The sequence below is a fragment of the Myiozetetes cayanensis genome, unplaced genomic scaffold (genome assembly GCF_022539395.1).
Source record: "Myiozetetes cayanensis isolate MyiCay16 unplaced genomic scaffold, myiCay2020 scf13, whole genome shotgun sequence".
NCBI lineage: Eukaryota > Metazoa > Chordata > Aves > Passeriformes > Tyrannidae > Myiozetetes > Myiozetetes cayanensis.
The window spans coordinates 7,322,283-7,392,757 of record NW_026086937.1 but is presented as its reverse complement, the minus strand read 5'-3'; the positions used below and the strand labels follow the sequence as shown (position 1 = coordinate 7,392,757).

The 70,475-nt window shown below is 46.4% G+C and overlaps 3 protein-coding genes across 3 annotated transcripts; 2 read left to right on the top strand and 1 right to left on the bottom strand.

Annotated features, from left to right (window-relative positions):
• The first annotated feature begins 29,713 nt into the window (after window positions 1–29,713).
• On the top strand, window positions 29,714–32,618 carry OTOS (otospiralin). The gene is made up of 3 exons (XM_050308396.1): window positions 29,714–29,798; window positions 30,146–30,172; window positions 32,239–32,618. The coding sequence occupies exons 1-3, from the start codon at window positions 29,747–29,749 to the stop codon at window positions 32,421–32,423; spliced, it is 264 nt and encodes an 87-aa protein (XP_050164353.1). The 5' UTR covers window positions 29,714–29,746; the 3' UTR covers window positions 32,424–32,618.
• Window positions 32,619–33,396: 778 nt separating this feature from the next.
• On the top strand, window positions 33,397–35,969 carry COPS9 (COP9 signalosome subunit 9). Its single transcript, XM_050308497.1, has 3 exons — window positions 33,397–33,520; window positions 33,592–33,664; window positions 35,611–35,969. Exons 1-3 carry the CDS (start codon window positions 33,458–33,460, stop codon window positions 35,646–35,648), a joined length of 174 nt encoding a protein of 57 aa, XP_050164454.1. The 5' UTR covers window positions 33,397–33,457; the 3' UTR covers window positions 35,649–35,969.
• Window positions 35,970–42,229: 6,260 nt separating this feature from the next.
• On the bottom strand, window positions 42,230–48,314 carry ADIPOQ (adiponectin, C1Q and collagen domain containing). The gene is made up of 3 exons (XM_050308141.1): window positions 48,157–48,314; window positions 44,446–44,690; window positions 42,230–44,011 (listed from the first exon to the last, which is right to left on the bottom strand). Exons 2-3 carry the CDS (start codon window positions 44,654–44,656, stop codon window positions 43,485–43,487), a joined length of 738 nt encoding a protein of 245 aa, XP_050164098.1. The 5' UTR covers window positions 44,657–44,690; window positions 48,157–48,314; the 3' UTR covers window positions 42,230–43,484.
• Window positions 48,315–70,475: the final 22,161 nt, after the last annotated feature.

Genomic DNA, 70,475 nt, shown 5'->3' with positions numbered 1-70,475 from the left:
TTAGGAGGGGACACTGAACTCTTGGGGGCTTGTGCTGGCTTAGCACCTGTGGACCCTTCCAGCCACAAAACTTCATGGGTGGCCAAGGTAGCCTTGATGGCCACAGCAGCTTCCCTTGTGCACTTCATGAAAGACACGATCAGCAGGTCTGACAACACCCCTACTTCCACTGAAAATCCAGGATTTCCAAGAGGAGCCTCAGACAATGGGTGCCTGTGCAGAGCCTCAGCTGGGAAAAACCTTTGAACCAACTGCAAAGGAAGCCCCTTCCAGCCTTTTCACCCTGGAAAAAGGAACCAGGGGGATAAGGGTTCCTCAGTTCTTCTCTCATTGCCCAGATTTCACAGCTGGGGAGAACCCAAGATAACTTTCACAGAAGAAGATAACATCTCCCAAGGCTGAGGTTTGGTCAGGTCTGGGCACACAACACTCAGTTTTGGAGGTCAGACCAAATGGAGGTCTGAAAGACTTTCAAATGTGCCAAACTGACATAAAAATCTAGTTGGTGGCAGTAAAAGATGCAGAACTGAGTCTAGATTACAAAACAAAGTCACAAAGCTTTCAGTGGTTCAGATGCAGCTCATACTGTGCAGAACTATTACAAAAACACTGCTCCAAAAGCACTTCCCAACATCTGCACTTTTTAAAGTCACAATTAAGGGCTGCTGAATGTTCTGTTCCTGCTGTTTTTCCTAAAAATCATGTCTTGGCAGAAAAAACAATGTTACATCTTTTCTGCTGCAATGTCCTTCCTATGCCAGCTACAATGCCAAGCATTATTTATAGTCACATAAAGCCAGAATGAGCTTATACAAGACTGCCTTAGTAAACCCAAATTAAATTGCAAACAGATCCACTTCTTTGTGTAGCAAATTTGTTATCACAAATCCAGGATCTAGAGAAGTGAAAGCCTCTGTAACAGAAAAGCCCATCAGTTGAGTCCTGTTTTCCTCACTCAGGTAGAATCATATAATCATGTAGGTTGGAGAAGACCTTTAAGGTCATCAAGTCCAAGTGTTAACCCAGTACTACCAATCCTAAACCACGGACGAAACCCTGTTCCCTAAGCACCACATCTACATGTCTTTTAAATACTTCCAGAGATGGTGATTCCTGCAAGAAGTTGGAGTCTCCCTTGCCCTCAGCAGGACGGGATGAGGCAGAAGAGCTGGGCTGGCAGCACCCCTGCCCCTCTGCCCAGTACCTCCCTTGCAGGTGCGAGGCACTGCAAAGCCACGCAGGAACCATCAGGTCTGTTCTCTTATCATAATTTTGCATTCCAGCCTTTCACAAAATTAACCCTGACCTACACCACTGTAGCCTGGTTTACAGTCAGACAATTGTTTCAAGGTAACACAGCAGCAGTTTGGAGAACTTGGAGAAGAAAGCAAACTGGAAACACAGCCCTGAGGGATGGTGCCATTGAGCACTGGAGAGCAGGTGATGTGACTCACCCCAGGACTGTGCATTACAGGATGCTGATTATGGCTCAAGAACAGCAGGGAGATACAGGTATGGAAAGAGTGGGGAGTATCTGAAAGTGGGGGACACACCATGAGAATGAGACCTGCATTAGACCGTGACATAAAATTTCAAAGGGACCAGGTGAAAACACTGAAAATAATGGGCATCTTGCAATGAAAGCATTGTCAGCTCTGGTGTTATTTCTTTGCAAAACTAGGAGCTTTTCCCTGTAACAATCAAGAGGAGGGTGTGTGCACACATATGTAGACACCAGGTATTTCTTAAAGCCTATTTTCAACATACTTTTAAAATTATTAAAAAAAAAAAAATCAAGGGGGAAATTTCATCTTGCAACCATCTTCTTTCAAGCATGCTGTAGGGTTTTCAAACCCCAAGCCACAGTGACTATTTAAGGGAAGACACAATGAAAACACTTCCTTCCCCTGGAGCTGTTGCTAGAGATGCAGTCCTCAACTGACAGTCCTTTCTTCCCCGAGGAGGAACCCAGTGCTAGGTACTGTACACTAGACATGCCTGTGACCCCATTTTCTCAACTCAGCCCATCCCTTCCTCAGAACATTCCTACAAAATCCGTAATTGGTACACAGGCCCAGTGCTCAGCCACAAAACACCCATAAACCCTCTTCTAATCAGCAGAGCTGAACAGCACAGCCCATGATGGCATATCCCACACTCCACAGCTTTTTTCACACATCCGACCACAACACACCACACAAAAGATGTTTCCAGCAAACTTTTTTGTACGAGTCTGGGCTTACATCAGGTTCTTAAATTAGTGCAGTGTAGGTTACTGCCCTATAATGCCAAAATGTCATGGTATTTGCAAAGAGGAGAAAACTATTTACGCTAAGATTTTTTTCAGAAGCACTGAAGTCCCCATCAAAGAGTGCTCAAAATCCTTCTGGAAATTGCTTCTTCACTCTATTTTAATCTCCCTATAGAAATAACTCATTTAACTGGGGCAGAGATGCTGAACAAGCAATGAAAAGGTCAATCCTAGCAACGAGAGCTATTTCAGTCTGAGGTATTATACCACACCTATCTACATTAACAACACTTTAGCAAGGTTGCAAAGCCAGGTGTCCAATGGTTCAGAGATCCACTGAGCTTTTGTCTTGCTTCCTGAAAAGCCTGTATGATGATATAGTCTAATTACATGATAACATCTTACTTTTCCCCAGCAGTTCCCCGTCTCATTCAAGACACAGAATAAAGGACAATATTACATTTCATCTGCTGTGACCTGTACTTACCCTGTGTTCCTCTTTACTGCACACTGCTCAAAGCATGCACTCAAGAAAAATATTTCTTTACAGTCTCTTCCAGTGCTCAGCTCTTGCATCTAAGCACTTCAAACAAATTATTTTCACAATAAAACAGGGATATGAGGTGCTTTTACTTTGTGTATAGCAAACAGACTCTGCACCTGAGATAATGCACTCCAGAGCACCTCAGGCAGATAACACCAGCTGTCAAAGCTCTTGACCTGATATTTGGTTCTTGACATAGAACAAGACACAGTCAAAACTGGCTTAAGATGATGTTTAGAACTCTGTGAACTGACTGGAAGATAATGGATATACAAATATCCAAGTCAGGAGACTCTTCACTCCTAGTTTTCTTTTCCCATCTCTTCATTTAGCTTTTATCCTTTCTGCAGGACAGCCACACTCCTCCTCTAGAGCTCCTGGATGTCACATGGCCACCAGAAAAGGATGTGGAAAAACACATTTCTGGGGTAATGGCTATGTACCCTTGGAACTAAAGCGAGGCATTGCCAGGGTGAGCTGGGAGGCAGCTCCCAAAGCAAATCAAGTCTGTCTGCAAGGCTGGAGAGCACGTAAAGACCTCTCACTTGGTCAGGTTTGGATGGCTCTTCCCCACAGGAGCAGAGGCCACCCCATTAAACCAAAACATCCTGTATTGGAAAGTGTAGTCTACAGCTCAGTAGCCTTATACCTTTATAAAGAAAAGTTAATAAAACAAACAGTACCTGTATAAATACATGTGCCACTCTTGCTGAAGCTTCCCAGAAACATCCAGCTTGATGCAGATATGCAAACTGCCAAGTTTTAGTCCATGGTACTCACGTTCTGATGACGTTTAGAAGGGCCACCAGACCACTTTCCCTGAAGGTCCAGGGATTAGCTCAGTGGGTTAGAGCGTGGTGCTAATGCCACCAAGGATGTGGGTTTGATCCCTACATGGGCCATTCACTGCAGAGTTGCACTCAGTGATCCTTGTGGGTCTCTTTCAACTCAGAATATTGTTTTTCCAGCTCCATTAAACCCCTGCAGTATGAACAAGTGGAAGCAGCAGTTCCCAGGCAGGCCCACTGCTGGCTGACAGGGCACCCCAGGGCCGCAGGCTGTCACCTGGGGGCTGTTGGGCTCTCTGCACACCCCCTGTTCCAGCTGCCATGGAAACAAAGGTGATGTCAGCACCAAGATGGAAGCAGGGTTGAAAGGGTGAACTCAACAACTGCACACGGACTGGGAGCAACTGAAGTCAAGAACACCAATATCTCAGCTTGCATTTGTCTACTGCACATCTAAAACTGCACTTGCAAACTTCTACGTTTGAACCTGGCACTTTTGATGTTCCCAACACCCCTTTAGTATCCTGGGCTGAAGTATGGACATTGCCATTCCATAACAAGAGGCACAAAAGTGACAAACACACAGGAGCACCTCCCTTCCCACAGGCACATCAGTCAGCAGAGCAAGCTCTGCAGCTTTTCCCAGGAACTAAAAGCAGCAACATTGGAGCAAAAGTATTGAGTGTCAGTGGTGATGATGAGAAAGTTTTGTCAGGAAAGAACAGATACCATCTGACACATGGAACAGCAGCAGTAATTTGGAAATTAGAGACCCAGGCATATGCTTTCTAAAATTATCCGTGAAACTAAAACCAAGGGCAACATACTTAAAATGCTCTTACCCCAAGGCTGCAGACAGCCTGCATGCACACTGCAGGACTGCTGTCTGAGCTGGACTGGCCAAGCAGCCTCCCCTGTGCTGGGCCTGGAATCTGCCTTTGGATGAGCACAGACTCCAGCATTAGCCTGTCCATCCCCACCTCGGATGCCGATGTCTCCAGCACCACGTGTTGCTGTAACACTACAAGACACTCAGACATACCTTGGGTAGTTCTTGTTTTGTGCCAGATTGGTCAAAATATTCCACATTTATTTTAGTGCTGCCTAATTGACTTTCCTCCCTCCAGGACAGCACTGAGCACAGCCAGAACATTTATTTGTTTGATGTGATTTTCAACTAACTGCAGAAAAAAGTGGCTTCCCAGTCAGTCTCTCAAGGACAAAAGTGAGAGTGCAGACAATATTTGTCTGAAAATAGCCCCAGTTGCCACTCATGACCCTGCCCTCAGACAGCTATTCCTGGGTGGTGGCTGCCCAATAACTCACCCTGCACTAACAGAGGGGGAAGAGCCCTCCTGGCACTCAGCAGCACTGGGTCAGTGACAATCACATACAGACAAGGCAAAACATGGGCACTGGTTAACCAGGACAGTGCTCAAGGATGTTCATTTAACTCAGCCACAGCTTCCCCAGGGGAGCTTGCAACAAAAATGAAGTGCCCGAGTACCCGTGAAGCACCATGAGATACATCAACCACCAGCTCTGCAAGGTTCTCTTTTTACCAGCCAATCCTCACCTTCTCCTCACTCTATCAAAACATCCAGTTTCAATCTCCTGGTGTCAAAACAAGAGATTTTGACACCAAACAGTGCAGCAGAAGTGCTTTACTTTACACCACTTGCACTCCAGGGATACAACCCTTGGAAATCAGTGACCCTAGTTCTTCCCAGGGCTGTTGCTGTTCTGGGGAGCATGGGAGCAGTGCCACAGTACATGAGACAAGGTCAACACAGTCTTTGCTGCACATGAAAGAGGCAAACTGAGAGGAAGCCCATAGTGAGAATGCAGGCCTAGGAACAGCCCTGCTGTGGACAGCCACAAGCAGGAGTCACTTCTTGTGCCTCTCAATGACACACTGTCGTGATTCAACACATGCCATCCCACCTGCACAAGTGCATAAACAGGGAAGATGGACTCAGCAGTATTGGAAGTACCCAAATGTTTGGGAAAGGACTTGGATGGCAAAGGGAACGACTTAATGGGGCGTGTCACATAAAAAGTGAGAATAGAAACAGTGACAGCGGAGGAAAAAAAAGATGAATAGGGGCATTAAGGTGGCATCATTAGCCTAGCAGAGGGAACAGCAAATAAGCAACCAGGCTGGGAGAAAACATGTGGGATTTACATAGGCAGCTGGATCATCAGACAACATATGGCCATATTAACAATGAAGCTCTCATGAAGTCATTGAAGAATGAATTCTGCCACAAAGCCTGAAAGCACAAAGTTTACTTAAAAGGATAGACAAACCCCAGTGAGTTACGCATGTTCTTCAAAAACTAACATGCAGAAGGCACAACATCATTTCATGCTAAACCTGCAGTCAGCTGCACTTGGACTAGACCCTCAACCTTGGCAGTTCAACGGTGCTATTTTGATCTGGTACCCATGAGCACAAACACCACATTTTCCCCTCTGTGCTCAGGCTGTTAACCTACAAGAACCTGCCGTGCTCTCTACTGACAATGTCATGGTTTGCTGGTGTGAGAAGGTTAAGGAGTGGGATAATGAACTCATTCTCAACCTGTACCCTCTAAACCAGCAATAGAACTGGGTACGTGAGGTGAGCTCAGACAATCTGGACACACAGACAGGGAGGGCACTCCTTCTCTCCAGAGGGAGAACTGGCAATCCTGCAGTATCACTCTGAACTTTGTATAAGGTAATCACTTCAAATATTTCAGGTCAAAACCCACCCAAAAGAAAGGAAAAAAACTTGCTCTGCACAGCAGACCCAGCTAAAGCTGTGCACCAGTCCTTCAGCAGCACGTGGGCTGGGCAGCAAAATCTACCTCACACTTATGAGTGGGGCTGCTTGTTTTAGGACATCTGCCTCAGTGAGACACTGAATAAGGGCATCACTCCTTCCCAGCAGCATGCCCTGTTGTCATCCTTACCAGTACTGGGTGGGGCCCTTGCCTGACATCTGCACTAAGGAAAACAGACAGGTCAATGCTTCTGAATTTTGGCACCCTGAGCAGGGAGTGCCAAGCCCTTGCTGAGCACAGGCAGCATGCCCTTGCAGTCTCATATCCATCAACATTATTATCCAGTAAATGCCACAGTTCTCCCCTCACTACTGGTTTTACACTGCAGTCAAGGCCCCCAGAGCCAGCAGTCCCACACATTTGCATCTCCTGCAGTGCTTCAGCCCTGCTAGCATTGAAGACTGAGGCCAGAGTCAGGATTAGCATTTGATGCCTTTAGGATCTTGTGGCTAATAAAGACCAGGAAAATGGTATGAAAGAAACCAGGAGCTGTTTCAGAAAATTGAGACAGGTGACAGGGAACAAAAATCCTTCTCAAACTCTCCAGAAAAAAACTGAGGTTTGGGTTTGACAAGATGATCTCAGGTCTCATAGAGGCAAAAGATCAGGCACAATACAAAAGAAAACATGTAAATATTCATGCCTGGCTTTATGCCTCTTTAAAAATTCAATCCAGCTTCAGTCCTAATTTTCTTATCATTGCTGTCACCATGTATCAACAATGTGCTATTGATGTATATGCCCAGTGTAAAGATTAATTGGAGAACCACAACTCAGGAGGGGCAATTTAATTCCATCCTGCAGGTGCTCTGCAGTATTTCATGCAATTTGTGGTCAGGACAATTTTATTAGTTCCATGCAAGAAGACTCACGCCAAGTGCTGTTGCTCAGCCTTGGGTAGCAGAAGCTGCTCCACAAATTCCAGGTCAAAAGAAGAGGCTGGGGAGGGGACAAGACAGGGAATCTGGTAGGGGGTACCTGTTAGTTTAAGGACAGAAAACAGAGAGAGATCAAATATATCAGGATGAAAGGCAAGTGCACAGACCTTTATTTCAGACTGAGAGGGACTCTCACAGCAAGGGTTGGGGCAATGATGCCATTGCTTTTGGCTCCAAAGACTGGAAAGTCAGAGATTGTGCGGTGGAATTTCCTTTCAGTTGCCTCAATGTTTTCAAGAATAAGAACTAAGCCTGATATTTACTCCTGGTTTTGGGAACAATTATCCAACAGCATGAAACTCCTTCACCTAATTTGGACAAAAGCAAAGCAAAGACTATCAGATTAATCCTGCTGGTACAAAAACCATTACAAAAATGCATTAACAGATGTTGTGCCACTACTTCAGGGAGACAAAAATATGACAAAAGATAGTATTACTGAGGACAGGAGAATGAAGCTCTGCAGCCACTCTGCTCAGTCCAGATTCAGGTGCTGGGAGAAATGAGAAACTACATATTTTAAAATAGAAAAACATGTCCAAAAAGAAATTCTGGCAGTTGACAATCAGCTTTACAGTTAGAAAGCTCTGAATAAGAGGGTCTACAGAAATACATTTTTACATATTTTTTGCATCAGCTCTTAAAGTCAGATCTCAGTCCTGCAGCTGACTCTGAGCTCTGCTCATGGTGCAGGAACTCTTAGAGGTCTCGCCAAGACTGCCTTTTCTGTAATTTAATATAAACGCCAATTTCAGTGTGCAAATTATCTGTGAGGCCAGCTCTTAGAAAAGCTGGCTATCCTCAACTCCCAGGAAAGTCAAGGAGAGTCAAAGAATCCATAAAGGCACAGGATAAGAGTAAATTAGAAAATGGATGATTACCATGTTATAAAATCCTGATACATTCAGTTAGTTAATGCTTCTGAAGAATACAAGGGTAGGCAATAATAGGAGCTAGCAGTTCATTCCAAAGAATTAGAGGAAACTAGAGGCAGTAAAATTCTGCATTTCAGCCTAAATATTGTTAATGTGTTTCTAAATAGGTGGGGGGAAAAGTCAGCTGTAAGTATTCTCTACACAGAATAATTAAGCCTCCACTCTGACATGTCTCTGTAGGCATTTATTTCCTATTAACAGAGGATCAAAATTACAGTTTAATTATCCATAGAGTTCTAAAGGCATACTCTATTTTATTCAAAAAGTCATTGACTGGATTGCAGGAAGACTCCACCAAGCTCCCTTATACCTTTAATAAGGCAAAGCAAGAGACAAAGAGCAGCCCCAGGACAGAGGAGGAAAAGGAAGGCAGCAGAGCACTGCAGTGGCAGTGCACACCCTGCTCCTGGCAGGGATCTTCCCAGCCCAGACTCTGCAGGGATATAGCCAGGGTCACCTTTATCCATCCTCTGGGGATTCCTCCACTTCCTCAGGTGCTGGTTCTAAGCACGGGTGAAGGTTCACATGCACATCACCACACTCATTCACCAGCCTGGATTTCCACAGGGCATTATGGGACACAGCTCCCCTCGACAGCCAAAGCTCTTCTCATTTCTTTACATGCCTTTCAAAGTCTCAGACTTCTATCATCCCTTCATATACAAATACTGATTCCCAAAACCCACATAAATAAGATTCTCCAAGCTTCAGGTGTTGTAACATAATGCATAAGCACAAGCACTTTCTGGACACAGAGTCCCTCTCCACAAACAGCTGTTGCAGCAGGGAAGCTCATCCCTTACCTGTGCAGGTACCCAGGACCGGTGGCTCCTCTGCAGTGACAGAGCAGGACACCGAGCACAGTCACTGATGTCTGGTGCCCTCTCCTGGCACCAACAGCCACACGACCCGATAAATCCTGGCTAGATCCTGACAGTCGGGATATTTCAGTGTATTTTCAGGACTGTGTGGCAGCCAGTTAAACCATACATTAGGAAATATGATTTTCTATCAGATGAGAATAAGGTATGGACAGAAAAACTATTTTTCCTCTTTTCTTGGTATAGATTTCCTTAAATTAACATTTTTTAGGAAATAAAAGCTTCCTGCTTTCCAGAGGAACAAATAGTTTAATTTTAGTTACAAGCTTTCTCGTCTCATTAAAAGCAAACTGAAATAGTCTTGTGAAACACTTCTGATTAGAAACGAGCCTTTCAATTACTCTAGAACTTCTCCTCAACCAACAAGTAATGCAACTAAGGCCCCCAACACATAGAAGATTTTCTCTGAAGTTACCTTAAAAAACTGCTGGATAATTTATCCCAATTAAATCTTAAAACACAGAAAATGTACATGTTACCATAGACATTCTCTGCTTGGAAGCCTGTATAGAAGATTAATACATAGAACATTGCAGCTTCGCTGTATATTTGTGCATGAGCACTTGATCAATATCCTGCAAAATCCTAGCCAAGCAGACACAGGAACAGCTCACAGATACATGGTATTAGTGTTTACATCTAGTGCATTACCTCCTGCCTATAAAGAGAAGTCAATTTAACACACATACATATATATATCTTTATTTTTTAAACTAGCAGAATTTTAGAATTGACCTACTCACCAGTCCCTTCAGTATTTATTGTATAGACATTAATTACACATTAGCTCCCTAGCTGAATATTTTCTAGCTTTTGTTCAGAACTAACACAAGCAGTCATAGGCAAAACTTCACTGCAAGTCAAAACTTTAAGAGAGTTCTCACATAGCTTTTGAAAAGAGGACTATTAAGCTGGATCCTTAGTACAAAATTTTCTTCAAATGTTTCATGAATAAAAGGTTGTAAGGATAAACACAGTGATTTCAAAGTTAGCAAGCAACCCATAGTTAACTGACTGACCTTGCTGAGTTGAGGCACTGACAATAATGTAACAATAACAGCCACCTAGACCACTTCAACCCGTTACAGAGCGACCTGAAAGCTGCAAAGCAAGTTCTGATAGAGAAGTTCTTGTTCCACACCTGAATCAGCTACCAGACATCACATTTATATAAAAATCCTCTAATGCATGCTTTATGCCCAGTATTTACCTGCACCTCCTCCTCCAAAGCTCTGTCTGAGCACACAGGACACAGGCCAGGATCCTCCATGGCCAGAGCTGCTGCTGCTTTTCCTCAGGCTGAACTGTGACTCCAGGTATCACCATCATCTCCAGGGACTCAGCCTGGGATCCCTCCAGGCAAGTGCTGTGCAAACAGAAGACGGTGAACATGGGAGCTTAAAACATTGCACCCACCTCACCCAATTGCTTTAGTAGCATTTCTCTTTCCAAATCCACCTTCTTCTCAGCCCCAGACATGACAATTTGGGCCCCCAGGACTACATTGCCCTGCCAGGATGCTTCAGGGAAAATACCTCTGTGCTCCTAAAGAATCAGCCAGAGACAAGAAAAGGACTGATGCTACAGGGAACAGTACACAGGACAAGCTTTCTGGGAGTTCTCCATTTCTAACCTGTTTTATAATCCAGGCTCAGTCCTTTGTGTTTGGTGCATTAACTAGTCCCTTTATCAGGTCATTGTTTCACTTCCTAAGACCAATGCACTTGTGCTGGTTTCAGCTGGGATAGAGTTAATTTTCTTCCCAGTGGCTGGTATGGGGCTATATTTTGGATCTGTGCTGAACACAGGGTTGATAATATAGAGATGTGGTTGTTGCTGAGCAGGTCTTAACAGAACTTTTACCAGTTCTTCCAGCTAAACAGACTGGAACAAAACAGGGGCAAACACAGCCAGTCCCCAGCCCTTGTTCCCCCAGTCACACTCTCCACTTGTGCACCTTTCCTTTGGCCAGAACAGCTGGCTTTCCTCATGTCCCCCAGTTTCCCTGAGAAATGCCAGTTTGAGGGATACACTTGGCTACAAAGCAGCAGCATGGCAGGACTCCTCATTGCACACAGCTGAGCTACCCTGGGGTGTGGGAGAACAGAGGCTTCGATTCCCTGCTTGGCCTGCAGATCCCCAGGCAGAGATATAAAATAGAGAGTTTAAAAAAAATCTTCTAAATCTCATCCCTCTAGGTCAGAATATGCATAACAACAACAAAAAACTGAGAAAGCCTCGGTGCATTCAAATACAGAGTTCTGCCTGGGAAGCTTTCTCCAAGCCTGAAGCTCTCCCTCCCCTCAGCACACTAGACCACTCACTGAGGGAACTTCAGGAAAAGACACAAGTCAGAAATTAAGCCACACCTTGTGATGAAAGGGCAAACAGAACATCCTTGCTGAGGGATGGCAAGTGCAGCCACCACCAGCCCCACAGCACACAGAGTGGCTGTGCTGTGGCACTCTCTGGCAGAGGGGCTGCCATCTCAGAGACCCCAGCAGAGGAGGCTTATTACTCAGAGACCACCCACCTGGATGAGCACAGCAGGACATACTTATTAAAGAATATCTATTAAACATGGGGGAAGCTGCAGAGGCCACAACTTGATGAAGGGTTAAAATATTGGAATGAGAATCCCTGCCAAAGTCTAGGAACACAAAGTGCCAGACCTCCCATGTTTTTATTGCAGGCTTCTGCAATAAGAGTCACTCAATTAGTTACTACAAAAAAATATTTGTCTGTACACTTAGGTCCCTCAGCTTAACAACTGCTACAGGAGCCCTTTCACACCCTAGAAATGAAGCCAGGCAGGAATGCAAGTAGGTGGTACATGAGGTTTGTATTAACACTCATATATCTAAACAAAAAGGTGTCAAGCATTGAAAGTCATCAACTGCAAAAATTCTCACAAGTACAATTTAATTGTAAACACATCCCTTGTCTTTCATTAGAGATGCTTAAAGCAACAGTGCATTTCCACAGACCCAGCTGTAGTCGTTTAGAGAGAACACAGAGTTGATGACCTCACAAAGACCGACTCTGACTGTTCACAGGGTGCTGCCAACAGCTACACAGATGCCTGACTTCACAGTCCAGTGTCCATTGGACCAACAGGACTCAGTTCTGCAAGGAACATTAAACATGCATGTACTTTCTACCCTTAGACCTACCTGAAATCATTTCAGCACACAGTTCACAACAAACATAATCTCTTCACAAAAGCATTCTTGTCTCCAAAAAGATCTAGGGCCTAGTTAAAGTTTCTGTACTCTCATCTTGCCTTCTTCATCCACAAGTTTTCCCTTATACTTCTGTTTTGCCCCTCGTTGAAGGCAAACGACCTTAAAAAAACTACTTTGTCAATCTCATAGAAGAAATAAATTCACAATCACATGCAATAACTCTCTTGCAAAGCAGAGGCAGAAGTTACCACAAATAGAGCAATATTCATTTAACAAACAAACAAAAAAAACAAAAAAAAAGAAGAAAGCTCTGAAACTCTCAGAAACATTCTTTCCTTAAACCACTCCCAAATAACAAATAAATCTCTCCTTTCCTTCTGCTCATTCTACTGAAACCAGAATGTGGAAGATACCTCTCTGTATCCCAGATACCTAAGGATCAAAGCCCTAAGACAGGAAGAGTTAAAGCTTCTGGCCCTTCAGGGATCAAAAGCTTTCTCTTTCAGGATCCTCCCCCTCAGCACTCACACAGCACAGCAGAAACTCCAGAAGCAGAGACAGAGCCTTTTGTCCTACCCTTGCTTTTAAGGGCGTGTGTTCCCAGCAGCCCTGGGAAGGCCATCAGAGTTAGTGAGAAACACCTGAGGCAGCTGCACCTGAAGTAACACCTGCCCCTTAGCCAGGCTCTCAGCGAGGCCTTAGGAAAGGAAAAACAAAGATATGAACTGTCCCAAAACCAGGACCAGGGAGGGGGGTTCACTTGGGCAGCTTAGTGTGATCCAGGGCCTGACAGCCACTGCCCCACATGCCTCCGTTCTCAGCCCAGTGGGGGGGAAGGAGGCAAGATGAGATCACCAAAATAAGCTCAGAGTTGTCAGTTGTGCCCTGCTGTGGAGGAGGGAGGGGGTGTCAGTGGCACCCTGTGAGCAGTGGGGCTGGACAGACCCCCACAGCTCACACACTCTGTGCTTCCCACTCTCTCCGAGGGTGCCCAACCGTGCGTCCTGCTGGACTCACCTCCAGTGCCAGAGGCTGGAGGGATGTGCCACAGGGTTTGCTCTGCTCAGGGTAGGAAAGGGCTGCCCTCAGGACTTCTTCAGCCCCAGTCAGGGTGATCTGGGGGACCAGGGAGCAGGAGGTTTCCCAGAGAGCAGTTCTGGGGCTGCTCTCATTGCAGAGGGCTATTTATTTTCATGCTCACCATCTCATGGTTTCCCATCCCCCTTGCCCTTTAGTCTGAGCCACAATTATCTGTGCCCTATTCTGACAGTGCAGCTTGTGAAATCCATGACTGAGATATTTCTGGGTCAGCCAAATTCAAATTCTTGTACACCAGCTTTATTCTGTGTGGATTTGTGATACCAGTTGATTGTGATTAACACAGCAGAGGACAGAAATGCTGAGCCACTTCCTTGCAGAAACATGTATTCCCGAGATACCTGTACAGAAAAATGTGTCACTCTGAGATTATGCAAAATTAACAGGTTTCAGACAATCTGTTTGGCATCTTGATATTCTTGCTGCGTCAGTGGAGCCAAAATCATAGATTAATTCTTTAACTGCATTTATCCATCCTCTGAATTTGATTAGGGAGGATTGTTACAACCAAGGCCTGGACCCTGTTGTGTCAGTTAGAGCCAGAAAGACTTTAAGGCACGGCTCCTGCTTCAAAGGCTATTTGCCCTCCATACCAACCAGCAGAGCACTTATTATCCCCATCTCCCTGACAGGGAACTGGGTCACAGCCAGCCTTTTGCCTGAAAGTGGAAGGGGAAAATATTTCACCACCAGCTTGAGTTTAATAATGACAGCAAATGTTGGGCGTGGTGAGCCCAGTGAGGAAGTTCTGGACACCCACCACATTCTGGAAAGGTGGGTGAACGGAAAGGCAAGGCTGTGACCCTTTAAAAAGTGTCCTCAGAGCAGAGGGTACGTGGCAGCCACAGGGATATGAACATCTCTGCAACAAGACAAGGTTAAATCTTGCAGAAGGTGGAAATGCTCCCTCCTGGGGCTGGCAGCTGCAGGCAGGGGTTCACAAGGGGCTTTGCCGTTCATAACTTGTCTTTGCCATCATCAAAGCAGCAAGTTTAATGCCATCTGTCCCCATGTTTGCCTCCCTGAAGCAGAATGGAAACTCCAAGCGTCTTCTATGGCACGCTGCTGCATCCCTACCTTTGCCACAACGTTCTGCTTTGGAAAAGGGGCATTTTCTGAGGCTCTGGGCAAAAGCTGGTTGCCTGACATGCATTTAGGAGAAAGGGTATGAAAGAAGCATGCATCTGGTGAATGTAATTGTTCTCCAGTCTCATTCCCGCTGATCTAAAGCAGTGTGGATTTGCACTGAGAACAATGAAGCAACGCTAGCGTGGAGCCAGGGTGTATGAGGGGAAACTCAAGCTTCGTGCCTCCGGCTTGTATTTCAAACACGTTGCCTACATGGATTGCTGGGTATGACATAATTAAGATAACACATCATATAGTGCTGGAGCAACATGAAACAGCTCTTGCCCTACCTGACCTTTCCTGAGCTGTTGGACGCTCATTCATACCCAAAGCACATCCAGGGGGGAACAACAAAGGTATGTGCATGGCTGTTCTCCCGTCTGGGCTCAATTTATCCCTGAATATTGTCATCTACAAAATATTCCTGAGCAGGGGAACAGCTTGGGTGATAGACCATACCTGCCCACTTTCTCAGTGTGGTTTGATAGTTACAGGCTCTGGGCACAGCTGTTCAGCATTATGGTGCTGTAGAGCTCCCACTTCTCTCCCCGGCTCATCCCATGTGAGTGCCGTAGATCTGGAAGCTGGAGAGCACTATAGCTATATATTTACATGCTAGCTGTCTTCCTCAATGAACAGCCTTCAGCCATCTGGAGGAGTCTCTAAATTACTTCTCTGTATCACAGCAAAATCCACAGCAGATCAGAAGAAATGACCAGAAGTGCGTCTCCCCAAATGGCCTCAATTCTTCAAAGACTTAATAATTGTGAATATTTCTACTGAATTAATTTTTATGTGATTAAAAATCTTATTTTCTTTCTTTCCTTCTTTCTTTCATTTCTTTCCTCCTTTCTCAAGAATTAGATCATACCTGATACGAAATGCTTTCCTACAGATAAGACCTTCAAGTGTCCCACACAGGTCAGGCACAACTAGGACTGTCAGTGGAAATCAAGGAAATGCAGCACATTTTGGCAACTTTCAAAATGTGTCTCAAGATCGAGATCTCTGACTGTGGCACACGTTACTTGCTGTGATGACAGACCACACTAAAAAAAGTGCCTTTCTTAAGAAGAGAGACACACAGAGCATGTCCCTGCTACATCCCAGTCAAGTGTCCTTTCCAGGAGGGTCCTTACCACATGGACACATGATCCAAACTGGGTGAGGTCTAGGGCAAATGGCCAGCTGCTGATGAAATGTATAACTTTCTGTTGCTCTCAATGTTTTTTGTTTAAGCAGAACCAAAGCTGTGAAAGATTTGATTTGTACTCAAGGATGTATATTTTTTTTGCACACCAAAGCAGTTGAATAAGAACACGAAGCATAAAGATATAAAGAAAAAGAAGCAGAATGAAACAGTTTAAGTGAAACCAGGGAAATCAGTAAAAGTTTTGCATAAATACACTGAGAAGAATAAGCCCCATCCTAGGTCCAGGGAGATGACTAAAGATAGAAATGCCTATCCTATATTTTAATATTACAGTTATTACTATTTAAATCAAAGCAGCATTTTGGTCTACACTTTCCCGTGGTTATAGAGGTGCTTTTTTATCCCAAACTGTGCATTGGAGAAGAGGCTTGTCTCTCCTACTCAGTAACAGGAAAATGATGTATATTAAAAAAATACTTCTGAAGCCAAGTTGTCAAGGTTTCAAATTTCTCACTATGTAACCAAGTCTCACAAGATACCAGATCTTGGAAATAAGGGTCAGACACTTGGAGGTTTTCCCACCCTCACTATTTACATTCACAAATGCTTTGCAGCGTAAGATTCTGAGAAGTGGTCAGAACGATTTTCCCATGTTTGTTTATCCAGGGTGACACTGTGGCCAGCTAGCTCATGAAAAAATAATGAGGCTGTTTCAGTGTAACACACAAGGAACTGTACTTTTCATAGAGTTCCAAGTCAGATGGGGCCATCTGTCATTTTTGCAGCTGAACTGAATCAAGTTGCTGAAACCTTCAACCTGTATTACCTTTCCCTCGCTGAATCGCATTATGGAGATAATTTAAATTTACTTCAGCAAACAACCGTGGCACTGGTGGTACTTCTGTTGATAAAAGTGTACATTGGAGCCTTGGCCAGGTTGCACACATACAGAATTAAGCACTGGACCCATACAGCAGATGAAATCCTGGCCTTGGCAAAATTCATGGCCCATCTTTCGGCTGCAGTATGATCAGGTTTTCTGTCTGTCCTTTCAGGGAATGAGACAGGAGGGAGTAATAAAAATAAGAAGGTGCTGAGTCCTGAGTCCACAGTCCCCGAATGTAACTGGTTACACGTTGGCAGCAAACTTCAGACTACTTTACAGAACCACCTGTTTGGCATCAAAGATTACCTTTTTTTCCTGCAGATTTTGTGCAGAGTTAAGGTCTGAAAAGGAGTTTCTATGAGAACAGCAGAGCAATATGTTGAACCTTGAGAATCAATCATATAAACTATTTCTGAAAGCACTCTGCCCATCACCAATTTCACCCACATATGTGATGACAACATTCTTATTTTTGGTCTATAGCCAGCACCCATGAAATCACAGGCCTTAGAAAATGCCCTGTGATTTACATCACTGATGCAGACAGAGAGCTGTGAATGTTCTCTGCCCTGCACATGTGCATTACTCAGGTGGCACAGCAAAAGGGCTGTGTAATTCCTCAAGGGAATGAAGAGTGCAGGGATGACAGCACAGACCAGGGCCTCTGCCCTGCACCCCTTCTTTGCCTTAAGGTCCTGCTTCTATTCAGAACTTCCAGCATGCAACTCTTCAGGATGAAAAGCTACAGCTCCTAAAGTTGCCCAGAAGCTCTGACTGTTCCCCTCTGGCTTTGGCACTAGACACACATTCAGACTGGTTTTCCCACATTTCCCAAATGGGGTCCCATCAGCACTGGGAGAACACAAGCCACCACTGGGGTGTTTAGTCTTCTTCAATGGTTGAACCAGATAATGAAAGGCATATGCATTCCTGTTGGGAAAGTTTTCCCAGCCTTCCCTAACTGATGTCAGCATCGGAACAGCACTTTTTGCTGCTATGGCTCAGCAGCATTTATGGTAGGTTTCTTTTTTAACTGTGCTTTCTTTTTTTTTCCTTATTTCCTGCTCTTAAAATCTTGTCCAGTAAATTCCTTGTTTGGGTTTTATGGGCTTTTTGATCATATTTCTTAGAAGATAATTCTTTCGGGATGTCACAAGCGCCGAGGAGCTCGAAAGAATTACCATTGTTGACAAGATGTTTGGCCATGGACAAGTGTTACTCATTAAGGATAGGTTCTGTTTTCTCCTTATAAAAACAAACTTCCTGCACACTCCAGTTACAAGGAAATGGCCTTATTTTTATAAGGATGCATTTATGTTTGAAGCCAGCAAGGGGCTTAATCCTTCTCTGGTCTTTTATCACGTTCATGGTTGCTTTCCCTTGCCCTTGCAGAACTTTAGAGAAGATCCTCTCTGTACACCATCAACCCTTGACCCTAAAGCAACATGAAAATACCTTAAAAACAATCTTATGTAGTTGCTTCAGGTTGGCACAGAATGTTGAGTCTACCATCCTACATCAGAGTGAGGACTAGAGTCATCCCACCCATCCTGGGTTCCTGCTGGCTCTGTCCTTGCCTTGCATTATTAATAATAATTCCTGGCTCTCCTGCTGTGCTCATCATGTTGCAGCACATGCACTGATGCAGACTGAATGCCAGGAGCAACAGCATGAACTGCCTGTGGTTACCCAGGAAAGCTGTCATAGAGCTCGAAATAGAGCCTGGCTCTCCTGGGGCTCATTTGAATTTTGTGTTTTCCTTCTTAGTGCCATCTTTACCAGCCTTCCTAGCTGGAGCCTGGCACAGCTGACTGCAAAGGGCTGGCATGCAGGAGGAATCCAGCTGAAGTGAATGGAGATGTTGGAAGGCTTAAAACAAATCATCCAAACAAGTTACCTGATGTCACCAGGGTGAGGACAGTGGAGATCCAAAGTTCTGGCCTAAATCCTGGCAGAAGCCATGATTCATTAAAGCATGTCCTAAACTAAAACATTCAGCTGTCCCATCCCTGGGCAGTCAGGCATGTGAATGTGTTCAGCTTACCTGCTTTGCAGGGTTATCAGAAATAGTTGTTGCCTGCCCCGTTACCCAGAGCTAAGTACTCCCCACCTTTTCTGCCTGGTTTTTGACCACTGTGGTCCCGTTTCCAGAAGAAATGAGGAATTTTGGCCACACTGCAGTGGGAAAAATCTGAGTCCCCACTGTGGTAGTTGCATGGTGTCCCAACTCTGTGCCCATCTCAGCCCCGTGTCTGTGAGCCTGGGCGTTTCCCCCTTGCTGCCACCAGCCTTAGGCACTCGTGTGCTCTCAGAAGGGCCTCACCTGCTCTCTATTCTTCCTCTCCATAAATCATCTTCTAAGTTCCTTGTGATATAAACACAGGGCCTGAAAAAGATGGTAAGTTGACAAAATCTTAGCTTACTTTTACAGCTTCAGCACAGATAAGAATGGTCAAGGGTTTTACATTAAATCTGCTTTATTTCCATTGTAATACCTCCATTATTTCTTTTTAATCTTTCACTAAGAATGAAGAGAAGAAGGCTAGGAACGGGAAGGACGGTGAACACATCTAAATAATTTCTACTTTAAAGCTTTAAACAAGGCTTTTCTTTTATTTAAAGCCTACATCCATGCATTCGCCTTGCCTTTAGCAAATTAAAAAAAAAAATTCCAATAGCACACTTTCCACAGAATGGTGGAGGCAGCCCCTTGGAGGCTGAGCCCTTTATATCTCCAGAACATCTTGCTGCCTTCAGAAAAAAGGCAGAGCTGTATCAAAGAGGCCAATGTTTACGTATGGAGATGTATGTAAACGTTAAAAGGTAACCCCACGAGCCCCTGTAGGTTTGGTGTACCCACGCTTGCCTTTTCTCTTTTAATAAGCAATATTTAAAACATTAGCTGCCTCAGAGTTGATACAAAAATAACAGCTGTGCCTCTTCCAGATGGAAAGAAAAAAAAACATGCAAACAAGCTCACACACACACACACAGAGTGAAAAATGCTTAATGTTGAAGGATTTACAGTCTGCATGGCTGGGTCCTCCTGTTTCACGCAGATGAAAACAGGCATCAGCGTGATGACAAAAGCAGTAAGAAGCACATGAGAACAAGAAAAAGGGTGAGAGGTGGGCCTGAGTCAAAGCAAAGTCAAAAAGCACTGACACGAGGGTGGGCTCACGTGTATGAGCTGATGGCAAAGGGACAGCAGTGGGAGTGGTTTGTGGAGCAGCTTTGGCGGTTCTGACTGAGCGGAGGGCTGGGGAAGGAGGTGTGCGTGGTTCGGATAGTTAATCATGTCTGAAGTGTTCTGGAGAGTTCAGGAGTGGATTACGTGTGTCAGGCTCTGGCTCCCCTGGCAGTTTGAGAGGGATTAGGAATTGTGCTGGCTCAGGCAGTGAGAAGGTGATGAGACATCTTATCTCCCATACGTGTGTTTTTGATAATGAGGGGAGGAAGGAAATGAAAGATCTTTGCCCCTGGGGTAAGCAAAAGGAAGGCTTAGCAGTGAGCAGGGACATTTCATACAAAGGGTGAAGGGTATTCCCACAGTTTGTTCAGTGGGAGTCAGAAACTAATGTAGCAGGTTGGTTATGCTGAAAAAGATAAGTTTGTGCGTTAGGGTAACCTTTGCAATGCCTGCTGGTGGACAGCCTTGCCCCAAGCTGGAAGTGGTGAAAGGAGCAGAGACACTGGCAGGGATGTAGAAACACCGGGAAGCACACAGTTTACAGAGGAGCCCAGGCCTCAGGCTGGAAATGGGGAAACAAACTCAACAGATACATCACTTGACAGGTGGCCCCATTTATTAAGAGGTAGAGTGAGAAATGGGTTCCCCTGTCCCTTCATTGTTTTGCCCTGAAGACCCTCTTTCTTCTGGATCTTGGGCATGGCCAGCCTGCAAAACCAGTGATCAGCACTTGTTAGCAGTCTGCATTTTGGGGTGCTGCTGAGGGGAGCACAGGAGTGTCAGTGCATGCCCCAGGGGAGGCCAAGGCTGGCTCAGGTGTGTAAGTGTGTCAGTGTGAATATGCTCTAGCTAATGGATGATGAATGGTGCTCTGCTGGATTCCTAAGTAAGTTAGGCCTAGGAGTGAGTGACTGTTGTGCTCTAGGGAATCCTACATGAATCTTTTGTTAAACTGTTTAAATAAGGTCTTGATTAAGTACTGTTAAAACCTTTAGGCCTAAATCGTTGGTCAAGTCTGGGGCTAAGTTTGGCAAGGGAGTCCACTCTGAACCTTGTTACTCAATAGGAGGGTCTTGCTTATTCCTTTGTATCCTTACCCTTTCCCATCCCTACCCTTTTCCTATCCCCAGCCTCCAGGTAGATAATTTTGTGTTGATTTTAGTTTCAGATTGATTGAATTTAGGTTTTAGTACAATTTTTCTCTGTATGCTTTAACCATCTAGTAAGCAGTAGAGTGAACCTTGCCAACAAAGTCTGTTGTGCTTCCACTTTAATATTAAACCTGCTTTTGCTGATACCTTTGCTAGTGATTCTTTGAGCAACCTAAAACACTCATTCCCGACAGCAGTGCTTCACATGTGCTCCTACAGGAGTCACCTTCATCAGGGCCCGTCCTTTACTGAAGGAAAAGGAGAGCAGAGCTTTTGGGCAACAGCTGCTTTGCACAAAAATGGGTAAGACAGTGGCCATGGGAAGGGAGGTTTGGGATGCACTGCCATGTCATGTGTTGCCCAGACCAAGAAAATCAAAGCACTGGCAAGAATCAAGCATTAAAGGAAAAACTCCTGCCTATTTCTCCCAACAACACCTGACAGTGCCTGCCACTTTCTAGCAACTGTCCCCAAGTGCTGCCCAGCTGGGTAAGACAAGCCACCACATGCCTGGCAGCTGCAGTACTTTGTAACCTTTGTCTTCTAGTGCAGTTCCCAGGCATTTGCCTTGGAAAGCTCAGAGCAGGGGTCACAGGCAGAAAAGGTTGGGCCACAGAGAGAAATCACCTTGATTCAGTCCCCAGGCAGCATGTTTAGTCTTTATTCTTGTCCTAAGCTCCCAACACTATAAGCCACAAGTCAAGGCGAATTTAAAGTTCATCATGTTTTAAAGGGTTTAAAGATAGATATGGGTGTGATGTTAATGAAATGTACTGAAAAACATGTAAGTACCTTCACCATTTTCCAAGATCACGTGGAAGCACATTAGCAACACCAGAAGCTGAATCTGTGTTTGCTAAGGGATGCTTTGGGACTTTGCCAGGGGTACTATCCTTATTGTTCTTCTCCTAACTCACTTACTACCTCCTTTAGCAAAATGTCAGTAGTTTGTTTCTTTTCCCTTTAACAGACAAACACGTTGCTGGGGGCCTGAGGGCACTGATATACCCTAAAGGTGCTGAGCAGCTTCACCTGGAGCCTCCACCCACACCCATGGTCCTGGGAACCATTTAAGCTCAGCCCAGGGCTATAAATCCTAGTCTCTCTGCTCTGGGGTTGCTAATCTTTAGCTCTCCTAGGGGCACAACTGGTCTTGCTCTGTAGATCCTGCTTGTGTACTTGGGATCTTAATTTATAGCAGCCTAGGGTGAGTCACTGCTCAATGCTGCCTTCCTATAGTGGTGGAAGGAGCAGGGGGCTTGGGAATGTGGTATTGGGTTTTTTCCCCCTTTTATTGCGATAAAGGTGAATACTATTTGCACAAGAGATGTAAAATGCTCCTGATTTCTTTTTGTATAGGAAGAAACTGTGATGCATCCTTCAATCACAAAAGCAGTCTGCTGAGATGGGGTTATCACCTTTGTGATTTCGGTCCTGGTTTTTGCTGATCTCCTGATGCAGCTGAAGTTTTACCCTGACTTTATTCAAACTGCAAGCGTAGCCAGCAAAATGCTAAATCAGAGAAAAGCCTGAAGCAGCGTGTATGTGAGCAGACTGTGCGTCTGCAGAGCGGGGATGCCGGGCCGAGGACAGCAGAGGGAGCCGGAGCCCCGCGCAGCAGCCCCGGGCCGGGCTCGGTGCCTCCATCGCCCGCTCTCCCGACTTCGTGCGGGTTGTGTGGCTCCGCAGGGATGAAACGAAGGTCTGTGCCAGCACCCCGGTAAGGCTGCCTTGGCCATGAACACGGCTTAACTTCAGTCAATGCTGACAAAAGTGGCATTAAACTGAATAGTGAGTCAGTCTGAGCTGTCAGTCGAGTTCAGGTGCAAACCGACTGCAAACTCACGTGTCGAACAGGGGCTTTGGGGTGTGATCATCAAATCATAAGCTGCATAGAAATAAATGCTGCAGCCAAGAGCTGCTTACCCTGTATTTAACTGTATGTCTCAAGGAAGTTGAGTGTCAGCAAAGCTGTTTTAAAGATTAATTTATCCTATTTGGTCACCCTTTATACTAGGTTCTGTCTCATTCAATCAGAGTTTAGTACATCAGTCCAACTTAGTGTCTTAAACACCCTCTCTGCAAAGTGGCTTGTACAACTTGAAAAGGCTACTAGCTTAGGAGGCTAATGCCTGATCAGAATAAATAATGCCTTTAAATAGGCAAGCTGTAAGGCTAAGCTCTGCCTCCAGTGGATGAGACAGTAACCTCAGTAACTATAACTTCTAAGCTCCAAGAGCTGTGCAGGGTTTGTTCTCCACCTCCAACTGCAGTATTAGCACTGATCACTGTTACCCAGAAAAGCTGGGACAGAAGGGAACTGATGCTTCATTTTGGGATGGTGTGACTGATAGTCCTCACCCTGTCAGTCTTTAAAACAGCGAAACTCTGTAAGATTGAGAAACAGAATGATTTTTTTTTTCCCCTGACAGATGTGTGACCCTTCTTGGGTTTGCTAACCTTGAGGGGACACGGGACACAGGACATGAGAGTTCCCAACCCTTCCTGCTCCTCAGCTGTTCCTCCTAGTGATTCAATGCACTTGTTACACTCTTACAAGTTGAGCTTGCTCTGCCAAATGCTAGAAGGCTGAGGGGGGTGAGATACAGATGCTGCTGGTAGAGCTGAGCAGCATCTTGAGCAGCGAGCACGTAGGGTGAGGGCCCTCTCTTCAGTCACACCGTCCAGATCAATATATTGAACCTGACAGAAGCTGCCTCCTTGGCAGAAGTCTCTTTGAAGTGTAGACGTCCCCATTTGCAGCTGACACAGTCTCTTGACAGCTGGATGGGCTAATGCCCTGCTTCTGGGTAGCCAGGTCCCTTCCAGCGTGGCAGGGCACTGTGCAGCCCTTGCTCCCTTCATAATGTGGCTTTTGGTCTGGCAACTGCTCCAGTAATACTGCCCCTAACAGGTCTCATTGATTGCTGCTATCAAACATACCAGCAACTTGCTCACGTTTCCATGATGGATTTTTTGTACTCAAGCTTATCTCCTCATTAATCTTGTTTAATCAATTTTATTCTCCCTAGGGCAGAGCTGCTCATGGGCAGGTATAACTGGTGACACTGAAGTAGCCTTGACATATGAATCAAAGGGAAGAAGAGACCCTGGGCGTAAAGAAGCTTCTGTTCATCCTGATGAAGTTTTAATTTTGGTAACAAATATTTAATGCACTTTTATTTAAAGAAACCTCTCTGTGAAATGAAAACAATAAACAGATGCTGATGGCTGAATAGCTTAAGTGTAGCTCGAGCATTCAATCAATCTGAAAAGCAATTTATTGTGAGTATATTTCAAAGTGGTGGAAGTTATTGCTATGATACATCTAATCATAATGGCAGTGGGGAAAAAACATATCCTCTCTTAAGAGCTGTGAAAAAACCTGTCCCTCAGTAATCAGTTTGTTGGATTCCCTGTGGAGTTCAGTCATCTATGGCTGTGCTGAATAGCTGAGTGAGGCTAAAGCAAAGAAGGGACCAATTTATTTAAAAAGATGCCTTGGACAAGCTTAGGCCTAATGTGGGAGCAGGAAGGGATAGGACAAGTCCTGGATGCTTAGCTACGAGAATACAGGTGCTGCTGCCTCCCGTTCTCCCTGCAGCTGAACTGCTTGGAAGCAAATGCTCCTCACTGCCATGCACCTTCTGTGGTGCTAACAGGCATTGCCAGCTCTGTCTCCTGAGGAAACAAGATTTGGGAAACCAAGTGGACTTGTTGGATCTAATGTTCCATTTTGCCTATAGCAAAAATAGTTTGAAATGTTAGTAAATCTAAACCCACTTTGGTGGCTTGAAGTTCCTGTCATTCATGGGAAAATCTGCAGATGGACAGTGGAGAAAATCTGTTGGTATGAGGGGTGATAGGAGGGGAGAAGTCAGCCTGCAGAAGTCAGTTCTTTGCTTGCTCAGCAGCAGCTGGTTGACTAGTAAGCAGGGTCACCAGCCTCCTGCATTCCAGTAGCCTTGCATGGACCTTTGGGAAAGACAAACCTGGTGCTTGGAGCTGGCAGTGCTGCCCTGCGAGGGAAGGGGACAGTGGAGAAACAGCTGAGAGCCCTTTGCAGGAGCTGAGGACACCAGGGTATTACTGGGAGAGGCACTGGGATACTTGGCAGGAATAGCTCATTGGGAGACAAGCTGCACTAGTCCTGCTGGCAGTGGAACTGCTTCCTTCTTTTGCTTTCACTACCTGCTGCTGCAATACAGCACTGCCTGCTACCTGTGAACCCCTGGAAGCTTCATTTGCATCTACAAACATAACCCTTCTTCACACAGAGGTTAAAATGATAAGTTGAAATCAATGTGAACAGCTACACTTTCTTGTTGGCTCTTAAGTGTGATTTATTTAAGCACAGAGCTAGTCCTTAACTCTGGTTTGTAAATTCTGACCTTCACAATTGGCTCTAATACATCTCAAAGTGGTTCATTTAAACTGTTCTATGCCTAATCACATGACAGTTTTGTTAATTGCTTTGTAACTATCCAAATCCATTTGCTGTGTCTCCTTTCAATTGCTTCCAGGGGCTACTATTATCAGGATGATCAAGCCAGTTGCTGGCAGGAAAGCTGTCTGTTCACAAGAACTGGAAATACGTAATATTTTCAGTAAAACTGACTGCAATAACAACCACAGGGCCAGCCTGGGAGCTCACCTGGAGCAGAGGATGTCTGAGGAGAGTAAGACACAGAGCAAAACTGCAGTGCTGCTTGGTCAGAACTCTCTCTTGTATTTTCTGAGTTGGAATGGTCAGATACCACGTGCCTTTAAAATTGGAGGTATTCACTCAGGTACTTAATTTTACATTTACTTTTGTTGACCCTTTTGTTATTCAGCTGCTTGGTACTGTGAGATCCTTGCCTGAATTCTCTTTGTCTGCCCTGGGCTTTACAATCCTGGGTAATGCAGCATCATTAAAAATTGTTGGAGCTTCTATATTCATGAAGAGTGAAGCAAAGCTCAAAGGAAAAGAAAGTGAAGCTGTGAATGCCTGGAATATCTAGGGCAATTCACACCTGTCTGAGCAAATCATATAGTTGTGGGAATCTCTTTTTGACCTGTATTATTTGGACCAAATTGCTGGAAGAAGTAATCAAAATTTGTGTTTCTAGTGATAGTCTATATATCAGTCTCACTGGTTGAACAAAAGTGTTGCAGCCCTGCAGAGGACATTTTGTCTGCTCAGCCCAAGGCCAAAGCACTTCAGATGCAGCTCTAAATGCTATTTAGTTTTTAAGTAAGTTCTTACGAGGAGCCCCTGGTGGTCTAGGGGTAAAGGCGCTGCGCTATCACCGCCGAGACCCGGGTTCGATTCCCGGTCAGGGCCACTCCCGGGCAGGTGGGGCTCGTTAGCCCTTAAAGGCAACCCACCTACGTCCTAAGGACCTCACTGCCACCGTCCAAGCTCGCTTGGCCCCGGCAGATGAACCTTAGGATTAAAGGGTGGGCTCAGTTCCGCGCACACTGTGTCTCACCTAAAAAAATCCAATGCGCAGGCTGGAAGGTGTAAAGACCTTCCCCGGATCTTCACTCGTGAAGACTGGCCGTTAATTTTTATTATTATTATAAGTTCTTACGGAACTCTGCATGCTTGTCCTTTTGCCTGTTGATTAAATAGGAAAAATTGTTTGGTTTTGTTTTTTTTTAAACAATGCACCTTTTTTTCAGTGGCTGGATGATTATAGATTATGTGTGTGCAACAGCAGTCTAATATAGCTATTATGAAAACAAAGGTATCCATAAGCTTGTTTTTATGTATTCCTTCATCTTTGTTTCTAGTTAATCGACAAGGAGAGCTGAATTGCTCCACAGGGGTTGGCTCTGGGTAAAACAGCCCATTAGCAAGGGCCCAGCTGAAGGCAGGCTGGCAGCTCCAGGAGTCCTCCCCATCGAGTCACACAAACAACTGTGCTGCCCAAACTGCATTCCCTTATTCCCAAGGACACGTCCTCTGTGCTCTGATTGATTTATGTCCCTGACACAGCTCTGTGTAGTATTTTTCTGGCTTTGAGAGCTATCTACAAAAAGTACATATTGATCATGGATCCTCCTGGGATGGGTGGGTAGGATAAATCATCAGCCCCCTCTATCATGTAGCAAAGCTTTTATGAATCAATGCCCTTATCTAAGAAACTTCATGTAAACATTAGAGTGTGGCACCTGGAGAACTGCTGCCAGCAAAAGTAACTGTGTTTAGGGAAAATCGTAGAAGAGTGAATTTCTTTCCAAAATGAGTAGAAATTAAAACACTGGACTCTCTCAGCAGCTGCCCTCTTAAGTGCTGTAGTATCTACTGAAATGTGGCTGCTGCTGAGCCAGAGCCACATTTGTGGGCACCATGGCATCTCCAGTCACTGCTCAGCAGTGAAGGAGCTGCAGGGCAGCAACTCTTAGCAGAGATCCACACCAGTGTGTCACAAATGCTGCAGGTCACTGCACGGTGTGCTCTCTGGGTGGCCCCAGGAGCCACGGTGCTCTCTTTGCACACTGAACCCACCAGGCAGAGTCCTTCAAGCAGCTGATGAGAACTCATCAGTTCTTCTCTAGTCCAATGCTGTGTTTCAAACAGACCCAACTGGGACACGTAGTCATGTACACAGCAACAGAAGCCTTGATAGAAGAGGTTGTACCCCTGATGCAGCTGTTCTCAGTGCTAATTCTCATCCTTCTTTTTTTAATTTCCTAGACCTACTTTAGAGTGGAAACCCTGGGTAGCTTCATGGTAATTATTCAATTACAACTGGTGACTGTTTTGTGTGTGTGATAGTACAACTCAGTGCTTCTGATTGTTGATTGGAACACTATATACAGGCTAGGCAGCAAAAGGGAAAGTTTGGATCTGCAGGCAGTGCAGGTGGGTGAACCTGGGTGCATCTGCACCACAGGACTCCACTAAGCAAGGGAAGTGCCACAATCCAGGGGAGTTAGGGCAAAGGTGCCAGCAGAACTTGGCTGATGTAGGGACCCTTCCTACGGGCTTAGGAAATATTCACCAAGAGGATTAAAGCCTTTCAAAGATGGAATAGATTCTGCTTTCATAATATTTTTCTTTTCAGCCTCCACAAGAGTTGGCACAGCCTACTGTGCTACAAAGCACCCTTTTTCCCCCTTGCTCAGAACATCCTGAATTAATTCCTGGCAGAACTACCTAACTCTGTGTGTAGATAGGAACAAACTCCAGCAAAGCTGGGGCATCCTGTGAGGCCACTCACCTGGATCTCTCCCCTCTAGGACTTTGTGAGTATGGAAACTTGCCCTGTACTCCTGTGGCAGATGGGTGGATGTGACAGAGCAAGAGCACCAACGTCAGGACAGACACACAAGGTTGGGAAATGCAGGTGTCTAGAACTGAGACAGAGAAATGATTCTGTAGACCATAAAAGGCAACTGAAAATGCCCAGTGAGAGGGCACAGCTCAGATCAGCAACTGTAAGATCAGATCTTGCAGCAGGAACGGGCCCAGCGAGCTCTGCACTGGCATTTCAGGAGCTCCTCTCAGCAGAGGAGCCCTCTGGAAATAGCTGCCTGGCAAGATGACCTGCAGGGCCATGTCTTTGAGGAGCATCAAAATCCCTCATTTCCCCATGAGTCACAGGACACTTTCTGCTAAACCTTAGGCCCTTGCCCCCATCTGCTGCCATCAGGAGTACCATGATAAAAGAAAATCAGTCAAGATGTTCATGTCAACTGAGTGTTCTCCAAACTCGGTCTGCCCTCCAGGCTTCTGAGAGCATGGGAACCGTTCAGCAACCTGCACAGGCTGGAGCCCAAAGCACTGCTTGGTGTTGGCAGAGGAACCTTTCTAAGAAATCAGTTTAATGTGCAAATGCATCTCAATGCACCTTATTGACCCTCTGAGAGCACCTGCACCACCAGCATGACTGAGGTCACTGGGGACCTCCTGCTTTACTTAGCATAACCCAACTGATTTTAGTGGGCACTTGGTGCCTGTCTACACTTTAAGGTCCGGGTTTTAAGGACCCCAAGTAAGGATATAAAGCAGTGTCAAGTGTTTGTGGGGTTTGTGACTCAGCTGGAGAGGGAACTCCATCTCCTTTTAGTAATTTGCTCAAATAAGATTTCTGAAAATCTGTTTTTTGTAAAGGGACAGAAAGAAAGAGAATCCAGAGGGCAGCAATGGTAGTAATCACTGAATTAGCTTCTGGATTTTCTCCCTCTGCCTTCAGAAAGCAAAAGTGTCATTGCCAAAGTTGCTTCTGATTTCCTTGCAGAAAATGCCCACTGTCTCTTCCATGGACAGTGCTGAAATGTAATGCAAATGTGAGCAGTTAAAATACCTGAAGGCAACAAAACCAGATTGGTGCAGAAAGTCAGTGACGTTTTCCCCCCACCCTTCCTTACAGAGCACTGCTGTTTTACAGCAATAGAAATCCTTTTGGAGTTTCCAAGCGGACTCAGAGCTACAGATCTTTACTACTGCAAGAAGAAGAAAAGAAGAGAGAGAGGTAATTTCTAAAGTGAAATTAAATTAGCCACAAAATAAAACATCTCTAAAGACAATTTCATGTCAGTTCAGAGGAGACCTTTTGGATTTATGCCACCTTGAGGCAAAATATCAGTAAATGCTTCAGGACTTTTAATACTTTGTTGAGAAGATGTAAGAAAATGTAATTGGATCTTGTTATGCCTGAATTGATAATTACACTTTATTTTGGAACGTATTCTTCTATTGAAAGAAATAATAGACTTTGCATAATTATGAATCTATTGTAATAATACTCAATTGTACAGATTACTTTTCAGAAACACGAGCATTATCTTGCAGAAAAGATGACATTTACTGGCTTATTTTTCTTCTGTATGCTGATGAACATCCTAACAGGTAAGATTACTGCTGAATTTATCCTGTTTATGTTTTCAAGTAGCCAGAAATATTTTGTTATGAATGCAGTAATCCTCTCTTTAGTACCAGGTATCACTTGTGTATTAATCACAACTCTTCTGGCTCGTTAGTTATGAGTATTTGGTTTGTAGCACTGAGTGACTGCAGATGGGGAATTCCTTACTCTACTGTTCAAGAAACAAAAGTCCTTTGGCTACACCAAAGTGGGTCCTACATGGGCATTCACTCTAACCCTTGTCATCTTCTGGCTACACAGGAAACCTTTTATTAACAGAACGTCTTTCTGGGCCTGAGCTGGTACTAATGCATTTCCTCTTTATTGACAGATGCCCGATCCATCCGGGATGGAGATGGTAATTCCTAACGTATTTTTATTTGCTTTGTATCACTAATAATTAGGAGGGTAATTTGTAACTCCCAGACCTGATGCCCAGCAGTGACTTTTGCAGGAATGCTTACTAACCTCAATGGGCTGTGGAAGTGCTTTCATCTAGTTCTGGTGGAGAAAGAAGAGTGGACTTCTAGGAATGTCTTTAAAATTTATTAAAAGCTGAAATATTAGTGTCTAATAATAGAGCTAATATATTCAAAAGTCTTAAAATGAAAAGGGACTATGGTTAAGTTACTAATTTTGTTGTACAAAATCATAACTGGAAAGCACCAGATTTGTAAGTGTATAAGACATCTGAGGATTTCATCTGTCCTGAACAGTAATACTGTATCTGCATCTGATTATTGGCAAGAGATACTGACCTCCACAACAAAAAGCTTAAAATTTACAAATTGCCACAAATCCAATTACAGAAATGTTGGACTAAATCCCTTAGCAATGCTACCCTGTGGTTCGTGTCGCTTTGTGTGATTAGTCCATTGGATTAGTGTTTGCCTTTGATTAAATAAAAAACCCTCAACACCCTAATGATGTTTACACTGGCTTGCTGATGATTCTATCAGTTAACCTCTCTTTGCCTTTTCAGACAGAATTCTGTCTGAAAACAAAATTGCAAAGAAGTATCCACACTAATCAGGTACTGCTGTTGCTGGTGTACGTCTCAGTTAACCAGCAGGACAGCCAGCAGCATGTCCAGTGCACTGATACAAATATTCTGAGAGTGTTATAACAGATATGAACTGTAGAAATACAGAATAAAGTCTAAGATGAATTTATAATTCAAACCTTTCCCCCTATGCCCTGATCTCTTTCTTCATGGCTCTAAAATATTTTGAATGTATCACCTGTGTTTGTGCATGGCAAATACTTCTGCAGCGACCTCCAGAGACAGTCAGATGAGCCTGTGTCAGTGGGAAAATAGAACCCTGTTTCAGGCAGTGTTGTGTTGCTCTCATCACCAGCAATTATGGTTTTCTTTCACACTGGGCCAAGCAGCAGCCTGCAAAATGAATCTAAGGTCAGCTGGTGTAAACAGTGAGTTCTCCTCTGCAGACAGTATTTTACTGGTTCATTTGTTTGGTTATGTGCCATCTGGGCCTGTGCACTGCAAACTTTACTCCATAAAATTAAGCTCTGACAACAGGATTGTTGAAGGCTCTTAATTCCTATTAAAGACCCTGGTCCCAAGCTGAGTGGAATGGCTCCCACTTATCTAAATAGCCTTTCAATCAAAACAAAATACTGGATTTAGCTTTGCTGCACAGAAAGACATTTGTAACTATGTGGTCTCAGCTAGTGTTTATCTGTTTATGTGTCTCTGTCCAGATTTGGGCCCAAGGGTGGTCAGCTTCTGCATTTTCATAACTGATTTTGTTTTCCTGCTGAATTTGAAACCGTTTCACTGAGCATATCACATCTTCTGATATTCCTAGAGCAGGCACAAATACAAGAGCTGTCGTCCAGGAGGCAAAGCCTTTCCTTTCCCTTAGCCTGTTTCCTACAGCCCTCTGAGAAGAGGCACAACTGCAGTCCCAGGCAGTGCCAGGGAAATATGGCCTCAGTCCTGGGGAGCTCTGTGGGCAGAGGAGGCAGCTGCAGGGGCAGAGTATACACTGCAGTGCCTTATTCCTTGTATTTTTATGTTGGGCAAAGCAAATTGTGTGGAATGAGGAAAAATTGGCTTTCAATGGCAACCGCTTTTTGCCTTTAAATAATCAGCAGCCTTCTAGAAATTTAATCAGCTGGATGAACTCTTGAATGGCCTGACATGTGGATGGTGTGCCTTCATTCCTCCTCTCTATCTTGTCCCACTCTGTCACACCTGGTGCACCTGGAGCAGGGAATACTGGCTCCATCTTCTACAGAGTGAGGTCGAAGGCTCACCCTGCCTCTCCTGCCAGAGGAGCACATGAGCCCCATTAGGGAACCCACAATCCCACACTGTACTGGCTCCCAGGCCCAAGCTTTCAACGAAAATGCTTTGTATTGCAGTAATCTGTAACACTTTATTTTGGTTGTTCTTTTAAGATCTGTACCAGGAAGCTGTAGCCCTGCCATACTGGCCCTTCTCCTCCAACGATTTCTGGTCCTACGTGGAATATTTCCGGACCTTGGGAGCCTACAACAGGATCAATGAAATGGCCAGAGCTTTCTTTGCCCAGTTCCCTTTTGGGAGCCACCTTGGCTATCACGTGCCTGACCACGAGCACTGAGTGCCTCGCTCAGCTTTGCCAGAGCCAGTGCCAAGGTGTTTGGGTGAACACCTGTCTAACAGCAAACACACCTAGGCTGCCCTCAGCTGCTTTGTGATACTCACTGCAGTCACACACAGCATTTCATGCTTTAAATTAGTTTCCTTTTTACAGTTGATGAGTGCCAAGGTGTTAGAGCGAATACCTGCCAGCAAATGCACCTGGGCTGCTGTCAGCCACTTTGTGATACCATATACACAGAATTTCATGCTTTCAATTAGCCTCTTTTGTACAAGTTATGTGTGCCCAAGTGGTTGGGTGAATACCTGGCTGCCAGTGAACACACCTGAGCTGCCCTCAGCCACTTTGTGAGGCTCATCGCAGTCACGCACATCATTTCATGCTTTAAATTAGTTTCATTTTTACAATTTAGGGGTGCCACGTTTGAGTGAATATCTGCCACTGAAGCCCCCTGGCTGCCCTCAGCCGCTTTGTGATACCACAGTCATGCACAGAATTTCATGCTTTAAATTAGTCTCTTTTGTACAACTTAGGGGTGCCAACAAATGCAGCTGGGCTGGCCTCAGCCACGAGGTGATAATCACTGCAGTCACACGCAGCATTTCATGCTTTAAATCAGTCCCTTTTTTATAATTTATCCTTTCGCGTGAAAACAATAAACTTCTCCATTCTGCTGCACAGTTTTGGGAGTTGTGGTTTGTTTTTTTGTGGGTTTTTTTTTTTACCCGTGATGCTCACAGCGTTGACTCGGGAAACCACTCTCTGTGAGTCTAGGAGTTATGTGTGTGCACAGGAGTTATCCGGCCCGCCTGGGGCTGGAAGAACCACCACCCTAAGCTCCAACTGCACCCTCGGCAGAGTATTCCCTCACCTCCAAGCTCGGCCCGCCGCTGCCACGGGGAAAGGGCGGGCTGAGCGGAGAGGCGGCCGCCATTTCCCTGCTCGCCATGGCAACGGCGGCGGCCCCGCCCGCGGGGCGGCCATGAGGGGCGGCCCCTGCTTGGCCGCGGAAGTGACGGCGCGGAGGGGCCGCCATGAAGCCGGCGGTGGACGAGATGTTCCCTGAGGGAGCCGGGCCCTACGTGGACCTGGACGAGGTGAGGGGGGAGCGGGGGGAGCCGCCGCCGTGCCGCCGTGGCTCGGGGGCGCTCAGCGGCTGCTTTCCCAGGCAGGGGGAAGCACGGGGCTGCTGATGGACTTGGCCGCCAACGAGAAGGCTGTGCACGCCGACTTCTTCAATGGTAAGCACCGCCGGGGGCCGGGCGAGGGGGTTTGAGGAGTATCGCAACAAACCTCGCTTCTCGCTGATCTCGTGTCTTCGGTGCCTGGTGGTCGCTAAACTTCTCACTAACCACATCTCTGGTGAGCGGTGAAAGAGCGCTCCAGTGTACAACAGTGCAGGCGGGAGCGGTCAGGTGCGTGGTTTTCCTCTCATGGAAGTTTTAGCATATTGATTACCACAAAGAAAAATACCTAGGTCTGTTTGCATAACAGATAGCTTATATTAAACTGCGCGAATGCATACAAAAACGTGGAACGGACTTTAAAAAATTGTGTCTGGGCATCACTAGTTTATAGGTCGTTCGTTCATCTCTTAAAGTATGTGTGCACATGTATCCCGTGGAAAATAAAACACTGTTTTTAATGCAGTTTCTGCGTTTGTAAGTGAGCTGTATGCATGTAGAATCACAGGATGATTTGGGTTGGAAAGAACCTTAAAGATCATCAAGTTCCAACCCCCTTTCCAGGGGGATCAGAGTGCTCAGAGCCTCGTCCAACCTGGCCTTGAACACCTCCAGGGATGGGGCAGCCACAGCTTCTCTGGGCAACCTGTGCCAGGGCCTCACCACCCTCACAGGGAAGAGCTTTTCCCTAATATCCAATCTAAACCTACTCTCTGTCAGTTTGAAGCCGTTCCCCCTTGTCCTGTCACTCCAAGCCCTTGTAAATAGTCTCTCTCCTTCTTTCCCATAGGCAAGAACCTTCAGGTACAGGAGGGGTCCAGTTAGGTCACCCCGAAGCCTTCTCTTCTCCAGGCTGAACAATCCCAATTCTTTCAGCCTAGATATAGGTATAGACAGCTGCTTTGAGAGAGAAGAGCTACATATCAGGCCACTTAGGGGTAGTAAATAGACCACTGCACTTGGTTACTAAGGGTTTTTTATGCTTCTCAAGAAGTACATTTAGACACTCCAACAGGCAGTTTCAGATACATCAGATCTGGTTGCTGTAGTGGTGTTAATATCACAAACTGGTATTAATTCCAAAATAAAGTAGGTTTCTCATGGTTCTCAACACCTAGAACACAGGAGAAAAAGGAATTTTCAGTTATAGTCTTTAAGAGTGGTGAAGGACCTAACTCTCTGTTGGAACCAGCATATTCAGGAGTAGGTATTTCCATAAAGTTCTACCGTCATGGTATTATATTTCAGTGGTATTTTAGAACTCTTCTAAATGAGGATTAATCCTCAGTTTATTGTATGGCACGTATACTGCCTTCTGTAAGCATAAAGGGTTGTATTCAGTGATGTTGTTGGTTTATGCTCAATATACAAAGAAGATACAAAGCTGAGTAGTTAAGAGCACTTTCCAAAGACAAAACGTAGCCAGCCACATTTCACTAGTCTGAAATGAGTTTTGAGAGAGAAATGTCATTAGCCCCTTCAAAGCAATGAAATGGTTTTAAGGAAGGGACTTGAACAGCAAATCCCACTTGAGGATGTCAGTCTGTAGCATTTAGGGGTGTGCCTGGATGCTGTGACATAAAGGCAGGATCCTGCAGGAGTATTTACATCCGAGACTTGCTGCATGCCTAAAGCTAGTACTTGCTTTGTTCTGGACTCGGGGAATCCTGCTTGATCCACTCTGTGATGGCTACTTAATGGTGTTATAAAAGCTCCTTCTTTTAAGCTTAGTTTCATGAGTTTAATTGCAAAGCTTGTATTGTACAGGTAGGGCAGTTTAATTGTGCATGACAGAGAACGTGTACATGGGTTTGCCTGCCTTTGCTTCCTCTTTCCACCCTGATTACATTTCTAGTAATTGATGGTGCAGTAACTCTCATTCACTTAATTCACCTTTATTTCTGGTTTTTATCCAAATAATGAAGCACCCTACTTGAGTATGTGCATTTCTAACAGTTGAAACGTTTGAGGGTAATTTTACTTTGTCTTGTTTTTCTGACTAGATTTTGAAGATCTCTTTGATGATGATGACATCCAGTGAACTTGGTTGTCCAGCTGTGCAGCGCTGAGATGTGGATTTTTCTCTAGGATCACCTGTGGTGTCCATTATTTATTAAATTTATTGAAATGGGAAAATCACAAAGCGGGGGGAAGCCTGTATAAGCTGCTTGGGGAATATGAAAACCAGATGGTTAAAGATAACTAAGGAGGGAATTGTGGTATGTTATTTCTAGGAAGCTGTGTGTAGATTTCTCTGGAAATTTTATTTGCTGATGTGCTTATTGAATAAAATACTAAAAAAACCCTCCCTCTCTCTGGATTATGCTTTGCAAGTAGATATTGCTGCGTTCTGAGCTCCCTTAGAATTTTTTTTTTTTTTAATAAATAATTCACTGTTATTTCTGAATATTATATAAAAGATACATGGCAGGGCACATTGCTGGCTAGTAAAGTTTTGTTTGTCCACAGTAAAGGATTATCTTGGGATAAGATGGTTGCTCGTTCTGAATGGTCCAGTTCATTTGTTGGTCACACTAAGAGGAGTGTAGGTGGTCTTCTATTTCAAGACATCAATACTTCATTTTTAATTTAGGAAGCACAGAAAACAAAAGTAATTTCACCTTGGTATTTTAAGCAGAGAAATTTTCTGACCCTGGACTGCGGGAATGCTTGGATTTAAAAATATAATTCAATTCCTGAAATTGTACTTTATAAGAAGAAAATAATTTAGGATTCTTTTCTCCTGCAGCAGGTAGTGCAATTGTTTGTACTCAGAGGTTAAGTCTATATGAATCAGGCTGTTGAAATATTAGTTCACATTTTGACACAAGTTTTCAGAACATTTTTAGAAATGTTTCATTTTCACCCTTCAGTGACCAAAGGGAATCTTAGAATGAAAGGAACAGGTGAGTTTTTAGCATATTATTTCAGAGTCAAGAGTGTAATCCCAGCTAATCTCAAATGCAATCTGTATTCCATAAATTGATCACAAGAATGATACTGTGACTGATCTTTCTTTAAACACCTGGCACTAATTAAATTTCACCTGAACTGAAACTCTTTCCTCTTGTTCTTCTTTCACTTTTTTCTTCTTTGGTTTGCCTTAAAAAATGAAATGTTAAATTTTTCAGTATCTATGCTGACCACTAAGCTTAAAAACATAAGCACAACAAACCCAGTAGGATTTAGATGTCTTTTTATTGTGCTCCTGTGGATTTCTGAGCAGCCTGTCTTTCATCATGCAGTGAACATTAATTCAGCATTTCTGACACTCTGCTTGGCATCTGATGCTGCCACATGTCCCTGAAGGAACAGCCTCACTCAGGTAACTTCCTTTCCTTTTTAGTGCTTGCTTTGCTTAGAGCTTGGGATTTCCAGCTGTTCTCACTGAAACCAAGGTAAAACAGTTTGAGGGAGGCAAGTGTGTTTGGGCTGTCTCTGGCTTTGGTGCTCTGCTTTCTCCAAGCCAGGTTTTGAAAGCTGGTGCCTGTAAATAGAGGCTGTGTTCTAGGCAGGAGCAAATTATGAAATAAGATTTAAGAAGCAACTCTGCTCTTTAGCTGTTTTTGCTGATTCCTTAAGATGGTCATCTTGGTTTTGGAATATTTCCTTGTCCATGTTTTGTACATACTTTTTGGGTTTTTTCATTTGCTTTCCCTGAGTTGTAAGAAACTTGAGTCCTGTGTTTGATCACAGCAGGAGGAGTATACTCTGTCATACAAACTCAGGTTGAACAGTTGCTCTTCAGTATGGGTGGTGGTCCCTTTTTGGACACGTCCAAAACCTCAGTGAACATGGGTTTGACGGTGCTCATGGTGAGTAGTTCTAGTTTTGAAATGTCATCTCGCTTGATCAAAACATGGAACCTTTATGGAACTGGATAGAGGCTCGTGGGACCAGCCGGAGTTCCCATCCTGGTAGGATACAGCTCTCCATTCAAGGTAGGTACAGCTAACACACCTTTTTGTGGAGCTTTCCAGAAACGATTCCATGTTAAAAAGCAGCATAAATGGTACTGCTGGCAGTGCTCTGAAAGGAACATTCTGCAGGGTTGGGATGGTGTTGAAGGTATGGACGTTGTAGCTGTCTGGAGTATGAACTTCTCTCATCCACAGTGAGACTGAGGGTGTGTATTGAGCTTCATCTCTCTAAAGAGAACTGTCAATATGTTAAACTGTCATCAGGAACTGTAATTTGTTGGGTCCCTTCTGGGATGGTATTATATGAGAACAAAATGCCCTTCAGCTTCACATTGTTTCTGTGTTATCATTTGTCAAGACTTTTGGTCTAATTAGTCTGGGGGCAATCAGTCTGTTGTCAGGAAATAATCACAAGATGTCAAAATCTCTAATAAAAATTGATGTAAAGGGCATTTGACTGCCTTGGCCAATTAATTTCTCGAGCTTTGATTCCTGTACCTTCCGTGGAGATTGACACCTCTCATAATAGATGTTCCTGAGAAAACAAGCAGCAGTCTGCACACATTTAGACTGATGTGTATTACTTTATAAGCTGCTGGGTCCTGCTCAGTATTTCAATAGCCAAAGAAAGGCTCCAGTGTGAATAGATTTATGAATTGTCCCAGTGGCTTCAGTGGGACAGCTGGCAATCTAAAAGCTGAGCTTCTCTCTGAGACTTGACAGGATGAGGGCCCAAGTGCTGAGAGGCCTTAGAAGGGATGTAGCCAGTGATGCATCACAGATGAAAAGGAATAGCTTCAAAACACTTAAATGTCAGCCTGTTCCCTTCAATGCTCCCACCAGGCCAAGGCTCTGTTTGCAGGGAACTGCAAACTGTCCCAGTATAGTCCTTGGAAATAAGAATGTGTGATCTGTTTTGAGCTGAAAATAATCCAGTCATTGTGAGGGAGAGGAAGTTGCCATGCTAAAGGAAACTGGCTGTCACCTCTGCATAATATTTCTGCAGTGCCTCTTCTGAGCTGGCTTTCAGGTTATAGAGCCAACTGCTGCTGCTCTTAATGTGAGCAGGAACAGGCAAGCTCAGACCTAGTGTGGCAGTAGTGGGTTTTCCTTGGTAGCTTTCTGCTTTGTTAACTTCCAGGGCATTAAAAGTTTTCCTTTTAATATTTTATTTCAATAATTGGAGTGGAAGGTATTTTTCTTGATAAAGAAGGAATTGATTTAGATGAATAAATGGAGCTCTTCCTGCTTCCCCAGGGTGTTGGGAAGCTGGCAGGCATCTTCCTGCTCTCAATGTGCAGTTGTTCAGCACATGAGAACATGCTGGGCAGATGACAGGGCAGCCCTGTTCTCTCAAGTCCCTGTTAGTGATGGGGCTGGAATGCCAGTGTCACATCAGAGATATTTTGGAAAAGCACTAGCACAATGCAACTCAGTCCTTGGCAGCAGGGGGGACTTTGAGCACAAGGACTCTATGCTTTTACTTTCAGGTTTATTTATTTTCTTTTTATATATATATACCTTTTATATTTTTTCTTTGCCAAGAGCAGGATGACCATCCTGACCCAAATTACAACTTTTTTCTCGAGCAGAGGGAGAGAGGGGCAGTGTCTTTTAAAGCTTTTAAATTTCACAAACAGGACATTTTTGGTGAATGCTGCTTTCTTATTTATGAAAAAAGTCTTACATAATCTTCGTTCATACCCCCTGACCTTCCCTGCCTGACTCTGGAGGGAATTTAGAGAGGGGCTTTAAGTGGGATCTCCTCCCTGCCTCCCTCCCTGATGCCTCTCCATAAACCTGTCCTGCTTTATGGGAGGGGTCCCACAGGTTGCCTTGAGGGTGGGAATCCGCGTGGGAAGAAATGGGTGTTGATATTTAATGCTTCCATTTCATTGGGAATAAACCTCTCCTTCCCCTTGGACTGGCTGGAGAGTAACGAACTGCAGCTGCAGGAAAGGTCACTGTTCTCAAAGAGCAATGGTGTTATGTTGGGCTGATCTTCTGGGATGAGTCTAAGGATGAGCTGAGGGTGGGTTTGATGAAGAAACTCAGTGACATGGGACTGTACAATTATCAGGTACTTACAGCTAGTACACATCGCAGAGAAACATGTGGCAGTCTGGGGATGCTCATGAATGCTTCCCTCAGAGCATTTCAAAGGGCAGGCTTTAAATCTGATGGAATTTCCTGCATGGAAGTTTAATGGCTGATTAGCTAAATGTAGGACTTTATCCTAATCCCTCTGCCTGCTTCCATGACAAAAAGCTTCTAGTGAGTTTATGCTTCACAAATACAAGTCTTGCAAGCAATTTATCTTTTTCTTGTAGCTCTTCATGGTTTAGTGCAGCTGCTATTTGTATTCCAATTAATTACTGGCACAAGTGATTACATGGAGTTGAGGCACAATTAGGACCGGCCTATAATTGTGTTTGAAAGTGCTATGGATGCTTTTACAGATGGTTTCCCTGCTGGATGAGATTGGCCAGTCTCTCCAGCTGCCTCCAGCTTTCCATGTTATTTCTCCCTAAGTGTTAATGCAGTGACTTAAATCTTTCATTGGGGAGTGTTCTTGCTTTCTGCCTGTAAGAGTACATTATCTTCTAAAGGGAAAAACATCCATTTAAACCTGCCACAGCTAAAGAGGCAGTAAATAGTAAGCCATAACTTCGTACTAGGCATCTACTGTCAGGATTGATTAAGAAAACACAAACCAAAACATTTAAATTTGTTGGAGGGCAGGTGATTCTGTGCCCTCTCATCATGTCAGCGTCATTCTTGGCTCTTTTGTTACAAGATAATTGTGTGTTAAACAATTGTGTGATCCTTGGGAGCCAAGCCCAGGCCTTGGAGATGTGCCTGTGTTGGCCAGGTTTTCCCCTCCCACGGGTTTATGAAACACAGAGAGTAAAACCACACCAACTCTGTAATGGAAAAAGGCTGGATTCATTAGGAACTCCCCTAAGCTCATCCCCCAGGACCTCATTACCCTTCCAAACCCTATTTACAGCTCTCCCCTAAAAGCAGCACAAAGCTGGTGTGGTGGCCTGCAGCTCCCTGCCCACAGTCAGCCTGGCCGTGTGCCCCTGACACAGCAGAGCTGGGGAGGTGGAGGTTGGATACCCATCCCACATGCAGGAATTTGGCGGCTCCTGGGGGGGGTAATTGCTGGCCATGCTCAGCTGCTGCTCCTGCAGCTTGCCAGCACATTTTGGCTGGATGAGACCCCCATGCAGGGGTTGGGCAGCCTCTGGAGGCAGAACAGTGGTGCTGAGGGCAGCTTCAGGCCTTGACCCTGCCTGCAGAGGGGCACAGATGTGTTTGCTGAGGACGAGGTCCTTCTCTGTGTGCCCTGCCCTGTGACTGGGCTTGCTTTGCTGGTGGGCTGAGCCTATGCTGGGAGCATTTCCCTTAGAGAGGAGCTGGGAGGGGGCTGATTGCTGCTCCTGGGATGCAAACTGGTTTTCTAGGTGGGTGGAGGCTTAAACTGGGATTTCGTGCTTGCTAGGAAGGTGTGTGTCTCATCTGAGCAAGAATATTACAGAGATTTGAGGTGAAAGACTTCATAAACCAGTTCCAAACCCAAAAGGGAGGACTTTGACCCCTGTTTCCATGCAGCTGAGGCTTGTCTTGTTCACAGCCTGCTGCCTGGGCTGCTCTGGCTGTGGGCTGGGTGTTGAGGTGCTTGGGTGGGATGTGCATGAGCAATGAAGGAGCATCCCTGTTGGAGCTGGGAAGAAGGTGGTTTTGGCACTCCCACCCTGGAGTGAGTGTCTTGGTGAAGCTGCAGTTCAGCATTTGTGAGAAGGGGAACAGTCAGTACACAGAGCAGTGGTGCCTTAATGGCTTTCTTTAAAACTTCCCCCAAGGTCTCAGCCTCTGAGTTCTGCTGTACAGGATAAAGCTGTTGCCATCTTTACTCCTACTGCGTGGCAGCAAAGAAAGGAGTAATTTGTTTTGGCTCCTCCTTGGGAAGTAGTCTTTAAATTAGTATTGCCTCCTAGTGTTTATCCCAAATGTCTCTTAGTACTCTGCCTATTTCAATTTTCCCTGCCTTCTACAGATCCATCTGAAAATGTTTGAAAATAGAGTAAAAGCTCTGACGTGCTCCTTTCAATGGCTTCTTATGCCATTTGACCCAGCAAATGCTGCATTTTTAAATCTCCTTTTGTTTATGGATTATTATTTTTGAGTTTATTTTTTTCCCTTTGCCCTGTTCCCTTCCCATTAATTCCCACAATAGGAGCAGTGTTTTTCCCCGCTCTCTGAATTCAGCATGGCCAGACAGAGCAGCAGTTTCACCCTTGCTAAATCTAATGTGCTTGGAGCTTCTGGGGCCAGCTGAGGCCCATGCTCTGGATGGCCACTCAGGGTGGATTCAGGCACATTGGGTTTGGGGAAACAGTCTGAAAACCAGAGCTCATCTTATCCAAAAAGGAGACAATACAGTGTAAGGTGGTGAGATGCTGAAGCCTTGATGAAAGTTAGTGTGGAGCATTTCTTGGGAAAGAAAAAGGGGGGTGTCCATGTGTGTGCCAGCCCAGGGTGCCCTCACCTTGCTGGAAAACAAATATATTTTCGTGGGCTGCCTAGTGAGGCCAGGAGTGTATCCCTTTCTTCAAGTCCTTCCCAACGACACACACAAAAATGTGGGAACGTTGTCATTTAGAAAGTTTTTTTATTTTTTATTTGCAGTGTGGTAATTCACTGGAGTGTGGAAAATGCTGCTGTTGGAAATAATTTCAGCTGAAGCTTTTGATGCTGTTTTGTGCTTGTAATAATGCATTACCTCAGATCAGTGTTACTTGTTCTGAAGCTTGGCAGTAGGAGTCTGCTTTGAATGTATCTGAGAAACCATCAAATCCTCTTTCAGATAATAGTCAGGCAAGCTCCTGGGAGAGCAGTTGAATGGGATTGCTACTAATTCCAGCCTTAATAGTCTTCTGCTGTTAAGGTAAGCTTGCCCAGAGCTGGGGCAGGTCCTGGGGTTTCATCCAGGAGCCCACTCCACATGGAGGCTTCACCACCACCTGAAGCTCTGTGCAAACCACTGGTTATGGCACACTTAGATCATGGAAAAGTAGGAACACAGTTGATTGATCTCAACTTCTGAGTGCACTCAGGAGATATTCAGAGGGTAGATGGGACAGGATCTGTGTGGCCAACATGTCTGTGATTGCCTTGGGACCCCAAAGCCATGTGGTCAATGGGCTGCTTTTGTGTGGCCTCACCGTGTTCATAAGGCTTCTCAGATAAATCACAAGATTCCTGCCCTAAACCAGCCTGCTGTCTGCATTAGAGATAATGATAGAGGTAAACATAAAAGGAAAATCAAAGGAGTAAAATAAATGGAAGTTAATAATCTGAATATATTCAAAGATCTAGGCTAAAGAAGAGAGACAATAAACCATGGGTGGAAGTCAAAGGGCCTAATAATACAGGGAGTTATGATGGAAAAAATGGAGCCGTCTGTTCCAAATGAAAACAAGCACTCTGATTTTTTGAATAGTTTTCTTCCTCTTCTTTTAGTCAGTTTTTAAAACGCTGGCTAAAATATCTGCCATTACTTTAGATGGATTTAGGTGGTTAAAAAAAAAGGGAAATTTAAAATGTTATATTTAATCAATTTTTCTCTTCTCACTTTAAATTTAAAAAAAAAAAAAAAAGATTAAGTCACATTTAGAGTTACTTTTTCATTATATGACAGGAGAGGCGTCTGACTTCGGGCTGAGCTTTCCACAAGGAGACCAAGAGCAGAGGTAGGAGCGAGCCCTTGGTCCCATGGAAGTACTCATACAATCTCCCTGATTTCACGGGAGATGGGGTCCACCCTTGGCAATCATTGCCCCTGCAAAAGGCAATTTCATGGTAAATACATTATAGCTATAGTGCCAGTGCCCCAGGACGCCGTCTGGGGTTTAAGCCACTTCACCCATTTTTGTGCAGCACCCCCTACATTAATAGTCACCCATGTCGGGGTACAGGAGGAAGCCCATGAACGTGGAATCATTGACGTTGTCAGCGTAGACCCCGTTGTTGTTCCCGTTCCCATACACCTGAAGCCAGACCTCATCCCCAGAGCTGAGGTGCAGCAAGACAGAGCCACTCGCTTGGTCAACGTTGTTGTTCTGGAACTGGTCATAGGTGATGATCACGGCCTTGCCCTTCTTGTAGAGGCTGACCTTGACATCTGCCAGGTAGACCGTGAGGTGGTAGGCGAAGTAGTAGGTGCCAGGGACATTGCAGAGGAACTTGCCGGTGCTGGCATCGTAGTGGCCCTGCTCGTTGTAGAAGATCTTGCTGAAGCGGATGGGGATGTTGGGGGCAGGGGGGCGCTCCGTCAGCCCTACACTGAAGGCAGAGCGGTGGACAAAAGCACCTTCACCCTTCTCTCCCTTCATCCCCATGGATCCGGGAGCTCCAGGACGTCCCGTCAACCCTGGGGGTCCTATCGCGCCTGGCACACCTGTGGGACCCGGTGCACCTGAGGGACAGAGTGGGGATTGGGAGTTGTGTTTGCACTGTTGGCAGCTGCAACCCACCGTCCCAAAACACAGAGGGGGCTGGGACATGGGGATCTGCTCTGCAGCACAGAGGTGAGGAAAGGCTCAACGACCTCAACAGCCCCCAGGAGCTGAGTCAGTGAGTGAAAGCCTGCTTGCCACCCTCCCCCTCCTCCACCCTCCTCCCCACAGCTATGTGCAGAGCTGCTGAGGGCAGCATGTCTGGAAAAATATCATTAATTGGGGAAACAGCCACCACACAAACTCCTTGACTTGGGTTATGAATCTCCATCCCAGGAGGTACTCAAAAGGCATCTGGACAAAGGTCAGGCATGGACCCGCCACACATAAAACCTGTTGGGACTGGGGCTGCCCATGGACTGCAGCACCGACGTACTACTTGTTTCTCACCAACCTGCATCTCCTTTTTCTCCCTTTAGTCCATCTTTTCCGTCTTTCCCATCCCGACCAGGGAGCCCGTTGTGGCCAGGGTAGCCAGGTGCTCCTCCCATCCACTTGGCGCATGGCATTTTGGGGTCAGGCTCGTCATCCTGGGCAGCCACCTCTGTGCAGTGGGGGGCCGCCAGCAGCAACAAGCACAGCAGGACGCCTGCGGGGCCCCTCATCCTTGGTTCCTGATGCAGGCAGTCACTTCGTTAACTTTAAAGATTAATAGGGGGGAAAAAAGTGAACAAAACCTGTGACTCTCCCTTATTCAGGAGGGAGAAGACTAAAGCTGGAGTCAGGACATCTGAAGGAAAGCAGTTCTGTTCACCCCAAGGGCCCCTCTGCATCCACTGTGGTGCGGGTGTGAGCTCCATGAGCCAAGCTGGGATGGGCCTGTGGGAGCACATGCAGTGTGGAGAGGAGCAAACACCAGCTACTCCTCCAGCACTCACGGGCTCTTTGCACAGGCACAGATGTTTCAGGACCGAGCATGGTAGATGCCAGAGTATCTGTGGCTGATCTCTGCCCAATTAGCCAAGATATTTGCTGACTCCTGCTATAAACTAGGAGTAAGGTTGGCCTGGGTGAGCGAGCAGCTGATGGAAGGTACAGGTCTGGCAGAGCCTGTCCTAAACCCTCTAAAGCCTTGTATCCAGGCAGGTGGTTTGTCACTGCATGTACAGCCTGCTGACCTGCGACTACCTAATGTGAACAGAAAGCACAGCCAGGCTTTCCAGCTCCTCTGAGCCACCATATGAAATTGTGATTCTGGCTTGTTTTCCATCCGAATTAAGTATTTTGATTAGTGCAAGACAATGTGTGTAGTATTTAGACGCTGTAGTGTTTTATTTCTCTTTAATCTAGTTGCTGGTCAGAGCAATTTAGTGTGGCTGCCCAAAACCAGATCAATGGTGACACCCTACGGCCAGCCCAGCTCCCAGAAATCAGCAGGACCCTGGTGGGCTTTGGGTTAGGCTTTTAGGACACAGCTATTTTAAAATTACCACTGTTGCGTGAAACTGCTCTCCAGTTCCCTTTGGAACAGTAAAGGTATCCTGTTAGGAGCATTTTAAGTAGCATAATAGGCAATGAAAAGTGAGGAACACCATGGCTATTAGAGTCCCTTAGCTCTGTAATTTCCAATAACAATAATATCTTGGAGCAATTCCTTTCCAGGGTTGATTTTTCCTAGGCAAGCTATTTAAATGTCATATGTTTAAATAATGTGTTCTTAGCTCTTGTGTTAATTGCTTCAAAGAAAGCTAAAGAAATGTGCTGGTTTCAGCTGGGGTAGAGTTAATTTTCTTTGTAGTAGCTAGTATGGGCTGTGTTTTGGATTTGTGCTGAACACAGGGTTGATACAGGGACGTTTTTGTTATTGCTGAGCAGCACTTGTACCGTGTCAAGGCTTTTTCTGCTCCTCACCCCACCCCACCAGCAAGAAGTCTGGGGGTGCACAAAGAGTTGGCAGGGGACACAGCTGGGGCAGCTGACCCCAATTGACCTGAGGGATGTTCCATACCATATCATATCATACCATACCTTATGGCATCTTCATATGCTCAGCTGCAAACCAGGGATAAGGTTGGCCTGGGGCTGCTGCTCAGGGACTGTCCAGGCATCGGTTGGTTGGTGGTGAGCAACTGCTTTCATTTGCAGTACTTGTCTTTCTTGGGTTTTATTTCTCTCTCTTTGTTATTTTCTCTTTCATTACAATTTATTATTGTTATTGTTACTATTTTCTTTCAATTATTGTTCTTATCTCAACCCATGAGTGTTCTGACTTTTACCACTGCAATTCTCTCTCCCCCACCCTGCTGTGGACGGGGTGTGAACAGCTGTGTGGAGCTCAGTTGCCAGCTGGGGTTAAACTACAACAGTAACAAAGAGGTTCCTGTGATTTCAGTTTTTTGCAGGATTTTGAGGGGGCCTTGAAGAACACTTCAAAGCTGTGTTTAATTACTTTGGTGGGCAATGCCGAAAGTCAGGGAACTCCCAAACCCCAGCCAGGCTCCAGCAATCCAGCAGCCATACAACACCCTGTGATGGGGCCAGCGCCCTGGCTCAGGGGCAGCTTTGGGGCTGAGGGTGCTGTGGGGTTCAGCATCCACAGCCTGAGCCTTAGGCAGTGTTCCTGTGTCCCTGCACTTTGGGAACCAAAATGCCCCTTCATAGCAAAGGATGTACTGATTGTCCATGAACCAGGATGGACCAGGGAAACAGATGTCTATAAGTCCTGGAAGAGGCTTGGTTTGGCAAGCAAGGCCCCTTTGCCATGCCCCAGTGCTTGGCACTAAGCTTAGGGACCCTTGTCCCCCCTTCCCACGTCCTTGCTGGCTCATGTTCCCTTCCAAAATCAGCACAGGCTGTCTGGGGACATCCAACTGCATTAAAACATGGCAGAGACCCAGAAAAATCTGCCTCAAAATTGTGTTTCTTGGGCGATGGGGTGTTAGTTCTGCTTTCTTGTAAGCTGCCTAGAACCCAAATACATTACAGTTTTAGCAGCGTGCCCGAGCCAGGTCTTCTGCTGCTGCCAAATAAACCCCTCCTGTAAAGTCACAAGCAGTGCAGGTTTGAGGAGCCCAAAGCAGGGCTACAGGGAGCTCTTCTGGCAGCTGCCCAGCCAACTTGCTTCAGATAGAAGGACAGAACTGACTTCTAATGCTACAGTTTGACTCAAGCACAGGTGGTTTGCTTGTTTGAGAAGCCGAGTAGTTCTCTGGCATAAGTATATCTTAAAAAGGGAAAGTCAAGCTGTGTCTGTGAGCTCTTAGTTCAAACTCTGGTTTAGGTGTGACATCCCTTTGCTTTGTCTTTCCCATTTCTTTTTTGGTTTTCCATCTGATGCTCACTAGTGTAACATGAAATAATCTGCTGTATTTGAATGTCAGTGGTACCTTTTGGACAAGGAATAGATGAACTCAGTACTCTTGGTGGCTTTCAGTTATTCCCTTGGCAGCTGCGACATCAAAAGCTCATATACGTTATATGAAGCTTATTCATTTATCAGCAGAAACCAGAGTATCATCCATAAGAACAATGCCATTCCTAAGTGCTTATATAATGATTCAGATCATGATTCAGAATTTAAACTTTAGATAACACTATATAAATATTTTATATTCAAATAATCCACATCTTTCTGTGCAAAATAGAACCAAAAATCCATCTGTTTTCCCACTACAGTATTTTCCTCAAAGGGTATTAACCAGGGCTTTGACTGTCAAGCTTTTTTCTTTCTGTGATTACTTATAGCATAGATTTTGCTGATTTTCCAGTGGTGATTTAAATCTGGGTAGTGCAGGTTTCTGGTGAGGAATTGATACAACTTGGAGAGATCTGGGGCAAACCCATTCTTCCCTGGAGTCTTTGAGGAAAGAGGTGAATTGAAAGATGCCCATGCAGTACTTGCTGTTACAGCCATCTGGTTTTTCACTGTTGTTCCTGACTACTTTTTAATTTAGGAGTTTTGTTCTCTAAATAGTGCTTCCAAAACGGGGAGTATGAATCGAACGGAGATCAGCTATTCTTGGTTTAAAATACTCTCTGGCTATTCTGAGAATAACCCTAAGAAAGGAAACTTCTTAAGAACAGAAAAGTCTGTCTGTCTTATTCAGCCCCAAAGAAGAGAAAATCCTGGACCTAATAAGAGGGGAAAAAAAATAATCATTCTTACCAGCTGCCTTGAGTCCTAGTTGGCTTGCTGCAGTCTCCTTAGAGAATGAGGTCTGGCTATCGCATCGCTATCCCTAAGGGCAGCTCAGACACTGCATTTTCCATTTGCCATTGCGCATGCTGATCTAAAACCTGGGTTTTCCCATTAATTTTTCTTGGACATCACTTAAGTTGTGGGCCACTTAAATAATCCACTGGGATAGCCTTAGAGGGAAAAGATGGGTTTGGGAATCGGATAGGACCTGGAGGAGCAGTGGTTTGCTGGACAGCCGGTGTGCCCAGGAACGCCTGCTTGACCAGGGCTGGGTTTGTCCAGCACAGGCTGCTGCTCTCTGCAAATTGGAGATGTCGTTAGCAGCTGATGGAGAAAGTGTCTCCAGCCTTGCAGTAATGCACTCACAGGGGTTTTTCAATGTGTTAGTAAGTGAATTATTGTTTGACAAGCTTTGGCTTCTCTTTTTAACTGCAAGAACCATTCCTGCTTGGAGGCTGCTGCAACACCAAAGAAGGGCAAAGCTGCCTGAGGGGAAAGGCAGCACTGGGGGAGGGTTTCCTAAGGCAGCCAGATATGTGCCAGAGCTATTGTAAATAACTGGAGTAATTTCAGCCCTATGGATGGCTTTCCACCTATCCTGCTTTTTGGCTTTAGTTGAAAACAAGATCTCTTTTTCTCTGTCTCTGTCTCCTTCCAAAATGGAGGTTGAACCTCGGTGAGCAGAGGCTTTCCCCTGCAGCTGCTCCAGGGCAGTTCAAGGTTAGCCAGGTGGGACTTTAGCAAACTTGGGCTCCCAAAACCAGACCAGGAAAACACTGTGTGATGTGTGTTGTTGCAACTGGGCATGGGGAGATGGTGTCCTTGTGAGAGGGGAAACTCATCCCAGTGAGTGTCAGCAGGGCAGTATTCTGAATTGCTGAGCTGTTTTAAAAACCTGGCTATCTGGAGGGACTAAAGTATACGTGAGCATATAAATAATATCTCATATATAGAGCTAGGAGTCAGCAGGGGTGAATTTTTAAGCCTGAGAAGAAATTGCCAAAGGGAGGAGCCACAGGACAACTGCATACTGCCTGCCTTGTTTTGGTCAAGCCCTTAGTCCAGCATTTGAAGAATATTTTTATTTTTTGTGGGATGATGGTTCTTCCATGCAATGTTGAGACTTAAAACAATTTCTCATGCAACCCCAGTAAAATGTGACAGTGATCTAGTTGGATCTGTTTTGTTATAAATGTGCTTTTCTAGACCTATGTGTGCATTTGTGTGTGTGGGATGCCAATGTTTCCGTCAAAGTCTCTTGAGCAATGAATGGAGGAGCAGGATCATGGAAATGAAATCGGAACTGTTTTCGCAGTAGAGCAAGAGCTTTTCAGCTGCCCCTGCCCTGAGTGTGAGCAAGACAAGGCTGGTTTCCCTGCCAACTCTCGGCTTGAACCCCAAAATGTATGACTGGGGTATTTGTTAAGGCTGCCAGGACTTCAGAATTGGACCTGACGTGTTTAACAGGTAGTGCTGAAATTACCTCATGGTCTTTCAGTTCAGTTGCCAGGGAAATACCACAGTGATAAACCTTTCAGTGGTCCATCAAACAGCTTTCCAACATTATCCCTGGCTCCCAGAAGAGGGGTGGAAGTTTATCTCTGGAGGTACAACCAGCTGGTACAAGCCCTGGCACACTTGGTGTGCAGATTGATGCTGGCTTCTGTTCCCACTGCAGAGGGAAATACTGTAAAATCCAGGGAGCTGCTTCTGGCTGTGTGATAGGAAAACATTTAAAATGCCTTTGGCTCCGTCTGGTGACAAACAATACCTGCCACCAAATGTGGGCTGACCCAGCAGTGCCCACAGCCGTGGGCACTGCCCAGTGGCAGCAGCTCTGGTGGGAACTGGGGGTGTTTTGGCACAGAGAAAGCTGCTGCCCACAAGTCCTGCAATACCTTCTCTGCTTTGCCCTGTGGTCACCAGCTCTCTGGTGTGGGTGGGACTGCCCGAACCTCACTTGGCTACAGACCTTGTGCTGGGCCTGGATATGCTTTCCCTCTTGGATCTGATGCAAACCAGTCCCTATAAAAAACCACAAAACTGACTTGATGGATTGTGGCTCACAGCTTTCACTAAGAATTAAAAATAAACACCAAGTTATATTTAGCCCTCTATAAACAGGAATAAAATAGAGCAGGAGGCTCATTATCAGCTGTGCTCCATCAGCACAGTCCAGACCCCTGCTGGTGTTGTTTGAGGGGTAGAAAGCTGCTTTGGTTGCAGGAGGTTGGGGTGGCTGCCCAGGCCAACCTGGCCCTGTTGGCAGGATCCATACCATGGAGCTGGGGCAGGAGCCCTCAGCTGCCCACTGCTGTCCTCCCCCAGCAGGGTCAAGCCAGCACCACTGTGGAGCAGAGTCCATGGGAACCTTTGTCCCACTGGTTGTCCCTTCCCGAAATGGCTGTTCCCCTCTCCAGCCCTGGAGCTGGGGCTCCTCCAGTGGGATCTGTCCCTTGCTGTGCTGTGATTCACTGTCCCCCTGGGATACCAGGCTGCTCCCTTGTCTTTCCTCTGGCCCTGGATACCGCATGTCCCAGAAACAACACACATTCCCCACTTTGCTAAAAACGGCAAGGGCTGTGTGTTCTGTCCAGCAGTCTGGCTGGCAGGCTGCTCTGGGCTATTCTGGTGCTGTCCGAGCCCCTGTGCCCTGGAGGAGCTGCGGCCTCCATGCCAGGGTCTGCAGCCTCCGTGCCAAGGGCGCTGCTGGCTCCATCCCAGGGCACTGCAGTCAGCTCCAGCCAAGTCCACTCATGTGCCCAGCCAGACCCTGTGCCCATCCCTGCCATTGCCATGTGGGCACCTGCACTTGGGTGCAAGACAGTGGTGAGTGCTGAGGGGCCAACTCCAAAAGAAAAGCAGTAAAATGGCCTTTAGTGCAGGTGCTGCTGCCCGTGAGGCCCCAAACCACAAACTGCAATTCCCAATGATCCCATGCATCACATTGTTGTGTGCCCAAAATGTTCCCTGCACAGCCTTGTACTTCCCTCTAGTGGCTAATTATTAATGGAGTACAGGAGCATACTCCAGCTCCTGTGGCAGGCTGGAGTAAGTCAGCCTGGTCCTCCCTGCCCTTGGGGGGCTGCTCAGCCCCTTCCCCATCAGCCTGGCTCCTGTGGGATCTGCCTTGCTGGCGGGTGCACCTTTTGCAGCTTGGCTTTGGGCTGCTGTGGCCATTCACGTCCCCATGGTGATGGCAGGGAGGCATGAGAGTCATCAGCACAGCAAAGCAGTGCAGCCTTTCCTGCTACAAACTTGGGGACAGTGATGTTCCCATTGGATTTTCCTGCAGGAGTGCAGGGAGGCAACTTAGGTGCAGGGAGAGGCAGACCTAGCAGCAGTGGCCAAGGCCAGCTGTGTGGGTTCAGTGCAGGCAGAAACAGCCCACAGGAGGTGACAGTGGCTTTTCGAGGCCGTGTAGAAGCCCAGCTGGGCTGTACATGGGGGGCTGCTCACCCAAGGCGATGGTACTGCAGGTCAGGTGGTGGCAGACAGGAGGCCTCTGGGTGCATGATGGGGTGGGGATGCTGAGCCAGCATTTTGGGTCCACCAGAAGCCAGCAGGGAGAAGGGGACACGCCCCTGCTTGGTGGGCTGGGGGTTAACCCTGGCCCTGATTGCAGGACCACGGATCCACCGCCACACTCGCCTGTGCTCCGTGGATCCAGCTGGCTGCTCGGCACTGGGGTTACCGATTTCTCGGCCCATTTCACACGGACAAACGGGCTCTTTTCTTCCCTGTGATGGGCAGCCTGGACAGAACAGCTCCTTGCCAGGCTCGAGCAACAGCGTGTTTCTCTTCTTGGTGACTGCAAATAAACTCCCCTGGCCTCAGGGGATCCCCGCGTGGTTCCTGGCGAGGGATCTTGGCGCAGCTGGGTTTCTCATGCCGAAAGGGACATTGAGATGCATTTGTCCAGGAAACAGAGCCCTGTAAATACTGCTCAAAGCTCTTTTTATTAATGTCATAGCTGTTCCCAGGGCACTCATTTCTTGCACTGCAAGTTCAGGATGCTGCTTTGGCCTCCTCAGGCTGGCCAGGGAAAGGCAGCCAAGGCCCTGGGGAAGGGGTTACGCACGACTACATCCATCTCCCCTCTGCTTCCACGCCAGCCCACAGCTGAGCCAGGTACTGTCTGCTTTCAGCACAGTCTGGTCTTCTTTTGGGGCTCATTCTGGGCTGGGAAGAAACAGGGCAAGGAACAGAATAACAACCTCAGTGATCTGGTATGCAGAGCACTCCTTTGTGACATCCCCTTCCAAAACGGCCTCCCCAGATTTCACTCCCCAGCAGTGATCACATCCTTCCGAGGAGGCACCTGAGAGTGCACCTCTGTCTTGCTCTCCCCTTCAGCTCAGCTCCACGGGCTGAGCTGTTAATGAGGTATTTAATGAGATTTCCACATGCCCATTAAAATGAGTAGCTCAGCTGATAACCACGCAGCCCCCCGCAGTCCATTTGCGTTCCTCGAGAACGCATTTTTACGAAGCAGAGAAATTATTTATTAGGAGAGCGTTTCTGAGTCATTCAGGCAAGGAAAAGCACGGTTTCCTTCGCACAGAGGAGTTATCCCAGCCAGCCCCTCCGCCGCTTGGACAATAGATGGTGCTCACCACCCTGGCTCCGCACGCCCGGCCGAGCGCTGCCGATCCGGGGATATCCTCGAAGAGCCCCCGCCCTCGGGGAGAGCAGCAGGATCCTCCAGGGGCAGCCAGGCCCTTTTCCCTACCGGTGCGTGGGCAGTAAGGTGGGAACTGTGACCCCAGCCAGCTGGAAACAAAATGGTAGAGGAAAACTGTGGGGTTTGTCTGGGGCTTTGCGACATTTGTGCAACGTGGTGGAGGTAATCCCAGTGCAGCTACCGTGATCTTCCCAGTCTACATCAGTCTGTCCGCCTCAGTCCCCTATTTTTCACCACTTTTGGTTGCTGAGGGACAGAAATGGCACCATTTTCCCTGGTCACCACTCCCCATCGATGGACATGTTTCTTCTTCCAGCCCCTGTACCCGCTGCTCTTGATTTGGGGTAAGAGTGTTGATGAGTGTCCCAGGGAGCTCCACAAACCAGAAGAGTGTATTTGCTCTGGGTCTGACGGGAAAGGAAGGGGGCATGTGGAGCCCCCAAACCCCCAGTGGTTTGGCAGTGCCTGAGGTGGGGTTGGTGGCTCCATGCTGGGGCCCCGTGCTTGCAGAGAGGGGCCATGGGATGCTGAGGCTCCTGTTTCTGGGGTTTCAGGGTACCCCCAGCTCTCCCCATAGCAGCCAGTTGGGATTTAGGACTCCTAACAAGGGGATTTTCTTTCCCTCTCTCTGTCCCTCCACCCCTTTTATCCCCCCTTGCAAGCAGGACAGTTGCTTTCACCACAGGCAGGTGTGTGGGGTGCTGGTGCACACTTGGTCCCCTCCCGAATGGAGCCCCAGGCAGGCAGGGCACAGGCAGGTCTCCTCGTGGCTCCATAATCCACAGCCCTCATCTGCTGTGTTTGGAAGCACTGCCTGGTGACAGCCTGTGCCTTCCGTGTTTGTGGTCACATCACCCCTGGGGTGACAGTCAGGAGCCCCTGGGGGAGATAATGCCCTCCCATCACACTGTTCTTCGCATTATGCAAATTCACAAGAATAATTTTTGGCCATAATGGTTTTTCCATCCACTAAGGTATTGATCCAGAGCCACTGGCCCCGGTAACCTCTGTGGTGCATTAGCTGACTCCCTGCTTTTGCAGCGTGATGGATGTGACGTTAGGGCAAGGGGTGGGCTTGGCACTGGCCTGCTGGAGTTTGGAGCTGTTTTCCCAGAGCAGGACTCTCCTAGACTGTCATTCAGCTGCCAATGAGACTGAGTCACTGTGTGCTCGGGTCAGGCGACTGGTCCCTGCCTGCCTTCCAGAGGGTCTGTGTTCAAACTCAATGATCTCTGTTTGCAAACACCAGTGAGGTGCTAAGGGGCGAGAGTTTTTGCTTGTTTCTCCCATCGCTTTCAAAAGCTAATCACTTAGAAGCAAGGATGTGATTAGTTAAAGGCATTAGGAATCTTACATTGTCTATAAAATGAAGTATCATTGCGCAATCTGAGTGATGCATATTTCACCAAGAAGCTATAAATCTGATAAAAAATTATTACTCTGTGTTTTTATTTTGGGAATTTCACAGTATAAATCATCCCAAAGTGCCCTTTGGGAAATCACAGGGGATAACACATCTGTGACACTTTTGATAGGGCGTTTCTTAGTGCTAGCAGAAGGCATTTTGTTTGCTGTAAGGCTAATAAAGGCTTATGATGTCTTCAATTATTCATTTTTATAAGTGCTTGTTCTCCTGACTGGAGCAGCCAAACTGTGACTGGTTTTAGCAGCAAACTGGGGTGTGTTTCTTCTGGAATCAAATGACTTTGCCTCCACTGCAGACTTTGCCTCTCTTCCATAAGAAAAACAATGCCAGTTCACTAAGCCATCACAACACTGAATATGTTTCTGGCTTTGGAAAGCACCTGTTTTTGGAAAGCACGCCTGGCAGCGCAGGCAGCAGCTGGCTGAGCCGACCACTCTCCTTCCCAGCCCAAGTGGCTGCAGCACCTTCCCTTGAGGCTGCCAGGAGGTGAGCACGAGAGCAGACAGGGAACAGACTGGGGGCCTCAACACCCTGTCACAGCAGTGTCAGCAGCCCCACTGAGAACTTGCTCCTCTGTGCCTGCAGCTCGGCCTGGGCAGAGGACACACTCCTTTCTGCTCTGGCCTGATGTTTTAAAAAGTTTTATAAATGCACATAGAAAACATGTGCTGGTTTGTGTTGTTGCCCTTGGGCTGGTGTTCAGTCATGGCTGGATGCCAGGGACCCTTCACTCTGAGCACGCAGCAGCCGTGAGACCCTTAGTGCTGCTCATCTGGGCTTGAGACACCTTCCATGCCCACATGGCAATCCTGTGGCCCCAGATACCCCTGGATACCAAATCCGCAGATCAACCAGGTGTCCTGAACTCTCTTGCACTTGCACACAGCCTCCTGCTCCTGCCATGCCCACATGGTTGCCTCCCCTGGCAGGATGGGTACCCTGACCGTGAGCCTCAGGGTGCCCTGGTGTGCTGGTCTCAGATCCTGCCACCTTGGCACCATTGGAGGCTCCTCCAGCAACAGCTGTAGAGATAGACAGGCAGGTGGGAGTGAAAGCACTTCTATATAAAACACGTTTTCTGGTGCTCCTTTATAGGATTGTAACGTGATTCATATGTCCCCGCCTGGCCCGTTGCCCACAGCCAGGTGCTCCCCTTCCTCCTGCTCCTCACCACAGTGTTTTCTGTGGATTGGGTTCAACTGGATAATTTTGTCTCCTTTTGTATTTATAATCCCTATGAGGGTGGTGTCTTTAACAGAGACTATTCCTTCTCATTGCTTTGGCAAAGCAAGAAACAGCTCCCTGCTGTGTCTCTGCTCAGATGATACAGAGGTTGTCTGAATAGCAAGGAGAGAAAACAAAAAAGATCTAAGCTGTTTCTTTCTTTTTTCCAGGCAGCTACACCTATCACCTCACAGAAAATTCCCCTCAGTACTTTAGGTTTTTACCTTTCATGTGCCTGCATCCATGAGGCTCTGCCTGGCTCACAGATAGAGATGGGGACATCAGAGAGAGTCTCTTTGACAGGAGAGGAACAAGAAAGGGACTTTTTCTTCCCTGCAGGCAAAGAGGAAAGATTAAGGAAATTCACAGAATCAAAATGAAGTATGATATAGGTATTCTTTCTGGGAAACATCCCAGGACCTGCCATCTGGGACTGCACTGGGCAAGTGATTCAGCTAAAAAGTGTGATTTAATTCCTGTCATGGCACAAGCCACTCCTGTGCTGGATCAAGGCTGCAGAGTGGAGGCAGGAATGAGCACCTGTGGCATTGCCTCATTCTCCCAGGGCAGGGCAGAGCACCGGTGCCTGCTGACCCCAGGCCCTTTCCATCCCACTGGCTCTTGGCAGGAAAACCCTTGAGCAAACTTCCCATCGGTGCCTTTGGAGGGGACTGCTGGTGGTATGTGGTCACTGAGATGTCACCTGCACCACACGGCTGTGCAGCACTGACCTGCCTTCCAAAAACAAAGGTCTCACTCACCCAAGTGGGCACCAGCATGGACAGACTATGCCAATGCCATCGCTGTCCCTGCTGGGTTTCTGGGGTCATGGAGAGACACGGGGCAGAATCTGGCTGCTGAGCCCCATGGCTTGTCTCTTGGCTTGCTCTTTGCAAATATCTGTATCCAGCTGAACCAGAAATAATTGCTCACAGCTCTGCTGTTGGTGTTTGTGATGAGCCTGCAAGTGCCAGCGCGTGTGTGCTGGAGATAATCCGGGTGCTTTTGTGCTCAATGGCTCTGTCATCTTTTACTGTATCGCTTTTGTTTCTGGGCTCTGTGCATCTCCCACTGTCCCCTTGGTGTGTGGTGCCTTTTCTGATACCTCTGAAAATAACTGACTTCATGTCTGGTCATTTTTCTGTATTTGTTTCTGAGAAGCAGGAAAGCAGCACCTCTGCATGTGTCCCCCGGTGACTGCTGTTCACACAGCGTGTGTCATTATGGTTTCATTAAAAATGTTATGACATTTCCCCAGCAGACCCTGCCACCATCCTGGCAAAGCATTTGCTACCTTGATAGCATTTTCCAGTTTGTGAATGAGTGGTATTATACCAGCCCTTCCCTCTGGGAGAGCATGCTCTGGCTGCACTGCAATGACTCCAAAATGCAGAATGTTTCTGACACTCTGAAATGGAGATAAAATGTAGCCCCAAGGATGTTGCTGAGGCATTTATCCGAGACTAAGATTTACCTGCTATATGATGGAGATTAAGTACAATTAAATTAACCACAGTGGCTCTCTTCTTCTTGCAACAGACCCCTGACACCTCACTGGGGACACAGGGGTCTCCTTGGCTGTATGGGTCCAAACCTTGGCTCTCCTGCTTCCCAGAGCAGCTCTGTCCTCTGCAGGGAGGTTTCCTACATGCTTATCTAAGAGGAGCATTGGCCATGTTGCATTGCCCTAAAGAAATATTCTTCTTTCCCTTTCCTCATTAGTTTATCCAGCTTCTCTTAAACAGTTTGTTACTCTTCTATTTCTGACACTGCTCAGCCAGCATCTGTTTTTTCCCCACCTTCTGCACATTCAGTTTGTTATTTACAGTCAGTCCTGAGCAGGACATGAACCTGGCAGCACTGGAATCATATTTTCCACTGCTAGTGTCAGAGGGCAGCACAAATTAACCCTTATGGCTAATGACGGGCTTAGGCATGATGAGATTTACTACAGGTGGGTAAAGAGCTGGTGACAAGAGGAGGTAAAGGAGTGAACCTGCTTCAGCTGCAGCTCCTCTTTCCATCAGTACATCCCAAGGCTGTGTGGTGGCCCAGACTCAGGTACAGGAACCCTCCTGCTGCTTCCTTTACAGAGTGGGCTGTGAAACCTGGCAGTTCATCGGCCGCCCCAGCCAGCCAGTGAGTCACCTGCAGAGCACAGAAGCCTTTGCTGTGCTTTGGTTTCAGTATTGCTCAGCTCCATCCTCTCTGGGCTGTCAGCTCCTCCACAGCCTCTCTTGCTCCTGAACTCGGGACAGGCTTTCCCAAGAGAAGCCAGAGAGTGAACAGTTGCAGCACAGACTGGAGATGTTGCATTTCATGGCAGAACTTTCTGTTCCCAGTGAGTCTGGTTTTGAAGGTGGAGGCAAGGTGCTGACCCCTTGTAATGGATGGGAATTCACCTGCAGTCCCTGCTCAGTTTCTCTGTTCTCTAAGAAGGTTGTTAAGATGCTGCTGTTGGGCTTAAAACTAGAAGTATTTCACCAGAAGCAGTCTTTCAGGAGCCTCAGGAAGTTTTGGTTGTGTTCTTCTATTGCTCACCAGCACTTCAGTATATTACTTGCATGAGCCCTGGGGCTCGTGGTGTCCCTTGTCACCGTGTGGGGATGGGCTGAGGAACAGGGTGCAGTCCAAATGGCTGTTTCCTAAAGCTGTGCCTTCCTAAGAGTGTGGAGAGATGAGCTGGGGTGAGGCTGGTTGTTTTTGCCCCAGGAGGAAGTCAGCTGAAGCCCCCAGTGTGGAAAAGGGTCTGGCACCTGCCCCACCACCAAACATAACTTCTTATTCTAAGAAAGGGGAAATGTCTCTTCTGAATACCTGTTTAGCTCTGAACACAGGCAAGGGATGTCATCCTTTGATTTTCCATAGAAAAGGAACATATTCTATTGTGTGCCTCACTTTTCTTTGAGATGACTGCTTTAACCATTCCCTCAGGTTATGTCTGGGCACCTTGCATTCATGGCAGCTCTGCCCTGGCCTCTCTTTACTCCCACCATCTGTGTGCTCCTTATGACCATCTCCTGCCTTTTTGTTCAGACTGGATTTTGCAAGAAGCATTTCCCCAGAACTCCTATTTCTACCCTCTTTGGTATGTACTGTGGTTTCCGTGCTGGTCTGCTGCAATATTGCTCTGCTTTCCCACCCAGCCTTGCAGCCCCACTCTCTTCACGACCTGTGGATGCTGCCCCATTCCAGCTCTGGGTTTCTATATTTGAGGAGGAATATTCTGGCAATCTCTTCTTCCATTTTAAATTTCTGAGCCCATTATACCCTGAGTGAGGGATTCCCCTGTCCTCCAGAAGAGAACATATAATTTGGCTGTATTTGTGCTGTGTATAAAAGATCCCTAACAAGATTCCTGCTCCTTTTGTTTCTCTTAAATCCAGCGTTTTTCAAAGTTTAATCTATGAATGCAGTATCTTTAAAATCTATGTAGCACACTATGATAACGTGCTTACTGTTCTCCACTAACCTTTGCACAGACCTCCTGCCTCTGATGTAGATATATTAAATAAAAAAATGTGGCTTTTACTCCTCTTCCCTTTCAGGGGCCATTTGCCTCCTTGAAAAGCTGACATTTTTGTTTGAATCTTTTTCAACTGTCCCAAGTACTTTGGGGAGGCTGGAGTATAGTAGATTTTATAGCTACTCTACCACATTCCATACCTGCTTTCTCCACCTGTTTCCATCTCCTGTGTTTACACCTGCTCCTTTTGTCCCCTGCAGCATCGAGGCCACTGGGAATGACTCTGCAGTGTGATTAGGGTGAGCCACTAATACAATGTAGGGAAAGATTTGCACATTTGTCTCAGGTTGCTGCTGCTGAAATAACAACAGCTGCTCTAAATCCAAACCACCTTTCAGTTGGAGCCTTCTGGAATTTGCAATCCAAACCCCCTGCAGATGGGACTGCAAACCACAGCCTCCTCCTGTGTACGTGTGGATGGATCTCTGCTAACCCCAGCCCTGCCTCTGGGCTCCTGTGAGTGAAAACACTCACACGTGAGGGAATGGGGCCAGTGGCTGCAGGTGAGTCTTTGCCAAGACATTCAGAGAAGACTTGGGACAAACTTGACTTCTCTTTCTAGCAAGGTTCTGTCCAGGCCAGCTCGCTCTTTGCAGCCAGACACGTGGAGGGGGCTCTGGTGCTCATCCCTCTGCTGCATGGCAAGGACTGGTGAGCACACATCTTCCCCTTGGGGACATTTGGCTCCACCACTCCCTGCTGTAAACCAGGGGCTGAATCTGCTGCCAGAAGTCAGTGGGGGATGCACCCTGCCACTGTGGAAACAGGAAATGGTAAGAGGCTAGACCCTTTTTTTAGAGCTCAGTTGGCTACTGAGAAAAGGTAAGAGTTATTTGCTGTTCTTATCTGACGGTGAGTCTTTGCTTCCTGTTTATTATAGATAATGCAGAAATCATCTTCCCGTGTGAACCTCATTTCTGTGAGCTCTTTTCTCAATACACAGCTTCCCCTTCACACACCCTTACATAAGAGCCTCCTGGTCACATCTGATTCTGAAATTGTGTCTTGGAAAAGAAGGGATGTGGGCTGAGGGACACCAGGGGTAACTCCCATTTAGAGCTGTGGGGTTTGTGGATTTGCAGTTGGTTTCTTGACTGTACAGAAACAGATGGAAGGATAGAGCTCCAGAACAGGTGGAGAGGACAGTTACTGTGAGCAGAGTTTCATGTGCATTGACAAAAGTGTTGAGGGGCAGAGCCTGGGCTGGGGCCAGCACCAGGGGAGTGGATGTGGTGCATCCAGAAGGTCAGACCATTCCTGCAGAGGGACTGCTGGCCTTGCAGGTCAGGATACCCTTGGAGACTGGAGTAGCAAGGCTTGGTCTGAGCTTTTATCTCATTAAGTGTTGAGAAGCAACACTCCTTCTCTGGCATGGGGAAATTCTAAGCAAATAGAGTTCTAAGTTAGAATTCTAAGCAAAAGGTGATGAGCAATGCAGGACAGGGTAGTTCTGTGTTCTTAGCTGGGCAGGCTGCAAGGACACATCTCCTGCCCCTCTCCTTTAATTAGAAAGTTAATCACAGCACCACTTTTAGAAGGGAAACCTTGTCCATTATGCTTGTGCAGACATCCTGGGACAGTTGATGAGGAGCATCTGTTTGCTGAGCATTGCATGGTCTGACACATCTTGTAGCATGTGGATCCATACCACTGCTCTCTTCCCTCCTCCTTTTAGAGCCACAGGCCATCTCCTCAGCAGGAGATCATCCTTAAAATGGCAGTCCCCAGCTCTGGATGAACTGCTGTGCAGATCTTTAAAGGGACCACAGGCATGGGGGTGACGGCTGACACAGGATCTATGCCATCTCTTCCCTTGCCTTGGGGCTGTCTCCACACAAGTCCCTTGGAAAGGATGTGCTGCCTTTGCTGCCATCCTGCCCTCACAAGCAGGAGGAGAGGACTTGGCCTGAATCATGTGCACCTCTGCATCAGCTGTACGACTGTGGGGAGGAGGGACTTGGAGGACGCTGAGCTTCTGAACACGCCTGTGCCTGAGCCTGGAGAGTCGCTGCTTCCCACCAGAGAGGGATTTGACCTCTGTCATTGACAGAGATTTTGTGTCAGTGATTGTGCCCATGAGTAGATGGAAACTGGATGTTCTGAGGTTGAGATGGGCCAAGAGCAAGGAGTGAAGCCAGGCTGGCAGGGAGAGTGTGGGCAAGAGGCTGCATGGTGAATGGGGCAGGGCAGGCATCGCCAAGAAGCCTGAAGGTCCAGAAACGCTGCAGAAAGCAACATTCACAGCTGATGGGGGTGGTGAGAAGGCAGGGCATGAAAACAACATGTGGAAAGGCTGTATGGCATGGAGATAGGATCAAGATGCAAGCAAATGAGAATCTAACGGTGAGCAAATAAAGGAAGAGCTCAAGTTTTGGAGATATGAGAGAGGCACCTTGCAAGACAGTGCAAGGGGGCTGAAGGGTTCCTTGTTAGAAGAAGTAGGAAATATGGTAAAAGAGAGTGGAGAAGGCTGCTGTAATACCTATAGGGACAAGGTGTTAAATGCATGAAAGAGAAGATCGACATGGCATTAAAAATAAAATATATCAAGAAAGCATGAGCCAAGCAGGCAGCACCAAAAACCTGTGAAAGAAAATAGGTACAGCAACTGTGAAGAAATATGATCCTACACATCCAAAGGATGGTAGAGCAGTAGGGTTATTGTTAGTACTGTGAAATATTAAGGTGACAGTAATTGGGGTCAGTCTTGCAGAAAGCAGTGGATGAGATGGAGACTGTTTTAAGAACAGGCTGAAGTTCCTCTGATAAACCATTCATGCTTCAGTGAATGCAAAGGGAAGCAGGGTAGGAAATGAGCAAGGAATGGAAAATGTTTGCCATTTTCCTCAACTTTAGAAGGATCTCTAATTTGCAAGGAGGGATTACAGTGAAAGCAGCAGCAGCAATCACCAGGAAGTGTGCAGGGTGGGATGCCCCCGTGGTGCTCATTGAGTTGGGAAGGACACAATAGTTTTAAGTCAGTGCCAAGACGAGATGGTATTTTTGTTTGATTTTCCACACTGTGTTTAAACCTTCTCAATCAGGTGGCCCCTCCTCTGCCTGAGGAGGTGCATCCACTGAGTGAGGAGCTGCCGTCCTCCCCCTGCCCTGCAGCAGGTCCAGCAGAGCTGAGCTGGCAGCGGCAAGGGAGGGGATGAAGAGCCAAGGGTTGGTGCTTCAAACCAATCAGCCCCAAGAAGTGCATCTTGATGTTAAAAGATAGTGATGGACTTACAGGCTGTCCTGACAACCTCTGTGCTATGCCTGTAGTAGAAGAAATTCCAGATATTTTATTAAATCACGAGGCTGTGGGGCTCAGGGTGAGCATGGGCTCAGTCCCAGTCCCCAGTTTGCCACATCAGGGCTCATTTGGAGTAAATTTGCTGTGATGCTACAAGTGCAGCCAAGTATCACAAGCATCAGTGTTCCTGGAAAGTGTCTTTCCGGGCACTGCTGAAGTAGATGCTGCATGAGCTCTTCTTAGTCCTATTTTGGACACAGATTAAAAATCCAGCACACCAGACAGCTGCATCCTACTGGATACCTTGCCTACCCTACTGTATTTTCTCAAACAAGGATCCAAACTTGCACCCTGCATGGGTGCAGGACATGCTGTAATCAGCATTTCCAGCACCCTTATACAACAACCTCTTCTTGCACTTCTTCAGGAAACCAACATCAAGACTGAACATGAAAGAATTTTATTTGTTGACCTTAAAATCCTCTTAATAGAAGGCTCAAAATTGGGAGGGGAATACATGTAGGTTTCCAATGAACCATCATAAAATGAGTGACCAAATACTGCTCACTACCCCAACCAGTTCTTTGGAAATCTTAAAAATGCAGAATCTGTGGCACGTTGTTGTGTTGAGCAACATCGTGGTGGGACTGTGGTGGAGTGTCTCAGACACAGGATCGACAGTGTAAGGGCTGTAAAATCTGTTCTTGAACTTCCACAGTTGTGACTTAAAATGCAGTCACTTAGTTGGCAGATCAGCTCAGGATCTCAAGGTGTAAAGCGTGTTAAGGATGTAGGTACAGACACGATAATAAAACTAGACCCAGGGGGACTGAGGGGAAATTGCAAACTTGTAATGTGAATGACACATGGCAAAAATATCCTGCAGCCTCCCTGCTAGGGACAGTGGAAAGCCATTCCCTTTCCAGCACAGCATTGCCCAGCATCAGGTAGCTAATTGCTTCAGGAAGGAATTTTCCGATTTCATCCATTCAAAGTGCTGTTGTGGATTTAAAGGAAGGAAGGGGTCGTAGGGTAACACGGGGTTTGTAGAAGCAGGCAGGAACAGTGTACAGTTGGACATCAGTTGACTTATCATGAGTTCACTAAAAAGGAAGGTAAGCAATAGTTCCTTTTCTTAAACCTTTTCTAACACATCCTTTAATTTCAGATCTGCTTTAATTTCAGTTAGACAGCTCTTATCAATCAGGTGAGAACACCCTGCAGAAGTGTGGAGCCTGTGCAAGGCCCCTCATCCCTGTGTCTCTTTGCCATGGACAGGGAACTGGGAGAGGTGATGCCCTCTCATCAGCAGAACCAAATATCTCTAGTTCAACCCAAAGCAGTGCTTGCACACACTGGGATTGCCTGGTGGATACAAAAAACACTCTTGTGTTCCAGATGAAACTAAAAATGGTTTCTGCCAAGGCCACTTTTCTCTATTCAGTGTGTTCTGAGTTTTGATGTATTTTTAAAGGTTTCTTAGACTTAGTGGGTTGAGTTCAACTCAGATAAGCTCCTAATTCTTCAACTCTGCACGTACATAGAGTAAGAAGAAGAGAGTCTGGACACATTGTTTCTTAATTCTGGACTGGGCTAGAACCTCTCTGTAGGAGATTTTGCATCTGTTCAGGACTCTGAGGAGTTTGTCCTGATGAGAACTACTTTGAAATGTTTTCTTGACTTTATTTTTCCATTAACTAAGTTTTTTGCTGTGTGTTTTGTATCTTTTTCCCTAACAAATTTAAGAAAAATATTTTCATTGAAATCCATCAGTAAAAACACTTCAAAATGAGTGGGTGTCACGTTGGACTTCTTGGTTTTCATTAAAACATTATGTTACCACTAATGGCAGGTTGCTGACCAAAGTGTCAGATCATTTTTTTGGGGTCTGACTCTGAAGTGCCTTGTAATGAAATGGTTTATTGCCCACAGTCTAATTACTATAGCCAGCCAGCCCCAGACCAAGCTCATTTGATTTTTGAGCCATGTGGTTTGTTTGCATTTCATGGGGGACAAGAGGACAAAATCGTAACACTCCTGTATAAGCAACTTTTGGCTCAGAATATTCCTTTGGGCAAGAAAATAGAGACACTGCAAAACTTCAGGGCACTGTGACCATGTCAGATGTGCTTTTATCTTTGACCTGTGGTGGTTTTATAGCACAGAGAGCAGAAGCAAGGGGTTTGGTGTGTTACTACTTCAGGGCTGTGCAATTCACCTCCATGGGGAAGGCTGCTGCCTCCTCCCCTCTCACAAAAAAAACAAGGCCAAAACATCAGACACTTAAGAGACCCCACACAGTGGTAGACCAGGGCCTGTGAAAGCTTTTCACTTCCTTCAGTCAGGCATATTTGGGCTGATTTTGCACAGAAGCAAACTGCTGCTCTTGGAGCTGGGCCAGGGAGGTAATCCAAAGGTATCCAGAGTCTGGATTACCACAATAAAAACAAAGTTTTGGGGCTATCTTCAACCAAAGTCTGACTGGGGACTGCTGACAGTCGTGTCTTGGGTATGATGGCTACACACTCCCACGTGTGCAGAGGGAAGGGCAGCTCTTCTGCAGGCAGGAAATCTTTAAAGGATGGCCACTGACCTCTGCTGACCCACAGGAATGAACACTCACCGTGTAGCAGCTGCAGGCAACTGCACTCTTCCTGCCAGCCTGGAAAAACAAGCATCTGGGAGAAATAAAGCAGATTTCTGCAAGGAGTCTCCTCTTGCCCACAAGCCTGGGCCAGGGAACTCTACTCTTGTCCAAGGAAATTTCTCTTGCTCGTCTCTTGATTTCCCAGACTGTCGGCTGTGCTCCAAGGAAGACATCCTCCTGCTCCAGAGCACTGATGGGGCTGCACTACAACTCACCTCCAGAAAATGAGTTTGTGAAAAATTACCACTACTCCCAGTCTCTCTGTACTCAAACAGCTTCCCATGGTAAATCCTGATTGCCTCCTGCTGCTGCCTCGGTAGGTTTATGGCTCACAGGGTAAGTAGCACTGGACTTTATTCTACAAGGATGATATTGCTTTATTGCTTTGTTCAAGAAGTATTTTAAAGATGTTTGGGTTACACTTGAACGTAACCAGTCTAAAAATTGAGTTTTTTGGGTGACAGCAGGTTCTGTAGCAACAGCAAGGGCCTCAAGTTCCCCTGCTGAAGTTATGTAACCTGTGTCATCCTTTTCTGCAGAAAAGGATTTCCTTGTTTTCTTTCATAGAAAGGCTAACTTAACTTTTTTTTTTTTTTTTTAAAACCATGATCAAGATAACGTGCAGAGGTGAGGTGAAAAATGTCACTTGTACTCTGATTTGCTAAGCTTAAAAGTATGTGAATTCTTCTCTTACCTAAATAATGCCCAATGCCATTTTCTTCCTCACTTTATACTCATGGACAAAGAAGCTGAAGACACCAGCAGTGCACATAATTGTGTTAGGATGCTGATTGCAGGAATCATTTTAGGTCTTAATTGTTCAGACTTGAATCTTCTCTACTGTGTGAAGAAAACAAAGAAAATGCTACCTGCAGTTTATTTTTAGCTTGGCTGGAACATAACACCAAAGGGAGTGGTGCAGTTTTTCTCATTGGCACGTTGCTGTGCATCATGATCTGGCTTTGGAGCAGCCTCTTCCTGTGCCAGCCTGGGAGGAGGTGGGAGGTGAGCAGGGCTGGGTTACCTGTGTGTGTGCCTATGCCGTTCTGCCCCACTGCTGTGCCTACAGGATTGCTGGGAAATTATAACCACAGCCCAACGAGGTTATAAAACAGTGCATGGGGGGTTGTGCTGCACCCAGGGCATGGCACAGGGCCCTGGAGGCAGAGCATCAATTGTGGTCAGTCACTGTGACCAAAACCACATGGGAGAAATCCCCAGTTCCGTGACTTGCTGTGATGGGCTCTGCTCAAACTGCTGGTTAGGGGCTGGATTGTGCAGTGAGTCCAACCAGCCTGCCAAGCCCTAGTACATGAGGTGCCTGGGCTGAGGGAAGAGTGACTGCTGCATTTAATACAAGCTGACATGTATTTAACCTTCCCCTCAAGCTTTGGCTCCTGCTGTTGTGCACAAAGGGGAACCTGGGCCGCTCTGAGGGGGAGCTGAGCAGACAGAGGTGCATCCCTGGGGAATCACATCCCAGCTCAGCCTCTGGCCCACTCTCCCTCCTGTGACAGATGAAGGGAGGATGCAAGTTCAGAGGCTGCTGTGCCATCCTAAACTCCATGCTTGGAATTGGAGAAGAAAGCGTGGCCCACAGGCTACTGGGATTTGTGCTACCCACTCACAGGCAGATAATTCCTGGATCAGAGTGAGATTTTGCTTTCTTCTATGGGAGGCAACCCAGTGACACAGAATTTTCCAGGGGAAAAAAATGAGATCTGCCTGTTTTAGCTTGGGCTGTGTGTGGACTTGCGTTTATAACATCTGAGACTGTGATCTGAGACAACTGAACCTGCCTAATTGTTGCTGTGTGTATACACTGCGTGTGTGCCAGTGGGGATTACACATCCTCCCTCCTGGCTGCTCTTGCTGCCTGGGGTCTGCCGTTTCTGCCACAGTCAAATGCGTCATATTTTTATTGAATAGCAATGTCCCAACAAAGAGAGAAGTGCAACACAGGCACAATGAATCATGGGCTCTGGTGGACTCACTCAGCCCCAGGAGACTGGAGCTGGCCAAGGGATGAAACACCGTGGTCTAACTCTTGTTTTTCTTCACTTTTGCCTGGAAAGTGCACCCACGGGAATTAAGAAAACAAGACTCATCCTGCCTGTGCAAGAATCCAAGGTTCCTAAATGGGCCAGGAGGAGAAATGTGTGCAGGAGGGCAAGGAGGCTGAGTGGCATCATGCTCCTCTCTGCTAAGCGTCCCTCTCTGAGGAGGGGTCTGGCTGCTGCTGCCGCCGCCTGGGGATCCTGGCCAGGGTCTGGCTGGGCACTGGTCATCCTGAAAAATCCTTGGTCAGTGCAGAGCACAGCAGGCTGAACATGAGCTGCCAACAACAACCCCTGTGAGCAGAGCAAATGAAATGGAGAAAGCAGACAGAAGGGTAGTTTTACATCCCACCCAACCCTTTCCCTCTGCTCAGGCCAGGGCAGGCTTCAGGACAGGCATCAAAAGACAAAGCCTGACTGGAGAGGAACTGGAGATGGGCAGCAAGGAAGACTGGAGAACTTAGAAATGTGACCTCTGAGGACAGGCAGAGTGAACTGGCATTGGTTAATCCAGCAGAAGGAGGACTAGGGAGATGAGTTAAGCCTTTAAGAGTATAAAAGACTACCACAGGGTAAGGCAGTAAATTGGTCTCCCACTGGGGATAGGGGAAAATTGCAATAATATTTTTTAAAAGACACGGAGAGAAACATTCCAACTGCAGGATAAATAAGCACTGGAAAAGACATAGGTTGGCATATCTCCACCAATAGATGTTTTTAGGACCATGTTAGACAAACCTCTGTCAAGAATGCAGGTTTTGGCAGCAAGGACAGACAATGTGGGTTTTTGAGACTAATTTCAATACTTTTTGTTAGTTGGTTTCACTGTGCTGAAGCCAGAAGCTTCAGGAGAAAATTTCTGCCATTGCACATCCCAAGCATGGTGGGACTTCCCTGCAACTGCTCTGCCCAAACGTGTGGTTTCCCTGCAGTTCAAGATCAGTCAGGTCAGGCAATTGATAAGGTGGAGACTTTTTATCATAAAGCTATTAGAGCTTTAAGCAAGGAATTAAGGCAGTGAAGATGTGACAAAATATTTTTTCGTGTAAAGGGCACTCAAACTCACCTTTATAGACCTCTCAGTAAAGGAGTCTTTGAGGAAGATTGTTTTTAACAGCCCCATAAAAGCATTATCTACTGTTCCCGAACTTCTAATATTAGCAGCCATGAAGCATAAATATTAATCACTTCATTGAGCAGCTGAGTGCTCGTCTGGGAGGTTTTTAACAATGCACAGGTAACTGTGCCCCTTCCCTACCAATTCAGTCATGACTAGAAGTCATATGCATATGGCCCCGGGGGGTAAAGCTCTCAGCCAGCACCCAGACATGCCTACTGCTTTCCACCAAAGCCACTGAGGGCACTGGACACTGGAGAATGTGGAAAATCAGTAACACTGGGACATGCAGCAGCAGCTGCTGATGCTGGGGCGAGGGGGGGGCTGGGTACAAGAATCCCTGAAGTGGCCTGGGATGTGACTGGTACAGGACAAGAGCATGCTGGGACAACAGCACCTTTTTATGCTGTTCCTCTTCTGAGATTGCCCATCTCTTTAGAGTGACAAATAGAGAGCAATGACTATGACTCCCAGCACTTCTCCCTGAACTCCTAGTTCTTCTGCAGCATAGGAAAAAAATGGCTTGGACCAAGATGCTGATGCCAGCCTTGTTCTCCATAAAGAAACTCTGCTGGAAGGTAGGAGTCATGAGCCTGAAAAAGCCAGCACAGCTCAGCACATCTCTCCAGAATTTGGATGCTCTCCCTCACTCCCCCTGTGGTCTCCTCTGCTGCTTCCCCTGGGGCATGGCAAGGTGAGTGGGTGAGGTTCACCCCCCTCCTCCCCCCCAGAGGCTCCTGGACTCCAGCAGACTGATTTCGGTTATCTGCAGATTTTATGAGCATTTCCAAAGGTAGGGGAAGGTTGCCTTCCACCATGGGTGGTCCTTCTTCAGGCACCATCATGGTCTGAAACCTTGGTACAGAAAGAAGGGAGAAATGAACAGGAGGGGAGGGGAGGTGCTTACAGTAGCTTGGGGATTTCTGTACTATCCAGGCAGGTGAACTTGTTATGATCCATCCTGCAAGCAGTGCAGCCCAGGAGGAGTCTGAGATGGAGCCAAAGACCAGCAAGAAGGGGACTTCTGCAAGAGAGGAGTTGAGCGGAGGGAGAGGCAGAAAGGGGAGCACACTGGTGTTCCCAACCTGGAGCACCCGAAGGGAAGGGCAGGAGGCTTTTGTGCAGCTCCTTGCACTGACAGCAGGTACCTACCTCCATACAATCTAACTGCAAAAGGACTGGAAAGATGCTCGGTGAAGGATCTTGGCCCAGGCTAAAACCTTTTAGAGCAAACATCCCCCAATTAGTGGTAAATGTGGGCTGGCCTGTCTCACTTAGGTCCATACTCCAAGGAGCCACAGGAACTCATCTACCTTTGGGTTCAGCAGACATGTAAAGTTTAACCAGCTTATAAAGGCCAGGAAGTGCCCTAAACGACTTTGCCTGTGCAGGAAAGTGTCTGCCTGCTGTGCAACCCCAGCTCCAGTGCTCGTGCTCCAACAGCAGTGCTCTCAGCCAAGGGGCCAGAAGGGCACAGGGCGCTGAGTGTAAACCCGTCCAGAACCCAAGCCCTCCGCCCCAACCTGGGCCAGGCAAGCAGGCTCTGCCTCCCCGATTCTCCCAGGCAGTGCATCAATCTGCTTGCAGGGAGCTCCTTATCCAGCCCCTCTGCAGCCGGGAAGAGGCACCAGGAATTGGCTGCATCACACATGAAAGCCGTGTTTCCCCCTTCAGTTCCCCCCATCTGCAGCCTGGCTCAGACTGGTACCAGCCTTAACAGGAACTCCTGGGGAGAGCATAAGGTTACAGTGTGAACCTGCATTCTGCAATAGCACTGTAGGTTATTTCTTTTCTGAGGGTTTATCCTGAAATACTTTACTTGTCCTTGCAAATGTTTCATCTTCTCTGATGTTGGAAAGCCCTTGGGAAGACAGTGCTCTGTCCAGTGGGAGGAGAGGTACGTTGTGCAGGGGAATATCATCTCCATGCAAGATGGGAATAATGCACAGTGAGATGCTGATTTTGGATACAAACTTGAAGGATATAACCCCAGACCAGATACTGACTCCTTTCAAGGTGGAAAAACATGGACACACCTCAGAAACAGTTTGCTTGCTCTTTCCAGTTGAGCAGTGGAAGTGCAGCAGCCAGGATAGGTACAATGTACCGTGTCCTGCAGCCCTGACTGCCCACAATGGGGACTGGTGCTGATTTAAGCAGGACCTTTGTTGTTGGCTTGCACGGCCAGGGCTCAGAGTTCAAGCTTTTACAATTGCAATAATCAGGTTACCTTGCCTGGACCCTGACTAATACACAGTTTGGCGAAAATGTATAGCACACACAGATCCCTGCTTGTGCTTGTGCTTTTGACAGGGAAGACGCTGAAAGTACTTAAAGGCTGAGGCCAGTTTAAGCCAGCCAGTA

Coding starts and splice junctions, on each gene's coding strand:
- OTOS (XM_050308396.1), top strand. CDS start 29,747: ATGACATTTACTGGCTTATTTTTCTTCTGTATGCTGATGAACATCCTA. Junction 29,799..30,145: donor GCTGATGAACATCCTAACAG/GTAAGATTACTG, acceptor CTTTATTGACAG/ATGCCCGATCCATCCGGGAT. Junction 30,173..32,238: donor ATCCATCCGGGATGGAGATG/GTAATTCCTAAC, acceptor TGTTCTTTTAAG/ATCTGTACCAGGAAGCTGTA.
- COPS9 (XM_050308497.1), top strand. CDS start 33,458: ATGAAGCCGGCGGTGGACGAGATGTTCCCTGAGGGAGCCGGGCCCTAC. Junction 33,521..33,591: donor CCTACGTGGACCTGGACGAG/GTGAGGGGGGAG, acceptor CTGCTTTCCCAG/GCAGGGGGAAGCACGGGGCT. Junction 33,665..35,610: donor GCACGCCGACTTCTTCAATG/GTAAGCACCGCC, acceptor TTTTCTGACTAG/ATTTTGAAGATCTCTTTGAT.
- ADIPOQ (XM_050308141.1), bottom strand. CDS start 44,656: ATGAGGGGCCCCGCAGGCGTCCTGCTGTGCTTGTTGCTGCTGGCGGCC. Junction 44,012..44,445: donor GGGAGAAAAAGGAGATGCAG/GTTGGTGAGAAA, acceptor TCTGTCCCTCAG/GTGCACCGGGTCCCACAGGT.